This window comes from Candoia aspera, chromosome 5, assembly GCF_035149785.1.
Source record: "Candoia aspera isolate rCanAsp1 chromosome 5, rCanAsp1.hap2, whole genome shotgun sequence".
NCBI classification, from domain to species: domain Eukaryota; kingdom Metazoa; phylum Chordata; class Lepidosauria; order Squamata; family Boidae; genus Candoia; species Candoia aspera.
In genome coordinates this window covers 76,215,826-76,276,773 of record NC_086157.1, presented here as the reverse complement: position 1 = coordinate 76,276,773, position 60,948 = coordinate 76,215,826, and the positions used below count along the sequence as shown (strand labels likewise).

Below are 60,948 nucleotides of genomic sequence, written 5' to 3'. Positions count from 1 at the left end.
TATGATGGGTTATTTTTATCATCTTTCTCCATTAGCACTTCAGATATCATTTCTGATACTTCATTTCCTGAAGAGCCTCAGTGAACTAAGGTACCAAGTGGGATGAGCCCACAGAAAGAGGCTGCTAGGGGCAATTGTGTCTAGTGATCTGCTTGGCTCCCATTGCCAGTAACGCACCAAGCACCAGACTGAATTGCCTGCCAGAGATCTGGGAACCCCCCAAGTTCTGACTGGATCCATTAGGTACCACTTACATCCATTAGGTACTTGGGGCCAACTGTTTAAATAAGGCTCACCCTATGGAGGTTGTGGGTAGCTACCAATAAACATCTAGATCAGGGTATGATCTGACCATGGCAACACAGTGATGGAAATCTTCTCAACCTCCAGATTACACCAGATATTACCTGATACAAGCCCATATTTGTATGGAAATGATTAACTCATAAACTGTCCCAGAGCTGACTCTCAAAGCATGGAGGTTGAAATCATCTATACCAAAAGGTGTGGATTCTCTACCACTATCCCAGAGATTGGCTTCATTGGCTTGGAGAGGGATCCTGCTGGGTAGCAAGGCAGCTGGTACACCAAGCTTGTTTCTACTGCCCAACATAACATATTAATATTGTCAATATGTTAACATGTTAATATTGTTAATATGTCAGCATAATATAATATTATATATTAATATAATAATATAATATGTTAACATAATATTAACATGTTTCCTTACATGCTCACAGTCTGGTATCTCCAGAGTAGAGTCCCTGATCATGGGTATGGTGTCCCTCACAACCAAAGCCATTCATCTGCCTCTGCATCAATTTTGCTGAAGGACCAAAATCTGGCTGGGCAGATCTCAGACAAGGTGTTATTGCCTTTGCCCAGCTGGGTTTTAGTAATTTATGTATAGCTTGCCTCTTGGTGGTGCCATCCACCACCAAATCATAGATGAAGATGGTCTTTTGCAGATAGAGCTGACATTAACCATTAGCACCTTGAGACCAAATAATCTGGCTACCTAGCCCAGCATGGAGCAAATTAAGAAAAATCACCACCAAACTGGAGATCCCTCTTCCCCTGTAATGGCCTACCTGATATACTATACTATATCTCCTTGGCCCAATTCTATAGGGATATAATTACTCATGGCCCTGTCTTTATCAGTTTCAGTTCCTCTGCTCAGCCTTGAACCAAAGTAATAATTCTCCAGCAGTTAATTAGGTTAAGTTCTCTAGCTCTATAGGACCTAGCTGGCCCAGGGCTGTCTTCCATTTTCTCATGTGAACTTGCTGTTCTTTTGTAGCTATAGTAGACATGAGAGTAGAAGAGATAGCATCCATTCTTACAGGTACTAATTATAGAAAAAAGAAAAAAGTACTGCTGCTGGCAGGGAGTTGGGGGGTGGGAAGGACTGGAAACACAAAGAGAAAGACACAAGGAGGAAGAGAAGGGGGAGGAAGATGATTCAGATGGATTCAAAAGACCCACCAAAGAAGGAAGAAGAGGGACACTAAGGGACTTATTTCTACAATGAAGATAGCTTCTGTGAGAAGCTGAAGTGAGAGGAAGACAGTTTCCCAGTTTCCTGTCAACCTCAGAGAGAGTGCCAGCTAGTGTATTTAATCCCATATTTTAATTTAATTTAATTTAATTTAATTTAATTTAATTATTTTATTACATTTAAATCCTCCCACAATCAGAATTGAGTCTTGGTGGTTTACATGATATAGACAGAATTAAAACATCCATTTATCCTGTAGAATGTGCACCTATCAAGCAGAAAGATGGTTAACTTTAAAATGATTGGGCAGGCTTCATAAATCAAGCATTTTGTTTTTGATACTACTGCTTATCAGAAAGGCAGATGAGGGAGGCAGGAAAGCAGGACAAAATAATTCAGCTTAATTAGCTGTTGTTTAGCTGTTGTAATTAAATACTGCTTGATTTGCTTTCCATGCCTGCAAATGAAACGAGTATCTGGCCTTATGTTGCTAATAAAAGTGGGGGAAAAAACCCACAAGTGTGATGTGAGTTGAAGCAGATCCCATGAACCCATGAAGCCCTTGTGTACCATCATAGCAGAATTTGTTTCTCTCCTCTTGGGGCTTTTCTGTCCTGCTGTCTTTCCATATGCTTCTTTATTTCAGACAATTGTAGCCTGGGAGATGCATGTGGGGTGAGAGAAGAGAAAGAAACCAACCAACCAACCCAGGAAGCTCTATGAACTCAGGCAGGGTTCCAAAGTTAAATCTTTCCCACTTGTACCACAGTGTCCTATTGGTAAATGTTTTCTTTATGGGTTGGTGACATATTGAAAGAAGACAGAAGTAAAGCCAGATGAGAATACCAATCACCTTTTTGATAACAAGTGGCACGCTCCCCAGTCAGGACAATAAACCTGTTTGGCAGCGAAGCACAACAGATGCAACAGGGAAGCAGAATAAGGTACGGATTTTTGACTAATGTTTTGTGCTGACTCAAGGATGGATGCATAGCACTTGAACAGAAAAGCAGCAAAAGGCCCCAAATGTACACAATGTGTAAGTTTCAGCTTGTAGAGATTGCCCACAAGTTTAGCCTTAAAAATCAACCCTCCTTCAAGTTGACTTGGCAGCAAGAAGAGGGTTGCCCCTGCTCTCTTTTAATTTTTTTTTTTTACTTGTTAGTCTAGTCTACAACCCTGGTATTCCCTGTTGGTCTTCCAATCAAGTAGTAACCAGGCACACCTCTGCTTAGCTTCTGGGCCCAGACAAGTTGCCCAGCTAACAAAGACTAACCTCCAAGGAGATGCTAAACACTGCACGTTAATGTGGGACAATTTTTGTGGGAGGCTGAGAAGTTTCATCATCCAGGTATTGACCAGGATACTTTTCATCACTTGCTTTAATTGCTTCCTTTCGGCCTTTACTGGATCAGTAGCGTTTGAATATAATATTTCCAGTTGGGGAAAGCAGAACAAAGGTTAGTGGTATACAAGATACCAAGAATTCTAAGGGCTGTATTATGTTGAGAAGGTTAATTACAAATAATTTAATATGCAGAGAGCCAGTTTGGTGTAGTGGTTAAGACATCAGGGCTAGCAATGGGGACTGTGAGTTCTAGTCCTGCCTTAGGCATAAAGCCAGCTGAGTGACCTTGGGCCAGCCATTTTCTCTAAACCTAGGAAGAAGGCAATGGCAAACCACTTCTGAAAAACCTTGCCAATAAAACTGCAGGGACTTGTCCAGGCAGTCTCTGAGAATTGGACACGATTGAATGGATTTTAAAAAAATGCATTCAGGCAGCCACCATCAAGCATTTGGCAGATGTGCAATTTGACAAAGTTGCCACCAGATGACAGCAAAGGGCAAAACTTCAGCATTGAAAATTTCAGCAAATGTTTTCTCCAGGACCCATAATTTTTCCAAGGGCCTCAGAATGGACAGGGCATTTTTTTCTCCCTCTATTCTCCTTCTGCTTATTTCCTCCCTACCCAGATGTACTTGCTGCAGAAGTGAGTAGAATTCTTCCTGTTCTGGTGTTGGCAAACAGTACGGGCCATTTGGGTTGTTGTTGTGTTGTATATATAGGAATAAAACAACAACAACACAACAACATCCCAAATGGGCCATACTGTTTGCCAATTTTAGAAAAGGAAATAATGTTTATAAACATGCTCTGGACATGCAATGATTTGAATTAATCCTCCCAGAACAGGCAAGTATATGTTATTTGGTAAGTCTCTACCATGTCATTGAAACCTCAGTGCAGAATTGTGTCATTTGGAAACTTCCATTACACTGCCAGTTGAATGTCATGATGATACAGCAAAAAATGGATTGTTCTGGTTCTAACTAAAAAATAAGAAATGATGGATTGAAATGTGAAAATCAAAAGATCTCCATGATTTCCATAATTATTAGTACTCAAAGCAGATGTGCTATACTACAATTCTCACTAACTCAACCAGCATGTCAAATATTGGTTTTGATTGGGCTGATCGGAATTATAGTCCAAAAGGCCACATTGAGGAGAAGAAGCATAAGAATAAAAAGGTGAAAGGACTTCTTATTGTAAATGTTACATAAATTATATTTAGTTTAGTAAATATAACTAAATGATAAAAGATAAATATTTGTGTAAACCCAAAGCCTAAATTCAAGAAAAACCCCAGCTTTCTGAAGAAATCAGTAATAGATCTTTTCTGCTAGGCTTCTTTAATTCTACCCCTATGAATTACATCAGTCATGACTAACTACCACACTCCTGTAAGGGTGCTGCAAATAACAACAACAACACACTTTGGGGAAATAACCATTCATTAATAACTGGTATTTTGTGTAAGTGAGAGTAATATGAGAGGGGAGAATTCAAAATTGAGCAAGTTTGGAATGCAAGATACTCTATCACTTTGAAAATGCTTAATCCATTAGAAGACAGGCATAGAGCTTAGCAAATATGGGACTACAGATAGTCCTCACTTAACAAACATTTGTTTAACAATTGTCTGGAGTTACCATGGCACTGAAAAAACTGACATGACCATTCCTTGCACCTACGACAGTTGCAGTGCCCCGTGGTCACGTGATCACCATTTTCAACCTTCCCAGCCGGCTTCTGATAAGCAAAATCAATAGGGAACCACGTGAATCACTTAATGACCACGCCACAAAAATGGTTGTAAAACTAGGTCCAGATTCTCTTAATGACCACATCGCTTAGTGACCTAAATTCCAGTCCCAATTGTGGTTGTTAAGTGAGGATTCCCCATGGCTGTTGGTCCTTATCCTTTGTTTTATCCAGCCCTTCCTGCAGGAGCCCCAACATTTCAAAGCAAATAAAAAGAAGTTCCATGAAGCAGATGGAGTACCAGTAAGAAAACGTAGGGCCTTCCCACGCACACATGTTGCCCAGCAACATCTTTTTCTTTCTGTGTTTCTGTGACATTGCTTTCATCTTGTCCACAGTCCATGAATATGTCAGCTTAAGTTATTCTTAACCGTTCTGGTATTGAAGTAGTGTTTTCCCTATTATCCCAACACAGCCCAGAGGCAACTTCTATTTGTGTAAAATCTGCTTGGCTGTCTCGCCTATTATCTTGGCTGGAAGGAAGCCAGACTGTGCCTGGGAGCAGAGGCAATAGAGGCCAGATAGGGGGCAGCAGCAGCAATTTCATGCTGCTTTAGCTTTGGCTCACTCAGGGTTGGAGGGATAGCACTCCAGCCCAGCAATGGGGAAAAGGTTGCAGCTGAGACAGGAGAAGATGCCTTTTTAACAGGAAAGAGTGTAAAAGTGTGCTACTAGGTATGGGGTGGCAATTGTTCCCTGGCTGATGTTAGACCAGCCACTCTCAGCCGACCTTCCTGTAAGATTGCTGTGAAGATAAAATGGAGGGCGAGCGAGAGCCAAAGAGCATACTTAGGGCTCATTTGTTTCTTGCCTAATATTGCTTACACTAGGAGCAGGCAGTCTGTGGCACTCTAGATGCTGCTGTAGTAGGTGGAACTCTCAGGGGTCTCAGGCAGTTTAGCCAATGGGGAAGATGCTGAGATTTGTACTCAGCAACCTTTGAAATGCAGCAGAGATGACCATCTGCAGGCAAAGTATACACTGAGCTACACACCACAGCCGGAGACAGACATTCTCTGCCTTGAGAATGGCCTAGGTACAACTTCACTTCAAGGCTTACAGTGCCTTTGCACAGAATATGGTTTATAAAAGTGCACTGCACATTTTCAGGAGCCTGGATTTTCTTTTCTTACATTTCTGATCAATGTTATGAGAGAGAGTGAGAGAAAAAAAACACTTGGTTTTGTTTCCATTTTGCAGAGAAAGGTCTGTTTTTGTACTAGCTTCCTGTTCCTGTGAAAGGTTGCTGAGATTCAGAGAATTTGCTCATTTTGAGAACCTTTTGATGGTTATCAGGAGAACAACGCTGCATTAACACCAAGATGAAGCTGAGTAGAATGATTCCACAACTACATTTTTGGCTATTTTATCTTGCTTATGACTCATGTTTGGCTTGTGTCTATTGAAACCACAGGCCTGAATGTGTAGCTTTCTCACTAGCTAGACTTATATATCCAAAATTTATACAGCCTAAATGCCTATTTTTCAAATGAGATAATTGTGCTATTTCTGGCCACTTTTTTCCTACCCTGCCAAAACTTACAGTGTTAGGCTAATTGCTACTACCTGTTGCTTATTGTTGTGCTACACATTATTTCTCACCACTTGGCTTCACTTTCTGCAGCTCAACCGCTTGGTTTATAATAGCAACTGTAATCAGGGGAATTGTCAACTGTTATCCTGATCCCTTAGCCACACTGATGTTTTAGTAACCCATTTACATGAAGATGATGTAAACTTTGAGTTTCCCATAATGCCGTGGACAATACAGTGGTAAGAAAACCACCTGGGCCCTCTTTTAGTCCCAGCCAAAAGGCTGCTAAAGTAACTCACCAATGATGTGGAGGATGAATTGCACGAAGAATGCAGCTCTGATAATCCGAGCTGGGTTGCATACTGTTATTGTAGGAAGTAGTTCCAAAAACTAGATGATAGACATGGTTGCCAACTTCCTTTTCCAGCAGGGTTCTTGCAAGTTTGGGAGCAACCTGAGGGAGAACTGAATAACAGTTACAGCCTTCCCCTGGATATAATTATTGTTTTACTTACACTATAATAGGCAGCTTGCAAAGGTACAAAAACCCTTCTGCAAGTAAAATGTGTAAAATGGAAGAGCTGGAATCACATTATAGATGCTGTAATATCTATCTATCTATCTATCTATCTATCTATCTATCTATCTATCTATCTATCTATCTATCTATCTATCTATCTATCTATCTCACTTCTTTCTTCTGGTGTCCTCCCCACCAGGTTCCACTCAGTAACATTACAAACAAACAAACAAAGAAACAAAGTAATTGACTTGTGTCAACAGTGACTGAATGGAGATTTGAACCTTAGTCCAAAAACTCATGTAAGATGTTTGTGAGAGCGGCTACATTAAAAAACAAAAACTAACAGGCAATGGCAAGAAGGTACGAGGCAATGTATTCATTTCACAGGAAGAGGCATGGGCAAGGGGTGAATTTTTGGCTCTATTTTACTTTCTTGTGCTTTTGTATTTTTTAAAATAATATGCATGGCTCAACATGCCTCTTTCATTTGATTTTCCACTGTAAGTCAGTGAAAAAAATCCTAATACTCTTATCTGGAGAGGCAATCCTGAGTAGTTCAGATTGCTGAAAGAAGAGGCTTAGGTTGTCTGGGCCAAAGTAGCTTTCCTCTGCTAGCAACACATTCTTGCCCTAAGTAAGAGATCCCACTCCCCTACATCAGTGCCAGATTGTCTGGCAGCCTCAGTTTTATCCCTTGATCACACAAAGTTGACCTTTTCTTATGCACAGCTCATATTTTTATAGACTCATAGGACTGGAAGGGACTTGGAAGTCATCTAGTTCAATCCCCTGTCCATCACAGGAATCCTCATACCAGCCTGGACTAACTGCTGTCCAATCTTTTCCTAAAGAGCTCCAGTGTTCCAGAAGGCAATCTGTTCCACTGCTTATACAGCATTAATAGATTTTAATCTGTTTGACACTGATATATGACATTCTGGAAGGTAACAAGCTCCTCCTCCTAAACCTGCCACTGAACCATGGTGTGAAACTTGATGTGCAATATTATGCCATTGACAAAAGTGAGACCAAATTGTGAGCAAGTAACTGATTTTCCCATTATTCTCCGAAAATAATAACTCAAAAAAACATACACACACACTTTGGTCTATTGCCATCTTCATTTTCTCCAAAATGAAGACAGAGTAATGAGCAAAGGTAACGTGGCCCTCCCCATATCATCCTTCTCAACTGAAGATGACAACTGGTCTCATAGTTGGGTTAGCTACCCTCATGACTTCAGAGCAACACCCGCCCTCATTGCCGATTTGGATAACTTTTATCCAACTTTTATCCCTTTCATGCTTTCTGGCAAAGGAGGTCCTATAAAAAGTTCCAGTGCTCTGGATTGATACAATCCCTCATTTGTACCTGTGACATGTCAGTTGTGCTATTGCTGAACACAGCACTAGCATCTGAAAGAGTGCTAAACTTGTGTTTCACATACCTTGTTTGACAGATGAAAGGCCCAGAAGAGTGATACAGGGTGAAATGGGAGGTCATGATCATGTGAACAAACTCTGTTCTTAAATATTGCTGCAATGAGTGACCAAGGAGTGCAGTTTTGACCTTATGGCTGACAGTACCAAGAATTAGTTACGGAGAACCTGCTGTTACACAGCCTACACATAGCAACAACAGTTATCATCATGGAACCTGTTGCTACCCATGCCAGAATGAAGTAGGTTGAATGGCACCCCAAAGTTGCAAAAAAAGTACAGCCACAAAAGTTCTGCTGCTTTCCTTGTCACCTGAAGCAGCAGAATCCAGCTCTTTTTAAATTGGGAAGCACCATTCAGGTATTATGCAGGCAAGTGTCTTTGCAAAATCCGGGTGTCCATTGTTTCTTGCAGCTCAAACTGAAATGTCAATGAAGGGCAATACCCAGCAATTCCCAATTAATTCAACTTCTTTTTATCTTTTTCTTGGCAATTTCAGTTCTCACTTCCCTTTAACAAAGTAATTAAAAGCATGCCCTCATATGCAGCCTTTTTATTTCTCTCAAAAAACTTTTATTCTTTATAACAAACCACATCTTACTACCTTTTTGTTTGCATTTGCATCCATTTCCCTGCCTTTGGTCAATATTCTACCAAGGTATACTAATTCATCTCCTTCTCTTATTTTTTTTAAAATTATCTTTGCATAACTTGCATTTTCCCTGTCAAATACAACTGTTTTGGCATTCAATACGTTTTTTAAGATCCATCCTGCTTCATACTAACATTGCTATCATACAATCTATCTAATATTTGTTGCATATCACATGGGTTCCTTTTAGGTTCTCACTAACAATGTATTCCCATCTCAAACCAGCACACCTCACGTTACCACAACCATTTCTTATAAATGCCTTCATACATAAACATCTTAAACAAGGGGACATCACTAAGACTTGACTTACTTCCTACACAAAATTAAACCATTTGCTAAGCAACAATTTATTCTAGGGCGTGTTTTGTTTCTGTTGTATATTATTTTACTGAATTAAGCAGCAAATCTTCAATTCTTTGTGCATCACATTACATAATTCAAGGCTATTCACTTTATCATTTACTTTCTCTACATCAAAAAATACAAAATAATTTTTCTTTTATTCATACATTTTACTGAAGAGCAAAAGTTTGCTTAGTGTAAAGCATCCACTTAAATGCTACATCAGGTTTCTCTTCCTCTGATGTGTTCGATCGTGACTTTAATAATTCAACAGAATTATAGAAGTGACCAGTATGTGAAATTGCTGAATGTGATCCTCTAGAGTTTCATATTGAAACTTCCCAATGAACCTTGTTCAACTTTTCTTTGAAATCAGGTAAGGAAGTAGAGATTTTAAAATTGAAAGGGAAAAATATAAATTGTGTATTTTTGCAATAGTTGCTTACAAAAAACGGATAGCCACTAAATCTGGCTCTGCCAGTCTCATTTCTGCATGTTGGAGAAAGAAAAGCTGCAAGGTGCAGGTGGTGCAGGCGGTGAGAGAGAGAGAGAGAGAGAGAGAGAGAGAGAGAGAGAGAGAGAGAGAGAGAGAGAAGCGAGTGATGTGATATAGCACATATGTCAGATACTGAAAGCTTTGTCACAAGAATATACTTCCCTGCCTCTCTGTACAAATACAACCTTGAACATGAACTTGCACAATCCGTTCCTAATTAAATTCCTGATTATCTTTATCAGCTTGGAAGGTAAGTTTGAAACGACAATATTCTTTGACTTTCTTTGAGAATGCCAAGAACGTTATTACAATTATTACCAATATTTAATTGTGAGAACAAAGCGATTAAAATTTAGTAACTTCTTTTAAATAACTTTTTTGAAAGTGAATGAGAGTATAGAGTGGTTAAGATGTTGGACTTGGACCCAGGGGGCAGTCAAAAGTCAGTGAGTGTGTTTGGGCCAGTCTCTTGGCCATTGGGCTGAGAGAAAAGGGCTGGTCCAAAGTCTTCCGGTTTGCTGCTGCAGCTGAGAGGGGACTAAAACCTGGGTCGAACATCTTACTAGACGTTATTAAGTATAGAGTTTTATTATTTAATAAAACTCTATACTTATAATCTCGGCTATTAAGATTAGAAATCAGTCCACTAGGATTTAGTGGAGTTTGGGGTTTGTAAAACTTTATGGATGTTTGTAAAAGTCAGCTATGGACATTTTAGAGTTAGGAAATTATGGAACATATGGTGCAATATTGACAGCACTCAGCTATCTACCAGCACTTTAACACAAACATTTACAAAACGGTTATCAGAGGAAAACACTATAGTAAAGCAAGCACTGAAAAACAACAAAGTTGAAGTAGTTTAGAATTGGCTGAATTGCTTTCTTAAAAAATTATATTTGTACTAGGTAATAAAAACAGAACATCTCTATAAAAATTACAGCTGGTACTCTTTTCAGATAGGATTTTACTATCTGGAAAATATTAAACATCATACTGAACCCCATCTGAAATAACATGGAAACCATTTCTTTACCATGCAAATGTTGGAATGATAGTAAACAAATGTATTTAGTTTAATTACTGTTTCAGTCATTTGTATGCTATCTGCTCATAAGATGACTTACAAACCCTAATAACATAATGTAATGCTCAATGTAATCACAATTAAAAAGCCATCACTACTATCAATTTAATTTGGGTTCTCTACACCAAAAGCTCTGAGACGCAGCTTTTATAGCTGTGCATAGTGATTAACGTTCCTCACCTCTTCAACTCTGAGATTGTGCTACGAACTGGGAGGCCCTAATTATACTATAATGCTGAACCTGTTAGATGAAAACTCACTAACTACTTGCTACTTCACTAGCAGAAGTAATTGTCCGAGCAGTGACCTATTTGTCAAGGAACAATAGTAATACCTTCAAAAGAGGGTTCTATCTCCCTATTTCTTCCCTATTCTATTTTGCACATAAACTTGAGCCAAACACATTTTAGACTCAGAATAGCCAGTTTGGTCTAGTGGTTAAGGCACTAGTCTAGGAGTAAGGAAACTTGAGTTCTAATCTTGCCTTAGGAAGCCATCTGGATGATTTTGGGCCAATTACTTTCTTCCAACCTTAGGAAGAAGACAGCGGAAAACTAATCACAAAAAAGTCACCAATAAAACTGCACGGACTTATCCATGTAGTCACTGGGAGGCAAAAATGTTTTGAATGTTTTTTTTTAAAATCAGAATGTACGTATGCATGTACAAAATTAAACAAAATACACAGAAGGAAAATTGAAGCAAAGGGGTTTTAAAAGCTCCATTCTCCTACTAAAACCAACATCTAATATGGAAAAGAATTAAAAAAAGGGTTAGATCTGATTGGTATTTGGATGGAGACCATCAGGAATCCCAGACCAGTAAGCTAGACTGGGAGGTAAAACAAAAAACAAAAACATTCAGAGAAAGAATATCAAAGAAAACTATACTGTTGCCAAAGAAAACAACATGGATTTATTTATATAGTTACCAGGAATGGAGCTTTATTCAAAGAAGTTTTTATCTTTAATTGTGTATATAATATGCAAGTGAAGGGGTAGTTAGTTTGGTTAAGTTAATTTTTTCAAATAAAGTTCTACTGTGTATGTGCATGTTAACACATGAACACAGCAGCTGAATGCCAATCATTATGAAACTTGTCCAGAAAAACACAAAACACTACTGATTTTAATGTAATTAAAATTCTATAGAGACCACTTTCTATGCTTACCATTATTATATCTACAAATTACTTTAGATCAAGGCAATGGGTTTACTAATGGTGTTAGTTTCCTTGGAAGATGAAACACTGTGCCATAAGATATGTAGGAAGTTGATGAATATTAAAAAGCATGCAAGCATACATTTTTCCATTTATAGTCTAAGGAACAAAGTTTGTGTATTCTTTTTTTGTAGGTTCCATGTCCATGGATTACACGATTCATGGTTTTTTGGGAAGCCAAATTATTCTTCCCATATACAATAATAGTGGCAAACCATATTTTATACGGTGGACTAGGGACTCTACATTTATTGCAGATCGTGCAAGTAATAATATACCAACAGCAGAATCGGAATCAAAGAAATACCATGTATTTCCTGATGGAAGCCTGAAAATAAATACATTGGAGAAAAAGGATGCTGGAAGTTACAAAGTGAACACATATAATGAAACTGGCTACTTTCAATTGCAGCAATCAGTTACTTTGCAAGTTCGTGGTGAGTTTTTGAATACAAATCTCTTCCCTACATTAGCCTGTGAGCACCTTGGTTTTACTTTCTTTCTTCCTCTATCAATTGCCCCTTTGGATTGGCCACAGCTCGATTTCTGTGGGTAGTGTTATTCCCATAAGATTTTTTTTGTAAATTTTAAAAAACAGATAAGCTTAGTAAGATAGGCATCCCTGAGAAAACAACGCCTGAGGTTCCCGAGGTCTCTAAAAATAATACCAACAGTTTGAAGCCAGTCATGAAAACCTGGTTACCAGTACAGCCCTTTCAACGTGGCCATAACATGATCATGGTACCATGAATTAGTTAGCAGGCAAACGCCTGCAATTTGTGAAAAAACAGTGGAATTTTCCAGAGGATCAGAAATGACAGCTTCACTTGACCTTTGTTGCTGTAATTCAGAAATAAAATAATTGATCACTACCACGTTACCAAGATTAAATTTTTTCAGGGGATGCATAGTAGACAGATTGAATCCTAATTTGAAACCAGACTTTCTATTAATAGTTCTTCCATCTACTCCAAATTTAATTTTAGATTGTTCACTGTGATTAAATCCTTTATCAAATCCAGGCAACTATGGACCAATTCTTTGAAAGTAGGTGACAAAAAGAAATAATTACCATGTTGGTGACAGTTTCTCAAAACCATAAAATGACATCTCTTAAGAGTTTCATGCTGATGTTAGGTGCTGTATGGGACAAGACAGAAATGTGTGGAACATCATAAAGCAGGGGTAGGAAATCTGTGGCCTTCTAGATGTTGTTGAATAACAGCTTCCAGCAACTCCAGCTGGCCTGGCCAATAGTTAGAGATGCTAGGCTTTGTACTTCAGCAACATCTGGAGAGCCATCAGTTCTCCATCCTTGCCACAGGGCAAAAAGTAATCTCTCAGCACCATTACATGGACATAATCCAAAAGAAAGGGTTAAAACAGTGCATAACCTTGCTGGGCAGAATGTCAGAATATCCAAAAGGATATCATAGGCAGACGGAATATTGTTCTGCACTGGGACAACAGTGCAAACAAAGGATTAAAATCCCTCAAGCAGGCTGCACATAGGCAAACTGCTTTATTTCTAGATAGAAGAAAACAGGAGTCAGATGGAGCTCATCCAAGGATCTATGTAATAAATATATCTGCTCTATATAATTATAGTAATAGTTGCAGAATTCACTGAATATCTATCATTATTAGATAAATATTGATTTTTTTTCTCACCAGTTTTGTTTCAGTTTGTAAGCTGAATTTAAAACACCGTGTTTCTTTATGCCCTGGTTATGCATTCTAATGTCCTTCAGATGTTTTGGACCAACTCCCATCTGCCCCAGCCCCCCCACTCCTCCTTCCTTTAAACCTACTTATTTTCTTTCAGAACTCTTGCCTCAGCCAAAACTCACTGCGTTTTGCTCCAAAAGAATACTGGAATGTGAAGTGAAATTCTCTGAAAAACCCAGATTTAAATTGTTTCAAAATACTCAAGAAATTGAAACTTTTCAAGGACCAGTATATGACAATGTGACATGGAAGGTGACATTGCAATTAAAAGTCCTTTCTGGAAAATTCAGATGTGAGGTTGACGTTAATTCTGACAAGACTCATACAGAGAAAATAATATGTCAAGGTATTAATCCTAACTTGCTAACACACCTCTGAATTCTAGAAGAGGGGCTGGGTTTATTCATTATGCTAAAGCATAATACAGTTTGTTTCTTTCTGGCTTAAAGTATAAATTCAGATTTTATGGTTTGTAATCTGTAATTTTTGACTACAGATGAATCAGATCAATTGTGAGATATTCCACAAACCTAAATAATACTTGTAACTGTGACAGAGCCAATCAGTTAAATGAATATATTAAATAAAATTGTGGTATGTTTATGCCGATTATGATTTATTCAAGAAACCGTTTTAAGGAAGCCAAGAATAATAGCTTTGTGGACTTTTTTCTTATTTTTAACATGTTATGAGGGCAGAAATAATAATGGAATATGTTTTTTCCCCCTTATATATGCTCCCTTCCCATTCTCTATGTGTGTGCATGTATATACGTAGGTACACATATGCACGCACATACTTTCTTATGAATTTGTCTGTGTTTTACATTTCCCTCATTCAGTACCTATGTTCCTCATCTTGACAATCACAGGAGGTGTAGTCACATTGATCATCTTTATGGCTCTGATTATTTATTGCATCAAAAAGAAGAAAGCAAAAAGACATGAACGGGAAGGTAAGCCTGGCATTCATTCCATCTGGAATCAAACAGGCTTCTCTCTTTCTAACAACCGAGTAGGCTAAAGCTATTAACAAGTGTGAAATTGTGCATACAGGTAGTCCCCAACTTGCAACAATGATTGGGACCAGAATTTCTGTCGCTAAGCAATGCGGTCATAAAGCTTAGCAATGGCAATCACTGCATTCCCGCTTGCTGTCATTAATTGAATCCCATGGTCATTAGGCAAGACAACTTCTTGCCAGATTCCCACAACCAAAGTCAGTGGGGAAGCCAGCAGGAAGTTACAAGTCCCAGGCTGGCAGGCAGGAAAGTGGCTGCTGCTGAGTCTGGGAGGGAGGAGGTGTGTGGGAGTGCACAGGAGAGTCAGGGAGGGTGCACAAGGGTGTGAGGGGATGCATAAGAGGTGCTGCATGGGTTGGGGAGGGTGTACAGGGGTGTGGCGCAGGTTGGGGAGGATGCACAGGGATTTATGAGTGGCTGGTGTGGCGTGAATGCAGAGGGGCTGGGGAGGATGTGCAGTTGGGGACACTTACCCCAGAGACTTGGAGCCTTCCCTGCCAGCTTCCCCATTGACTTTCTGGGGAAGTCAGCAGGGAAGGTTGCAAATAGTGATCCCATGATAGCAGGTGTTTGGCAACTGGTCATAAGTGTGAATGAGTTGCCAAGAGCCCAGATTGCAATCATGTAACCATGCAGGTGCTAGGGCAGCTGTAACTTCAAATGGTCTTTGAACGAATGGTCATAAATCGAGGACTACCTATATATATACTAAATCAATTTCTACATACTGTATATTTTAGTGAAAACTGAAGTGCAGGCTTGGTGTCATGAGTACTGATGGTGAGCAGGAGGGGGCCCCTATCCAGGGGGAAAAATGCATGCATAGTACTGAGGAGTTAAGCAGCCATTCAAAGAGACACAGATCAGACCCGCCTTTTGGGGTTTATCTTTCTGGGTTTTTCCCACACTTCTTCAGTTTGTTAGGATTTTCTGTCTAATGTAGCAGTAATAAACACTAGACCCTATTCCTTGTCTCAGCGTGGTTCCTGGCTGTTAGGACACTTGGCCTAGGTAGGAAGGGAAGGAAGGAAAAAGAGGAAAAATTACAGCGTTGTACTTACTGTGTCCAAAGAAGCCTGATTTTCATAAAAGCATGTGATTTCTTGCTCTGCTTTTCGGCCTGGTTTCTAGATTAAAAATTAAAATAATAGCAATATGTGATTTGTGATTGCAAACTGGATTGGTTACTCAAAGATGAAAAAAATTAAAATGTGCTAGGAAAGGGGGCATGAGTGAGAGTCAGGGGTGGTTAGGAGTGGCTGGTGTGTCCCACCTCTACTAGTGAGATGTGGGGCACTGTAAAAGTGTGGATGGCAGTAGTGACCCAACAGCACTGAGAGCAGAAGCTGGTGTGCTGGGGGAGATTGCCACTGCTTAAAGTGGATGATGTGGGAGAAGATGGATGTGTGGGAAAAGGGACCCCTGGTTAAGCCCAGGGGTTCCAGAGGTCCAGGAGTGGAGGCTACTGGACTAGGAAACTCTGGGGGCTATGGGACGGGCTATTCCATCGAGGTGGTGACAGGCCGAGGATGTTATGATGGGACCTGGAGGACAGGCCATCTTCAGGGAAGACACCCCTGGTGTTTATTACCAGTGGTGTGTTCTGGCCCTCCGTGGTCATACCCAGGTCCTGGACAGCAGATCCTTGTGAGCCCTGGTCTTTGGCTGCTGATCCTTAACGCCAGGTCAGTGAACAACAAGGCCCCTGTCATATGTGATTTAATCACAGAGGAGGGGGCAGACCTGGTGTGTATCACTGAGACCTGGCTGGGCTCGGAAGGGGGAGTAGCTCCGAGATGTGCCCGGCTGCGTTTCAAGTGTGGCACCAGATGAGACAACAGGACAGGGGAGGAAGGGAGGCAGTTGTCATCAGAGAATCTTTAGTGGCCTTCAGGGGCCCTGCTCTGCAAGTGGCCAGTTGTGAGACCCTGTTTTTCAAGCTGAGATCCCAAGAACAGTTGGGGGTGTTGCTGCTGTACCAGACTCCCTGCTGCGTAGCAACCTCCCTGCCCAAGCTTCTGGAGGCTGTCTCGGGGTTGGCAGTGGAGTTCCCCAGGCTTATGGTTCCGGGGTACTTCAATCTGCCATCCCTGGGATGTGCCTCAGAGACAGCCCGGGAGTTCATGGCTACCGTGGCAGCTATGGGCCTGTCCCAGATTATTCGGGACCTGACTCGAGACAGTGGTCACACCCTGGACTTGGTTTTCTTGTCGGAGCAGTGGCAATGTGATCTGAGGGGAGAGTTGGATCTGTCCCCATTGTCATGGTCAGACCACGCCCTGGTGACCCTGAAATTCTATTGTGCCACCCCGCTTCGCAGGGAGGCTGGACCCATTCAATTGGTCCGCCCCCAGTGACTGATGGACCCAGTAGGGTTTCAGAGGGACCTGGGGGTTATTCCCAAGGGCCTGCTGCACAGTCCAGCGGAGGTCCTAGCCACGGCCTGGAATGGGGCCGCGGCCGGGGCCTTGGACAGGATCGTGCCTGTGCAACCTCTCTTGCCTCGTTCGACCCGGCACTCCCCATGGTTTATGGAGGAGTTGAGGGTTTTGAAGAGGGTTAAGAGAGGTCTGGAGTGTCGCTGGAGGAAGACGAAGACTGAATCTGACCGAACACAAGCTACAGCCGCTATTAAGGCCTACCTTGTGGTGGTAAGAGTGGCAAAAAGTATTTCTCCGCTCTTGTTGCATCTGCAGAATGCTGTCCAACGGCCCTGTTCAAGATCGCTCGATCTCTTCTGGGTCAGGTAGATCCAGGGACCCAGCTACAGGGCTGTTCAGAAGAGTTTTCACAGCATCTGCAGGATAAAATCGCTCAGATCCACTCTAAATTGGACTCTAAGCATGAAGCAGAGTCTGGGGAGATGCCAGGGAAATGTACTTATCCTGTTATTTGGGAATGGTTTGATTCTGTTGGACCTGAGGAAGTGGACAGGATTCTCTGGACTGTGAATGCAACCACATGTCAGCTTGACCCATGCCCTTCCTGGCTGATAAAATCAGTCCGGGAAGTGACTTGTGGTTGGGTCCAGGCGATGGCTAATGCATCTTGAGGGAGGGGATATTTCCGGCTGCCTTTAAGGATGCGCTGGTATATCCCCTCCTCAAGAAACCATCCTTGGACCCTACTATACTGGGCAATTTTCACCCTGTCTCCTACCTTCCCTTCTTGGGAAAGGTGGTTGAAAAAGTGGTTGCATTGCAGCTCCAGAGAATTCTGGAGGAAATGGATTATCTGGACCCCTTTCAGTCAGGTTTCAGGCCAGGATATTGGACAGAAACTGTATTGGTTGCACTTTTGGAGGATCTCTGGCGGGAGTGGGATGGAGGGAGTGCATCCATCCTGGCTCTTCTTGACCTCTCAGTGGCTTTCGATACCATTGCCCATGGTATCCTTCTGGGGCAGCTCAGGGGGTTGGCGGTGGGTGGTGTAGTTTTGCACTGGTTCACCTCCTTCCTCCAGGGCTGTTCCCAATCGGTGGTGATAGGAGAGGAGAGATCCGGCCCTCGACCCCTCCATTGTGGGGTGCCACAGGGTTCGGTACTCTCTCCTCTCCTATTTAACATCTACATGAAACTGCTGGGTGAGATCATCCGTCACCATGGGATGAGGTATCATCAATATGTCGATGATACTCAGTTATATATCTTCATCCCAGGTGAAGTAAGTGATGTGGTCTCCACCCTTTCCAGGTGCCTGGGGGCTGTGGGGGCCTGGAATGGGGAACAATAGGCTTCAACTGAACCCTGGTAAGACAGAGTGGCTGTGGATTGATGGCCCCTCGGGTTCCAGGAAGTTGTGTCCTAACAGTGAGACACACACTGAGATGAGCAGTAGTTCTCTAGTGTTTATTACTGCTACATAAACAGAATCCTAACAAACTGAATAAGCGTGGGAAAAAAACAGACATATAAACCCCAAAGGCTAAGGCGGGCCTGATCTGTGTCTCTTTGAATGGCTGCTTAATTCCTCAGTACTACGCATGCGCTTTCCACCCTGGATGGGAGCCCCTTCCTGCTCGCCATCCTTACTCATGACATCACCTTCCCCTCCAGATTCACATTCCATTTCAGCCCCTCCCTTCCAGAGTTCCTTCCTCCCTCCAGAGTCTCATGAGAGGCCATCTCCCCCTCCAAGCTCCCATGGGAACTGGGCAACGATGGAAAGTCTTCAAAGGAAAACTCCTCCAAGGACGAATCAGTGCTGCTCTCCAGGTCTGATAACGCTTCTGGCCCAGGTGGCCGCTGCTGGAAAATAGATAATTAGAAGAGTCGTCCCCCCTCCCCCCTGGGAAATGCACAACGGAGGTGGAGGGCTGTGGTCCCCCCCCCCTCCTCTGTAACTGTTGTCAAGGCTTCAGGCGGGGGTGGAAGGTGCAAACTTACGAATTCCTCTGCCTGCTCAGCCAAGTGAGGAATCTCTGGTAGAGTGCGAGGCTTGGGTTTGTGAGGGAAAAGCTGATGGAATCGATGAACCAGCACTGGTGCATGCGCATCTCTGGCATTCTCCCATGTGCGCTCTTCCTCAGGGTACCCTTTCCAGTGTATGAAATATTGGATGCCCCTTCCCCTCCTCCTAGAGTCCAGAATTTCCTCGACTTCGTATTCCTCCTCCCCCTCCACAATTACTGGAGGTGGGGGGGGCAGTTGCGATGGTAAAGCACTTGGGGGAGGGTCCTTGGCTAGCAAGGCTCTGTGAAAGACTGGATGGATTTTCATGGATGCTGGCAGCTGTAAGCGATAAGCCACTGGATTTATCTGCTGTAACACAGTGAAAGGGCCCACAAACTTAGAGTCCAACTTCTTGGAGGGTCTAGTAGAGTTCAAAAACTTGGTAGAGAGCCACACTTTGTCTCCTACCACAATCGCTGGCCCCTCTTGTCTGTGAGCATCTGCAGCTCTCTTGTACGCAGTCTTTGCCCTGTTCAGCTGCTCCTTTAACAACTCCTGTGCAGCTTGTTGCTCTTTAAGAAAATCAGCCATGGCTGGAACAGCATCCTGCTGTGAGGAGGTGGGCAACACCTGAGGGTTAACCCCATAGAGTGCTTGGAAAGGAGACATCTTGGTAGAGGATTGCATGGAGTTGTTATAGGTAAATTCTGCCATGGGGAGCAGGGCTGGCCCATTGTCTTGCTGATAAGTGGTATAACACCTGAGATACTGCTGTAACCATTGGTTAATTTTCTCAGCTTGCCCATTACTAGCAGGATGATGTGATGATGACAGGTGGATTTGGACCCCTAATGACTGGAAAAGGGCCCTCCAGAACCTGGAAGTGAACTGTGGGCCTCTGTCACTCACCAAGTGATTTGCCATGCCTCTATACCTAAAAACATGGTCCATGAACAACTGCGCTGTGGCTTGCGCAGATGGGAGGCCCTTGCAAGGAATAAAATGCGCCATTTTTGTGAAAAGGTCCACCACCACTAGTATGGAAGTCAGCCCCTGGACCGGGGGTAAATCAGTGATGAAATCCATGGAGATTGTATCCCAATGCCTACTGGGGGTGGGTAGGGGTTGCAAGAGCCCTGTGGGCTTCCCTGGGAGAGGCTTGGCTCATCTGCAGGTATGACAAGAAGCCATGTAGCCCCTTATATCTGCAGTCATCTTAGGCCACCAGAGAGACCATCTTAGGTCTCTCAGAGCTCTATGAAGAGTTTTGAAAACACCTCCGTGGCCTGCCGTTTGATGGTCATGGCAAAGTCTCAGTACTTCTTCCCTCAATGAAGGGGGAATATATAATCGCCCACTATGCCAGAGGATTCCTGCCTCCACATTGAATGGGGGGCAGTGTCTTGCGGGCTCCTCTGGAGGTCATCCATCCTGGCCCTGGCCTACGGGTCCTGTTGCTGCTGAGTTCTGACTCTAGTAAATAGGTCCTCTGCTTGTGCGCCTGCTGCTAAATTCTCTGCTTGGTTCCCCCTCATAGACTGATCGAAGTTGTGAGGTTGTAATATAGTAGCCTGTACCTCCTGGTGAGTGGCAGGGGTTGCCTGAAAGGATTGAGACAGGGCATCTGCCAAGCAGTTTTGTGCCCCGGGAACATAAGAAATAACAAAATTGAAACGGGAGAAAAACTGGCTCCCTCTGATTTGGTGTGGGGTGAGGGATCTGGTGTTTTGTAGAAGCTGTAAATTCTTGTGATCGGTGTAAACTTTCACAGGAAAGGTCGCACCTTCTAGCCAGTGCCTCCACTCTTGGAATGCTGCTTTAATTGCCAGCAACTCCTTGTTAAAAACATCATAGTTTCTCTCTGCTGGTGAGAGCATGCGTGAAAAAAAGGCACAAGGAAGCAATGTATTCTCGGTTTTGTTTGTATATTGCAATAACACCGCCCCAATGGCAATATCGGAAGCATCTGAATGCATTATGAATTGCTTCGTGGGATCAGGGTGTCTTAACAGCGGCTGGGATACAAACCGTTGCTTAAATTCTTGGAAGGCTGCTTGCTCTCTCTCCCCCCAAATGAATTTTGATCCTTTCTTCAAAAGCTGTGTGAGGGGTCTAGCCCTGTCACTAAAGTTTTTTATGAACCACCTATAAAAATGGCAAAATCCTAGAAATCTTTGTAGCTCTTTAACATTTCGGGGAGGTTGCCAAGAGAGAATTGCCTGGACCTTAGAAGGATCCATGGATATGCCTTCTGTTGATACCTTATAGCCCAGGAAATGTAATTCAGTTAAATCAAAGGCACACTTCTCTAGCTTGGTGAACAGCTTGTTCTCTCTCAGTCTTTGTAAGACATTACGTACATGGGTTACATGAGTTGTAGCATCCTCATAGAAAATTAATATGTCATCTAGATAAATGACCAGATACTTATCTAATAAATCAGAGAAAATTTGATTCATAAATAGGGAAAATATGGCTCCTGCATTAGACAAGCCAAAGGGCAAAACAAGGTACTCAAATTTACCAAACCTGGTGTCGAAGGCAGTCAGATATTCGTGCCCCTCTTTCATCTGGATCAGATTGTACGCATTCCTGAGATCCAACCTGGTAAAAATGCGTGCTTTATGTAAGCGATCCAGCAGATCAGATATTAGGGGCAGTGGATAAGTTTCTTTCTTTGTGAGTTTATTTAAAAAACTGAAATCATGGACCACTCTCATGGGTGTCTCCTGGGTTGCAGGTGCCAACGGGTCAGGCTTCTTTGGTACGAAGAAGGTAGGAGCAGACGCTGGGGAAGTAGATGGTCGGATGAACCCCTTTTGGAGATTAGAATCCAAGTAATCCTTTAAGGTGGCTAGTTCTTTGAGAGACATGGGATATTGTTTCCTTGCTGGAATCCTGGCTCCTGGTATCAACTCAATGGTGCAATCACAGTCCCTATGCGGGTGTGTGTGTGTGTGTGTAACACTGTGGCCTCTTGTTCACTGAAAACGTCTGCAAAATCTGCATACTTGGCTGGCAACTGGACCCCCCCTGCTTCTGTGACTGTGTTGGTTGCTGAAAAGAGGAGAGTGGCTTGAATCTTGTGATGCTGGCATTCCTTAGCTGGGAAGGAGATTGCTCCCATAGTCCAGTTCAGCAATGGGTTGTGGATCCTCAGCCAAGGCGTGCCTAGGATTACAGGTACATTAAGCGATGCAGTAACATAAAGTTGGATCCACTCAGTGTGGTCTCCCATTGTCAGTTGCACCGGTTCTGTGAACCTTCTAATCGGCCCTGCCTTGAGGGGCTGGCCATCAATGGTCTCCACTTCTATGGGACATGGCAATTCTATGGTCGGGATATTGAAGTCTTGTACGGTCTGTCCATCAATAAAATTGGTTGAAGCTCCGGAATCCACGAGGGCCTCTAGCTTGACCTGGTGCTCTGGGTTGACGTGCATTTTTACTGGTAAGTAGTAAAAGGATTGCCTGGAATCCTTGGAATGAGCCCTCCTTAATTGTTTGATGGTCTCCCTGCTGAGCTCTGTGGAGGGAGACCGACTGAGTTTCCCTGGTTGGAAGTAGAGGCAGAGATGGCTCTTGTTTCAGCTGCTTGCCCTGGGGCTCTTACGGAATTTGCTTGGCTTCTCACTGGGCAAGCTCTCACCATGTGCCCCTGGACTCCTCAGTAGAAACAGAGGGCTCTCTCTCTCCTTCTCTGTCTCTCAGCCTCGGAAATAAGCCTCCTGCTCGCCCCAATCTGCATCAGCTCCTCTGGTTCTGAGTAAGGAGATGCTGTGGAGAGAGCTGGAAATTCTGGAAGCGTCCTGAGGCCCCTGCCTCTCCCCAGCTGCATCTGTCTGAGCTCTTCTAGCCTGGCATCTATGACCACAGACAACTGATATAAGGCTTCTAGGTTAGCTGGTGTTCCCTGGCGCACTAATTTATTCTTAATTTCCTCATCCAGCCCCTGTTTGAATTGGTCTTTTAATGCACTCTCATTCCAATCCAGATCTCCTGCTAACAACTTGAAATCAGCAATGTAGATTCCCACCCTCTTGTTACCTTGCTTGAGCTTCCGAATTTCCCGGCTGGCAGTGACCTCTCTGATCGGGTCGTCAAAGTGTGCTCAGAACCCTGCCAAAAAATTCTGGTAGTCGTTGAGAATTGGGTAGTTGTTCTCCACCATGGGAATAGCCCATTTGGCTGCTGGTCCCTTTAGCAGACTTAGGATGAAGGTGACTCTGGTTCTGTCTGTGGGAAACTCTGCTGGTCTGCTGTCGAAAAACATTGTGCACTGTGAGAGAAAGGTTCTCAACTGTCCTGCTTCTCCTCCAAACTTCTCCGGTAGACTGCCCTGGGATCTCAAGACTACTGGTGGAGCTGCTGCTGCTGGCACCGGTTGTGAGTTAATCGGAGCTGGTTGTTGTAACTGCTGTAGCATGGCAGCTTGTAATGTGTTGATCTGGAGATCTACCTGTTGTTGGTGTTGTTGCAGGGCTGCTGCCAATTGTTGGATGGCGAGCTGAATTTCTTGGGTTTCCGAAGACATTTCTCAAATGTCTCTCCTTTATTTTCCTTGTTCCTCCCTCTTTTGATGGGAGTAGGAGTTTGTTAGGATTGATGTCCTAACAGTGAGACACACACTGTGATGATTGCCTTAATCCAAATAAAACTCTCAGACTCAAGATCACAAATCAGGTTCTGGGTTTATTTAGAAAAGAGTGCAAACAGGTAAAAAGCTGAGAATGAGAAAAGCGCACCTAAACTCAAACTAAATAGCATCATTACAAACATCAGCCCACCCCCTCCTTCACATACATTCCCAGGTGCTCCTAACGAGCTCTGCTGATCAATGGGTAGAAAGACCTTGACATTTAAGAGATAGCCCAAACACATTCCTCCCTGGCACAGTCCAGCACGTCTCATGTACAAGGCTCTCAGCAGCACCCTCCCAGCCAGCACACGTATCAGCACTTTGGCAAGTGAACCGTTATGATGCAGAAACACCACAACAGTGAACGTGACATACCGCCCCCCTCAAAAAAAATGAATGATCAAGCAGAGGGCTTGGAAGGATAGGGAACATGAAAAGCACGTAGTAAATCAGGAGCCAGAACATCACGTGCAGCAACCCATTCAGGATGGGGAAAGTGCTTCCAGCGGACCAGGTACTGAAGAGATCCCCGAAGCCTGCGAGAGTTGAGCACCTCCTTAACCTCGAAGTGTTGCTGCCCATCAATCATGACCGGTGGAGGGGGAGGCGGGCGGGGATGCCAGCGAGATGACTCCTGAGCAGGCTTGAGCAAGCTGCATTAAAAAACAGGATGCAACCGCTTCAAATTATGAGGCAAATCCAAACGAACAGTGACAGGATTGAGTACCGCAGTAATAGGGAAAGGTCCAATAAACTTAGAAGCCAGCTTCTTAGAGGGCTGAGGAGACTTTATAAACTTTGTTGAAAGATAGACCAAATCCCCCACCTGGAAAGTGGGCTGCTGGCGGCGGTGCTTATCAGCATGGAGTTATAGGCTGCTTGAGCCTCTCGAAGAGCGGTCTGAATAACGGGCCAGGAATCAGCCAGCTTAGAGCCCCAATCACAGGTGCTAACAGCCGGAGCGGGAGGCTGGGGAAATTCCGGAATGGGAACAAAATCCCTACCAGAAACAATGCGAAAAGGTGTCTGCCCAGTGCTTTGGTGAACGGCATTATTGTAAGCGACCTCAGCGAAAGGGAGCAAGTCAACCCAATCATCTTGATGGTAGTTTATGTAAGAGTGAAGAAATTGCTCCAATGTGGCATTAAGGACCTCAGTAGATCCGTCTGTCTGGGGATGCCAAGAGGTCGACAGTGCCTGCTCAGTGCCAATCAGCTTCAAAAAAGCCCACCAAAACTTTGAGGTAAATTGTGTGGCCCTATCAGTCACCAAACGAGAGGGGCAGCCATGCAGACGGTACACGTGTACCAAGAAAAGTTTAGCCAGCTGCTGCGCCAAGGGAATAGAAGCGCAGGGAATAAAATGAGCTTGCTTAGAAAAATAGTCCTTGACCACCCAAATGACAGTCTTCTTTTGACTGGGGGGTAGGTCCACAATAAAATCCATGGAAATCACATCCCAAGGGTGAGAAGGGTCAGCCACAGGCTGTAGGAGCCCCTGCGGTTTACCAGCAGAATGCTTGGACATAGCACAGACAGGGCAGGAAGCCACATAGGTTTTGACATCCTTCCGGAGGGTGGGCCACCAGAATTGTCTCCGGACCAAATGAAGGGACTTGAGAAAACCAAAGTGACCAGCCTGCTTACTGTCATGAGAACGGCCCAGTATAGCAGAGTGTTGAGAGTCAGGCACATACAAACGTCCCCCAACCCAGGCAAGGTCGTGCTCAATGGACACCTTGTCAGGATTAGCAAGAAGCCAGGGGTCAGACCGCAACACAGAAACAAAAGCAGAGCGCAATCCACCCGACAATGGAGGTGGCTTGCGAACTAGAGGGCGGAACGGTGGAATCGGAGATGAAAGAGCCGACGGCTGGCCCCGAGTTCTGCTACGTGTGACAGCCACTAGACCCAATTGCAGCCCCAAGAGGACAGTGCCAATTACATCGGAAACCGGGCCCTCGTCTTGCGGCAATCTGGAAAGGGCATCAGCCAAAAAGTTCTTTTTCCTTGGGATAAATTTAAGTTGGAAATTAAAACGGCTGAAAAATTGAGCCCAACGAATTTGCTTAGGGCTGAAGCGTCTGGGTGTATGGAGCGCTTCGAGGTTGCGGTGATCCGTCCAAACCTCAAAAGGGGAAGAAGCCCCTTCCAACAGGTGCCTCCAAGTCTCCAAGGCAGCCTTAACAGCAAAAGCCTCCTTCTCCCAAACATGCCAGCGCCTCTCCGTTTCAGAAAACTTTTGAGAAAGATAGGCACAAGGCTTTAAAAGCCCAGCAGAATCCTTTTGTAACAAAATAGCTCCAATAGAAAAATCAGAGGCATCAACCTGAACGACGAACGGAAGGTCTGGGTCAGGGTGGAAGAGGATGGGCTCTTCAGTAAAAAGAGCCTTCAGCCGATCAAAAGCAGCCTGACATGCAGGAGTCCAATTGAGTACGGCCCCCGGTTTCTTAACCTTGCGAGTCTCCCCCACCCCCTTAGTGCGTAACAAATCAGTCAGGGGCAGGGCAATTTCAGCGAACCCCCGGATCTGTAAAAATTGGCGAACCCCAGGAAACTTTGAAGTTGGCGTCGAGTTCAGGGTCGCTCCCAAGTAAGCACTGCTTGAACCTTAACAGGATCCATCTCAATGCCCTTATCCGAAATCCTGTAACCCAGGTAATCCAAGCGAGACTTATGGAACTCACATTTAGAAAGCTTAGCATAAAGCTTGGCATTCCTAAGCTTGGTGAGAACTTGTTTAAGAAGTTGTTCATGTTCTGCCAAAGACTTAGTATAAATGAGGACATCATCCAAATAAACCAAAACCCCTTTAAACAAGTGGTCATGCAAAACTTCATTGATCAGCTGCATGAAAACCCCTGGAGCCCCTGCCAGACCAAAAGGGAGAACCTTATACTGGAAAGAACCCAATGGGCAATTAAAAGCTGTCTTCCATTCATCCCCCTCCCGAATGCGAATGCGGTAGTATGCTTCGTGAAGATCCAACTTAGAGAAAACTCTGCCAGTGGACAGATGTGTAAGCATGTCCTTGACGAGAGGCAGAGGGTACTTGTTGGAGAGTGAGGTGGAATTTAACCTGCGGTAGTCCATGCAAAGTCTGAAGCTGCCATCCTTCTTCTCCCGGAACAAGACAGGAGCCCAACCGGTGAGTTTGCCGGCTCAATGAAGCCACGAGCTAGGTTTTTGTCAATGAACTCCCGCAAGGCGGTAAGTTCTTTCTTAGTCATGGGGTAAATCTTCGGCTTCAGCAAGGGGACGTCCGGAAGAAGTTCAATGGAACAGTCCGTCTTGCAATGGGGGGGTAATTGGTCGGCCTCCTCTTCCCCAAAAACATCAGCAAAGTCTGAGTATGTGGCCGGTAGACCCTCTAAGGGGGATGGGGAAGCTAGAGAATCAACAATCTCTGCTCGCCCCGCCATCATAGGCATGGACCGTCCCAGGAGAGGAGTTTGATAGAAGCCATCCTCAAAGGTAATGGAGCGGGACCTCCAATTGATGTAGGGATTATGAGAGGTGAGCCATGGAATCCCTAACACAACTAAAGGATTTCCCACTGGGGTGACGATGAAGTGAATGAGTTCGAAGTGGGACCCCATACGCAAAGCGACTTCCCCAGTAAACTGGGTGGCAGCCCCCCCCCCCCGCCGTGGAGCCATCAAGCTGCTGCAAAAGCAGCGGCTTTGGAAGAGGGAAGCAGGGCAAACCCAATGCCTTGACTAAATCAGGATGGATTAAACATCTGGAACAGCCTGAGTCTAGTAAAGCCCAGACCTCAATGGACTTGGATTGAAATCCCAATTCAATTTTGACAGCGAGGATAGGGCAATCAGCACTCACCATGTTGGAATTGCACCCAGATTCCACCACCTGCCCCGCGGCGCCGATTAAGGCAGGTGGAAAGTGTTTTCCACCAGCTGTTCTAGAGCAGCTAAAGCATCTCCCGGAGTGTAGACATCATCGTCGTCAGCAATCGCTAGTGCCCTCGTCAACCTGCAAGGAGGGTTGAGTGGTTTCTTGGTCGTCTTTTGTGGCACTTTGGATGGATGATCTGGTGCCTTAGCCTTGGGGCAGTCGACGGTATGGTGACCCAGTTTTCCACATGTGATGCACTGTCCCCGGACAAAGCGGCATTGTTTCTTTGCATCCCATCTAGAGGTTGACGGTAGGAACGGTGCCCGGGTAGTGGTGGTAGGCTTGTCTTCTCTGGTGGCCATCATGAAGGTGCGCTGGGCATGTTCAGCTTTACCAGCGAGGCAAATCCAGTCATGTAAAGAGTTTGGATCATCTCGCCCAAGTGCCCAGCGCAAGACTTCGCGATTGAGGCCATCCTTAAATCGATCAATCAAGATGGCCTCGGACCATTCAGGAACTTTACCTGCCAAAACCTTGAATTCAAGAGCATAATCAGCAACAGGCTTCTGCCCTTGTACTAGTTCTTTAAGAGTGTCCTTAGCCCTCTCTTTAGCCAAGGGATCCTCAAAATAACGCTTCAGTGCAGCCAAAAAGGCATTGAAAGTGGCCAGGGCTGGCACTTCAATTTCCGACAGCTGGACATACCAGTCAGCAGCCCTGCCCTTCAATTTTGTGGCCACCGCCGAGACCTTTTCTTCTTCAGAAGAAAAGAGGTGGCCATGCCGTCTCATGTAACTGGCGGCATTGGTGAGAAAGAAGGATAGGTTAGCGGGGTCACCATCAAACTTTACCGGGAAGTCCCGGGGAGTTCCTCCAACCTGTGGGACCCCACCTGAGGGACAACTAGGGGCCACCCCTATGGGAGTGGATCCCCGTGGACCTGATGGAAAGTCTCGTGGTTGGCTTCATCTTTCAGCAGTCTGTGATGGTGAAGGTGGGAGACTAGGCGGCCCCACTGTTCCAGGACCCCGGACGATTTTCACGGGGTCCCCAAAGGCAGCTGACATAGAGTGCAAGACGTGTTCCATAGATTCGATCTTGGATTCTAGGACCCTGATTCTGTCCGGTGTGGCGGAGTCTTCCAGCCCCGGCCCCTCAGGTAGCGGGCTCCCCGACACATCTGGCGCACCCCTCTTGGAGTGTTGGGCCAGTGGAGCTTCCACGTGGAGCAGGACGGGGTCCATCAGGGCATCCCACAGAAATTGTTCCTGTCCCGTCATGTCGTCCGTCGATCCCGTGGTAGAGTTGGAGTCCCCCGACTGAGGTGTGGGGTGGGGTGGGACGGGGCTCGGGTCCCTGCTCAGGAATGTCGACTCTGGAAGTTGTCCTGTCTTCTCCTCAAACTCCGTAGGATTCTGTCCCCCTTCTGCCATCGCTAGTTCCCCTTTCGCAAGAAAATTTTCCGGTAAAGAGTAGCAAGGTTGGTTTAAACAATGATTCTCAGCTTTATGTGACGATTGCCTTAATCCAAATAAAACTCTCAGACTCAAGATCACAAATCAGGTTCTGGGTTTATTTAGAAAAGAGTGCAAACAGGTAAAAAGCTGAGAATGAGAAAAGCGCACCTAAACTCAAACTAAATAGCATCATTACAAACATCAGCCCACCCCCTCCTTCACATACATTCCCAGGTGCTCCTAACGAGCTCTGCTGATCAATGGGTAGAAAGACCTTGACATTTAAGAGATAGCCCAAACACATTCCTCCCTGGCACAGTCCAGCACGTCTCATGTACAAGGCTCTCAGCAGCACCCTCCCAGCCAGCACACGTATCAGCACTTTGGCAAGTGAACCATTATGATGCAGAAACACCGCAACGGTGAACATGACACACGCTGAGATGAGGAGTAGTTCTCTAGTGTTTATTACTGCTACATAAACAGAATCCTAACAAACTGAATAAGCGTGGGGAAAAAACCAGACATATAAACCCCAAAGGCTAAGGTGGGCCTGATCTGTGTCTCTTTGAATGGCTGCTTAATTCCTCAGTACTACGCATGCGCTTTCCACCCTGGATGGGAGCCCCTTCCTGCTCGCCATCCTTACTCATGACAAGTTGTCTTCTTTGGTTCTGGATAGGGTGGCACTTCCCCATTTGGAGCCAGTGCGGAACCTGGGAGTCCTCCTGGACTCATGACTCCTGCTCGAAGAGCAGGTGGCAGCCGCAGCCAGGAAGGCCTTTGAACATCTCTGGGTGGTGCACCAACTATGCCCATTCCTGGACCGAAATGCCCTCTGAACAGTCACTCATGCCCTTGTCATCTCCCATATAGACTACTGCAATGTGGTCTACATGGGGCTACCCTTGAAAAGCATTTGGAAGCTTCAGCTGGTCCAGAATGCGGCTGTGCGGACAGTGCCCATGTGACACCACTGTTATGCAAGCTGCATTGGGTACCAGTTTGCTTCCAGGTCCAATTCAAGGTGTTGGTTATCACCTTTAAAGCCCTACATGGCATGGGACCAGGGTACATAAGGGACTGTCTTGCCCCCATAACATCAACCCATCCCACCTGGTCAGGCAGGGAGGGCATGCTATGGACCCCATCAGTAAAGGAATTTCATCTAGTGGGGTCCAGGAGGTGAGCCTTCTCTGCAGTGGTGCCTGCCCTTTGGAACATCATGCCCCCAGAGTTGAGACGGGTTTCCTCACTCTTGGACTTCTGGAAGAAACTGAAGACCTGGTTCTGCTGCCTTGCTTGGGAGGGGAAGAGTGATAACTCCACCTGGGGATGGCTGGCACCATAGCACCTCTTAGTGATTGTGTTCCATCTCCACTTGGATTTTACATTTGTTTTTATGTATATTTTAATGGTAATTTTAGGTGGTTATGTTTTTAGTGTTATATTATTGTAAACCGCCCAGAGTCCCCCATTGGGGGAGATGGGAAGTGATATAAATTTAATAAATAAATAAATAAATGGTTATTTATCTCTCTCCCAGCCAAGCAGAACTTTTTGGAAAACCCCACTTGGTCTTGAGTTGCATGCCATGGGGCATATTCCAAGGATCAGTGGAGGCCAGAACAAAAACTAAATTTGATTTTGTTCAATTAACCTTTAAGTAGTATTTAAACTCAGTATGGTTAATATGATTATGCCCCAGTCATGTATTTCATAACTTTTTCCTGTCAGATTAAAAAATAAAATTTGATATCTTCCTTTTTCTCTCATATACTTCACAACCCTGTACTGGCTTCAAATCAGGGAGAGGTGCCACTACAAAATCTCTATGTCAGCCTTTGGGGCACTGCAGTGTGGTACTTCTCCCTACCTATCTTCATTGTTGAGCAGGTACATCCCAATTGCTCAGCTTCCCTGGACACTTTTGGCAGCTCCCACTACTCCAATAGGAATGTCTAGATTGAGACCCTTTCAGGACTAGTCCCACTGCTTTGGAATTGGCCTTTTACTCTTTGGGTGACAGATGACTTTCTTGTTCATAAATCTCAGCTTAAGACTTTTCAGTTTGACTCTGAGGAATAGGAATGATCCTCTGATTGGGCTCTTAGGCTTCTGGACTTGCCTTGGTAGTAGACTTCCCTGGCTTTTATGTTGTACATTGTTTAAATTTATGTATTTATTTATTTATATTTATTTATATTTCAAATTTCTGTCACCACCCATCTCCCCCAAGGGGTGACTCTGGGCGGTTTATAACACAATAACAAATTAAAACCATAAAACATAAATTACAATACAAATATCATTATAAATAGATAAATATACGACCGTTGTGGCAAAAAACTCTCATTCAATAGGGAGAGCACTATGGCGCCAACCACCCCCAGGAAGAGCTTTTTTTTTTTAACCTGAACTTTACCTGATTTAATTACATATATATTGTTAGCAAGTCTTATGGTCTAGTTTATAGAATGTTTTTATGATATCCATTTTGTATTGTGCAATTTCTATAGAATTGAGTTGCCTAAGATTTTTAGTACAGTATGTCTATTTTGTAATTTTGTATATTTTAATTAATTGATATTCTTTAATTTCTAATCCATGATTAGTTTTTATGTGGATGATGATGATGATGATGATGATGATGATGATGATGATGATGATGCTTCACCCAAGGCTTTCAGAGACTCCATGTGTCCCTGAAACATGTTTATATTTTTAACATGTGGTATCACAGAGACATGACTGGAGATAATGAGAGACAAAGGGCAGCCAGGTGATACTCAAGTCATCATGATGCAGATTTCCTCAACCAGTAGCTCCCAGATATATTGGATTACAATGCCTTTCATTTTGATGCTGGCTGTAGTAAGGACACATGGAGTTACCAGGTTGGGGAAGTATGACTTAGACCTCAAAAGAAGGTGCTGGATTGGAAACTTTGAAATGGCAGACTCTTCTTTTCTGAGATTGTCTGTCCTAGTCCAGGTTTGAATATTGGAATTTGAGTATTTGACAATTCCCCTATGCTACTTCACCTTTGCCTAATTCTGACATATAATTTATGCCAACCAAAACTGATTTTGTACCACTGCTCTTCAGTTAGGTCAGTCATTATTACTCAGTTTTTGTTTGTTCATTCTTATTGCAGCTCAGGAGCATGCCTTGCAAGTCCAGATTGAGGATCACATGAAATATAGGAAACTTCCTCAGACTCCAGTTCGTTCTGCCTCTAATCCACCACCTCAAAAAAGCATGTTGCCTCCATCTCATTCTGAACTGCAACAGCAGAACGGTCCCCCTCCACCCAAATCATGCCCTCATCCGAAACCACCCCGGCGCATGAAAGAAAGACCTTAAGTATTGTTGTGTTGCACACTTACTATGGAGGAAATGCTTATACTCCCCATACTTGCAGGGCAATTTCTGTGAAGTCCCTGTGCTGCAGTGCATAGCCAGCCAACTCTGAGCTGGCTTAAAGTGTGGTTCTTGGCAAACAGAATAGTTAAGAGACAAAATCAGAAGATTCAGAGTGACTCATTACTCCTGCATACAAAGCTATATCGGATTTCAAGACTAGAGAGGCCTTGGCTTATTTTAATGATAGTATGACTGCCATTTCCTTCAAGCAATTTAAATATTTTCTTGTATTCCTTATTGTTTTATGTTTCATTCCTAATCATTTTAAAGGTTTTGCACTATATTTTTGTAATACATACATACAGAGAACTATATTTCAAGCAATAAAAAGAAGACAATTGAGCAGAAATAACAACACAGCATGTACTATGAGAATTGATATTTTTTTCAGTTATGAGGAAAGCCTACTAGAATCTACTTTGGACTTTACTTCTACAGTACATGCCATTTGTAAAGACTGTGGGTATTGATTGTTACAAATATTTGTGCTGTTTAGAAGAAATAGATATAAAATACTCTTCTCAGGGGGAGGTAGGAACATTGATGCTTGTGGAGGAATGTGAACAGAAAAAAGTGATCTGCTTCTTCATTACAAGACTAAAATGATTGTGCAGCTATCTTCCCACTTCCCAGGTGGCCACATGGAGAAATCTGGAGATTCAACTCCAGCTTGAATATCTAAACCTAGATATTATATCTATATTATAGATATTAGATATTATAGATATCTAGATATTATATATATATATCACATATCTAAACATAGAAAAACTATAATTAAGATTAGCTATAATTGCCAAGCAAACCAGTTTCAAACTGTGGATAAAGAAGCTGGTTGTTTTTAATAACTGTAAATAATATTATCCGCAATGTGTTTTATATTTTACATGAAAGTATGGTCAATCAAAAATAGAAGTGAAGGCTTCCAATCATTTTACAGATGCAAAGGAGGAGAGGCAGAGAGAAACAAACAAGTGTAAGACTCACAGTCAGTTTTAGTCTTTGTTACACTAAACCAGTGTTTCTTAACCTTGACAACTTGAAGAGGTGTGGACTTCAACTCCCAGAAAAGCTGGTTGGGGAATTCTAGGAGGTGAAGTCCACACCTCTTCAGTTGCCATGGTTGAGAAACACTGCACTAAACCGTAGCTTAGCACAGATACAGAAATGGTGGTTCATGAAAACCATTTCTGAAGTCAGCAGGGGGGCTCCCCATCTTGCCTTTCCCAAGAATTTATTGATCAACTTGGGTGGTAATACCAAGCCCTTTATCGGGAAATCCTCAGGATGCCAGGCCATGGGAACCCTGTGATCTGAAGCAAGATAGATAGGGAACAGAGACAAGCCACTTGTGCGAATGTCACTATGCCTGAAATTAATGGTGGGAATGGAAGCTCTTGCTCCTATTCTTTGCTCTCATTGTGAGTTTTGCTTGATTTATATATTTTACTACTTGTATCTACAGTTTGTCTTCTAGAGATGCTCAGTCAAAAGATCTTCTGTTAGAATCATCTTAGAAAGAGCAGAATAAAAATAAATAGCAATAAGAAAAATACGGAACAAGATACAACTGCAAAATATATTTATTTAAAATATTCCATTCCTATTTTTCAACTTAAAAAGCATTCAGGGTAGACAATAAGATATTTTAAAAAAGAATTAAAAATGAAGCTGATATTACCAGTTTATCAGAAAGGTAAGAAAGGATACATTTTCATAAAATCTCTAAGCTTCTTGGTCACAAGGTCACAAGCAGCAACTTTTTTTTGCTGTAAACATTCAGCAACATTTTTCACAGGAAACTATTGAACTTCCTTGTGGCCTGTGGTTTGATGTTTCTCCCACATGTGACCTGAGAAGCTTCAGTATATGAAAAGCCTGCCAAGCGGCATAGGAAAGAAAATGGGCACTCAGCATTTTAAAATCCAGCAATCTCTTTTCTACTTCTATCACATACATGGAAACTTCTGTCCAATTTCCAGCAAGTCTTAAAACAGTAAAAGCAAAGAGTTTGGGGGGCAGATGGGGGAAGTAGAAGGAGGGAAGGGGAGAACAAAGATAGTTAACTCAATCCTGTGCATGTTTATTCATAAATTAAGGCCCATCATTTTAAATATAACATTCTCTTGTCCAGCATTTCTCAACCTCAGCAACTTTAAGATGTGTGGACTTCAACTCCCAGAACTGAAGTCCATGCATCTTAAAATTGCTGAAGTTGAGAAATGCTGCTCTAGTCAATATTCATGGGATTAAAGACTTAATCTAGGTCAAAGAATGGCAACCACAATTCGAAAGTCAAATGTAGCCCTCCAAGTTTTCCCATGTGGCTCCCAGGACCCAATGCAACCCAAAATGATGGTGCAATTTCCTAACATTTTGAGGAAGAAAGCACATAAAATATATTGGATGCTCTAAAATAATCATACCACCCTCAAAATAACAACAAACTCACCTCCAAAAACCTTTGGAAATCTCAGAAAACTCCAGCCCTTGCCTAGCTTGCCACATAGATTCTCCTTCCAATCTTTGCTCACTAAGAATGGTTGTGGTTGCTCTTTCTTGACCTATGTGCTTGCCTGCCAATGTGTTTAGTCCACTCTCAGGGGAAGTAGCTAGGCTGTAAAGTAAACACCTATATGTTGAAATCATATAAACAATGAGATGCAAAGTCAACGGATACTGTTCTGTAAGGATAGGCTCATTTTTTAAACTAAGTTATTTATATATACAACCTACCCTTCTGATGCATATATATCATTCATATGAAATTCATGCAATAAAACAAAAATAAAAAGTGATTCCTGTTTGTTCATTTTCATTCACCACTGCAAGAAGCTAAGAACCACACAGGCACTGTTGTTCTGTTTTGGAGGAAGAGAGTACATTGGTTTATCAGCCTCAGCTGTTTTGTGGCAGAAAAATGATAAAGATGCATCTCTGCAAGATTGTTTTAAAGTTGTTAGCACTTCTTGTATACTTGCTGCATGGGTTTTATAAGTTTTTCACTGGTACACATTGTACACTTTTTTCTTGCTTTTTGTTTTGTACTATCTAGCTGTCTACTAGGTTCTAATTTTACTGCATTCCTGGGCATAACTCAAGGAATAATTCTATCCAGGGCCAGTTTAGGCTAAGACCAAGTAGACACTAGCTTAAGTACCAAAATTTAGGAGATGCCAATGCTGTCTCTCCTTCCAAATTATTCTAAAAATGTACATCATATAATGTCAGCAGGAGATAACATTATAAATTTATGTGGCCTAGAGGTGTCATATATATGCATAAAATTAAGAAAAAATCTAAATCAATTATTCTACTTTCCAATGGCTAACTTGTAGTGCAAGGAATTTCCAGTCTGGGGTCTTTAGTACCTCCACATGAAGATTCTGCAACCAGTTCAAATGCTGCTTCAAACCTCTATCATTTTCCAGCCCTTGTAGTTTTAGAACTGATCTGATCTATTTTTGACTCTGGTGGAGCATATTTGAAGCTGTAACAAAATTAGCATTTATCCTGCAGCCCTCTGCTCCATAGATCCTACGGCAGTCCATTTTCCCCATTAGTGGAAACTCTTACTTCATTCCATTGTCTAGCTCCTAAATTCAATCCATTGATTACACCTCCCCCCCTCCAAAGGTTTAGTTTAGACCCAAGCAGCAGCTGTCTGGTTCCCTGCCAAAAAGAAAAGAGAAGCAGAACACCAATTTCACCACTGCTTTTGTATGACCTACTTTTCACTGTGGGAAAAGTTGCAAGTTTCTAAATAAAAATTAAAACAGCCTGGATCAGTCTCAGTCACATTCCCCCACTGCTGCCACTATACTGTAGCAATAAGGTACTATAGTTAGGGCAATTTTTAGAAATGGCTAGTTGCTACAGGCCAACATATGTCTCTATGGCCTAACAAATTATGTGGTTTTATAGAGAAATAGAATAAAAGGTCCTGTATAGGCACGATCCCTTCATATCAGCTGCCCACAGTCACTTGTTGAGATGGGCGGCTATAGAAATAAATTAAATAAATAAGTAAACAAACAAACTTCTCAGCATTTCTGGCAAGCAGTAAGACAAAAGCATACAACATATTCTGAAAAGATGGAGAATGGAAACAATTTTTTAAAATTTCTATTTTGAGTGGAGTAGTGTCTACTCCAGGGTTTCTCAACTGGGGTTCCATGGAACCCTAGGGTTCTACAAGAGGTCACTAGGGGTTCCCTGGGAGAACACAATTTATTTTTTAAAAAATTTAAATTAGGGCAACTTCACATTAAAGAGGTAAGTTTCATTCTTTATTTTTAATTTAAGAACACTTTTAATGCATATATAGAGACCTACACATGAAACGAATATAAAACTTTTGTAACTTCTGGCCTATATTTGAGCCTGAATGTGCAGCGATTCCCCGAGGCCTGAAAAATAATTCAAGGGTACCTCCATGGTCAAAAAGTTGAGAAAGGCTGGTCTAGTCAGAGACAGGGCACTGATTGAATGCCAGATTTTGTACTTACTGTTGGTCAGCTGGATGGAGCACTAATTTGTTTATAATGTCCTCTGCCTAATTCCAGCAAATTAGCAGATGTGAATGTGATTAGGATTTGGCTTCAATCTGCTTTGAAGGATTCAGAAGGGCAAATGGTGTTGGTATGAAAGTATCCTTAAAGAAAAGAAACAGGGACTAAACTAACAAAAATATGGGGAATTAAGCAGCCTAGCCAATTCAGATGATTGGTCTTCTAGTCCATTTATGAATATCTAACATTTGTACAGTACATATTCAAGGAAACATATCTTTCAGATACAGAATATCGATATACCAATAACCTGGCATTTTCCATTAGTGAAATTAAAAATAAATCCACTGTACAGATGGTCAGCTTATAATCATTCTTCTTCAACTGAAGCTTTTGAGATGTCCTCAAAAGACTACTTGCACTATTAGTTACAAGTAGTGTCTCTGGAAATGAAGGATTTTCTATCCAGATGAAAAGGTCAAAAGGAATTAATTGGAACAGAAAGTAAAGCTCAAGGAAACATCTAAACCAACTAGATTAGGGTTATAGACAAGTCCATAAAGCATCATCTTTTCAGTGATGGTATCAGCAGAAAGTCCATAAAGGGTTGCCGGAAGTAACAACATAACTTATTTTAACCTTGATCAAATAAACCAACTTTATATTCCTTCCTTTTACTTCTAACAGTCATAATCTTTAGTTCATTCAAATATTGTGGTAGGATTCGATTTCTGTTCATTTCTTCTTTGTCCCATCGCACAGAGTTCTTCAAGGTTTTAACATGCCTCTTTTGTAAATCCAATAGGAAAAAATTGTCCAGGTCACTTTCTTGGTTTGTCATTTGTATTTCCCTTTTAAATTTTAAAACCTCAGCCAGGTTCTTTTGTAGATCCAGTGAAACATCCTTTTCTAAATCGTTCCCTTGGCCTGTCAGTTGTAAATTCAGTTTTAATACCATCTCTATCTTGTCAGATAAAGTTTGTTCTACATCTGACATTTCTTCAATAACATCTTTTGGATAGAGTATCCATAGAAGCAGCCATCGTTACTGACATTGTTGATATTGTGACTATTATTTTCTGATTTCATTCTTCAAAAGTCTCCTTCAGTATTTTCATTGTTATAATGTTTTGCATTTTATAGGCTTGTACTTTTCCCCTCTACCTAATATTTTTAGTCCTCTCTAGTGTCCAGTTTTTAAATCATGACATTGCCTATCGCTGTTATGCCTCCCAAAAACCACAGCAGATCTATTTCTCATGAGAAGCTGTTCGTACTTTATAATTAATTCCAAAATCTTATTGTAAAAGTTTCAATATGCGAAATGTATTTGGATCCTTAGTCTGTTTATAATTTTCTAAGATCAAAATCTCATTTTAGCTTTTTGCTGTTTATTTCAGATTCTTTTAAGTTCTTAAGCTTATAATTAACTTTTCTTTTGTTCAGAGTTGAAGAGTTAAACTCACTTGATGAAGACTTTTCAAACTTGTAATTCCGAAGGTCTGTAATAGCTTTAAAATGGTTAATAGACAATTTCCGAAAGTGGGGTTTTCGAACTTAGTGTTCTTTAAAAGGCTCTACTGTGGTTGCAAGATGGCTAATTCCTTGCAAAACCAGTGTCCCTGTGGAAAACTACTGTCCTGCAGTCTCCTCATGAGGATCAGCCACCCAGAGAACACATGGGTGATCTCCTGTCCTCTCCTCATTTGGAGAGGTTCCAAGGAACCGGTTTACTCGCAAGGCAGCTACTACAAGGCAGCTATAAGGATTCTTAGTGGCTAAGAGATTTAGACACCTTGTGTTCCTTTTTCCTGCTTGAGCCTTTAAGTTGAAGTGATGTCTTGCTGAATGTCACTATACTTGGGACTCTATTCTAATGGTCATAGCATCCAACCTGCAGAGTTTTTAAACTTTAGGGTTCAAAGTAAAAGCAATAATTGAGATATATATAATCTCAAGATGTAGCCATCTTTACTGAAGAAAAAAAACAAAAGCAAATTAATATTTCTGCTGGGTTTTCAGATTCCACACCAAGTACACTAAGTCTTTTGGCAGTTGAGATATGCTTTGTTTTTGCATGTATCCATACCATCTGTTCAAGGGGGCCCTTCCCCACCCTGTCAAGAGTTTGTTATGCATCTTTTGTTATTGATGTTCAGTCATTAAGTCATGTCTGAGCCTTCATGACTCCATGGACCATAGCACGCCAGGCCTTCCTGTCTTCCACTGTGTCCCGGAGTTTACCCAGATTCATGTTCATTGCATCGGTGATGTTTTCTAACCATCTCATCTTCTGCCGTCCCCTTCTCTTTTTGCCTTCAGTCTTTCCCAGCATCAGGGTCTTTTCCAGTGAGTCCTCTCTTTGAGCTTCAGCTTCAGTATCTGTCCTTCCAATGAACAGTCAAGGTTAGCATCATCCGTTCAAAGTTCACTTGTTACAGAACCTTATTTGCTGTTAGCACTTGCCAAACAGAGCCCCTTCCCATAGCTTAGGGCTTCACCATATCTAAATGCAGCTCTGACGTTAGTGATTATTTTAAGAATCAAAGAAATATTAATGCTGCCATCTAGTGGAAAATGTTTTTCACATTTCTTAGATATAATTGATGTCCTACTTTTTTGTTACTCTTGTATCTAGCAGTCACTAATCATATGTGGAAATGTATTTGTCTCTAAACACATTTGAGAAAAGTACATAATCTATTGATCGTATATTGAGTGGTTGTGGAAGCACTATACCTTATATAGATGAGGTATATCATTAGGCATAATTTCATCAGGGTCCTATCTCTCGAACAAAAACATCTTTTAAATATCTGCCTAAACACCCCCTGCCCCAGAAATAGAAGAAATAGAAAAAAATACAAAATTAAAAAAAAAAGGAAAAGAAATGTGTAAAAATCTATATAAATGTTTTGGGCACTGGAAACTGGAGAGAATGTTTCCCACTGCCTACTAAGATAATCTGTGGAGGTCTGCTGCTAGTGGCAGCTCTTCTGTTTGGTTGCTACTTGAGGTCGAGCATAGTTGCCCAGGATTTATGATGGAAGTCACTTCCCAAGATGCTATGGGTGTTGCCATCCACTCTACATTTAAAAAAAACCTCCAGAACCACATCTCTTTCAGTTGGCCCACAATATCTAATGGCTTACTTTGACATTTTTAAAAATAAATAATTCTAAGAAGATGAAACAAAGACAGTAGGATTATACTGAAATACTGGTACAGTAAAGATGTCAACATCCATGGTATCTTAGAAGATATCCCCTACTTACAAGAACCTCTAGTACTAGAAGATGAAGCTAGATCGGCACTCCAGTTATTACTGTCATGAGCACTGATGGTGAGCAAGAGGGGGCCCCTATCCAGGGGGGAAAGCCCATGAGTAATAGCGAGAATTTGAGCTGTCATTCAAAGAGACACAGAACAGACCCGCCTTGACTTTTGGGGTTTATCTATCTGGGTTTTCTCACACATCTTCAGTTTGTTAGGATTTTCTGTCTAATGTAGCAGTAATAAAACACTAGAGACCTATTCCTCATCTCGGCGTGGCTCCTGCTTGTTAGGACAATTACCAACTTGGAAGGATATAGGGACTGATAGAATACTCACTGAAATATGGAAAGCAACAGAAGAAGAATCAGTCAAGGTTCTAACCAAGCTAAGCTAGCAAATCAGAAGAATGACACAGTGGCCAACAGATTGAAAGAGGTCAATCCATGTTCCAATACCAAAAAAAAAAAAAAGAGTAGACTTAATACAGTGTGCAAACTATTGTATAATATCCTTAATTCCACATCCTAGCAAAATAATGCTTAGAAGCATTCAACAGAGATTACAGTCCTACATGGAAAAAGAGATGCCAGATGTTCAAACTCTATCAGATATACCTATCAGCCCCATCAGGTAGATCAGGCTAAGAAACAGACACCTATAAACCTAAAGCTACTTTTATTAGAACAGCTATAGTAACAGAATCTGGTAAGTCTGAATGTGCTACCTTTCCCCTCTTTTATCTTCATAAGAATTAGGGGGGCCTGTCTGAGGCATTTTTGCAAATTACTTTCTTGGCCTGGGCCCAAGTTTCATTTAAATCAGGGTTTCTCAACCAGGGTTCTGTGAAGCCCTAGGGTTCTGTGAGAGGTCACTAATTTATTTAAAAAATTATTTCAAATTCAGGCAACTTCACATTAAAGAAGTAAGTTTCATTCTTTAGTTTCAGTTTAAGAACACATGCATATATACAGCCTTACACATGAAACAAATATAGTAATTTTGTAACTTGTGGCCTATATTTAAGCTTGAATGTGCAGGGGTTCCCTGAGGCCTGAAAAATATTTCAAGGGTTCCTCCAGGGTCAAAAGTTTGAGAAAGGCTGATATGATTGTTGCCTTAGTAGTGGATCTTCTGTCTGTCCATCAAGGCCAACCTCTATATTCACTACAATAGTTGAGAAAGCCAAAGAATACCAAAAATAAGTTACTCTGTTCTTCATTGATTATAGGAAGGCCTTCAATTGTGTCAATCATGTCAAGCTGTATAATGTGCTTAGAAAAATGTGAATCTTAGAACATCTCATTGTCCTTATGCGAAACCTATATACAGGTCAGGAAGCCACAATACAGACAGAACATGATGAAACAGACTGGATCCAGGTTGGCAAAGAGGTGAGACAGGTTGTATACTCTTCCTTTACTTATTCAACCTATATGCTGAATATATGTTAAGGGAACCTGGATTGGAAGAAGATGAATGTGGTTTTAAAATTGAAAGAAAAAACATAAACCTGCACTATACTGATGACACTACTCTTGTAGCTGAAAATGAAATGGATCTGCAAGCTCTAGTAATACAACTCAAGGAACACAGTGAAAAAATGTGGCTAAAATCAAATATAAAAAAGAGCAAACTAATGACAAGAGGTAGAAAAACCAGCTTAAGAACTGTCAGTAAAGATGTTGAAGTGGTAGATAGTTTCTGTCTTTTAGTATCAACCATCAACAGTAAGGGAACAAGCAGTCAAGAAATACACCACAAACTAACACTTGGTAGAGCAGTCATGAAAAAATATTCAAATGTGGTGATATGTCTATACCTACAAAGATCAAAATAGTTCAAGCAATGGTATTCCCTGTGATACACTATGGAAATGAAAGTTGGACTTTGAAGAAGTAGGATAGAAAGAGTATTGACACTTTTGAAATTTGGTGTTAGATAAATACCATGGACAGACAAGTAAATGAACAAATGGATCATTGAACAAATTAATCCACAGTTCTCACTCAAGGCACAAATGACCAGGCTCAAATGATAATATTTTAGACCCATTATGTGAAGACCTAGCTCTTTGGAGAAGATTCTAATGCTGTGAAAGGTGGAAAGACAGAGAATAAGAGGATGGCCAGTAGCAAGATAGATAGACTCCATTACAGTGGCATTGGAAGGCCTGAAAGACCAGGTTATGAACAGATAGTCATGGAGAAAATCTATCTAGTATGTAGTTGTTGAGAGTTAGCACCAATCTGATGGCACATATTCAATCAATCAATTGACATTTTAACCCAAAATGTTGTCAAAATGATAGTTTAACATTATTTTAAAATAAATATTTTGCAGTGTTTGTATTTCAACTTTTTAATATTTTTAGTGATGGGTGGTCTAAACCTCAAATAAATAAATAAATAGATAGATAGATAGATAGATAGATTACTTATTTTGTTTATTGTACCTTGTATTCTTATGTCCTGGGATTTTGAAGCAAAAGTGGGAGTTGGAATAAAATTATACTCTTGTCTTAAAGGTTTTTTGATGTTTGAGTATTTTATTCATACCAAAGGTCTATCTAATCCAGTATTTTATTTACACAGTTTGCTATAAAGCATGAATGCAGCAACAGACCCTCCCACTTACATTCTTAACAAATACAGGTGGTCCTCACTTAACAACCACTTGTTCAGCAACTGTTTGAACTTACAATGGTGCTGAACAAGTAGAAATTATCACTGGTCCTCATGACAGTTGCAGAATCCTGTGTTCATGTGATCACTATTTGTGACCCTCTTTGCCAGCTTCCTACAAGCAAAGTCAATGGGGAAGCCGGCAGGAGGTTGCAAACGGTGACCACATGATGTTCTCACTTAACAACAATGGGGGATTTGCTTAATGATGACAACCAGAAGTGCTGGAAATTCCATCACTAAGCAACACAGTCACGTGATGTCGTGCTTTACAACCAAGTTGCTTAGCAATGGAAATTCTGGTCCCAATTACCGTTGTTAAGTGAGGATTACCTATAATACTGAGAAGTCTACTGGAAGTAAGGCATGGTCAGCATGGATTGGAATCTTTGATGCCTTACCCTCTATGAATTTGTGGAATCTGTTTATATCAAAGCCCTAAATAGGCTCTGAAATCAAAACATTAAAAACTGTAACATTAAAAGATGATATAAAATTTGAAATAAAATATTCTGAGTTAAAATATGGTTGGCAATTTTGTGACTCAACATGGTGCATAAAACCAACCAGTGTGATTGCTTTATAGTACATGTTCTGTGCAAAGACAGACAATTTAACTAATTTGGTAAACTATGATTCATATAATTATGGGTTACTGTGTTGTGTGAACAAAGCAAATCTTAGTTCTCAGCTGATGGTCTTTGTTGGTCTTAAGAGACCTTTCTTCATTGCACCTATTCTGATAGATGTATTTATAATATGATTTATTTGGTTTTAGCTAAAAATGTAATGTAACCCCAGCCACTATAATTTGTAAATCAAGGTTTATGTCTTAGCTTACTATAAAATCCATCCACTTACTCAAAAAATCATGATTAAAAAATAATTAAAATGAAGAATATGGAAAGTTCATTATATCTTTAAGAACAATAGATCATTCTGTGTCAGAAATTTATCATCATCCCTCAAAGTGAGAGAGTGTATGTAGACAGAGATAGAGATGATAGAAGTGATAGAGATAGAGATAGAGAGATGGAGCACTGTGGACGTCTGAAACAATGCTGAGGGCGGAGTCTGAAGACCATAAAGTGTACTGAGTTAGCATGGAGTGCATTATTAAGAGAACAACTTCTGACTTTATCCAGAGAGACAGCATGGTTCTCTGCTAGCCCTTTAGGCATCAGTGCTGTCTGGAAAGGGAAAAAAGTAGGAGCAAGCTAACATCAAGCCAAAGACAAATGGGAGCTGCAATTCAGACCTCCAACTTTGCCATGGCTACAGGAGGCTGTTTAGTAATGTTATGGCATGACTGAAAAGAGGGGTGAATTGTTTTCAGCCATGGAGTAGTACGACTCTGAAAGGCAAACCACTCTAATTTTTACCTTCTAAAACCCCCAGCTCTTCCCCAAATTGTCCCACAAGGAGTGCTGGAGGGTTGCAAATGTTGCTTATTGTTATTGCAATACTTTGATGTTTGTTTATTTTATTTATAGGTAGTCCTCAGTTAACCATGGCAATTGGGACTGGATTTGACATCGCTAGGTGACACGGTCGTAAAGCATGATGTCACATGACTGCACCACTTAGCAACAGTAATTCCGGCATCCCTTGTTGCTGTCATTAAACGAATCACTGTGGGTTGTTAAGTGAGGACATCACTTGGTTGCCATTTGCGACTCCTGCTGGCTTCCCTACTGACTTTGCTTGTCCGAAGCTGGCAAAGAATGTCGCAAATGGCGACCACGTGACCGCAGAATGCTGTGACATCATAATTACGAGCCAGGTGCCAAGTGTCTGGATGTGATCACATGACCCCAATGACGCTGCAAAGGCTGAAACTTCAAGGACCAGTTGTAAGTACCATTCCTTCAGTGCCATCGCAAGTTCATATGGTGCTGAACAAGTGGTTGTTAAGCGAGGATCACCTGTATTTAAGTGAAAAAAATTGGAACCAGGTCACACTTTCCTTCTATTTTATTTTCAGTTTTTAGAGAGGAGCCCCACTGTTTCACTACAAGGCTATATTGATTTGGAAACATAGGGAGGAGAGCACTAAATGCAAATGAGCATATCTTCCCTTGACAATGATTAAAAGGAAAAATCATTTTTATTTTCCTTAGTTTCTGATATTTTGACCTAACAGATAATTAGACAAAAAAACCAGGAGTGAACACTAGGTGGGGAACAAGAACAAGGCAGCTGCTTTTTCTAGAAAAGTTTTGGAGAGATTTCTTGTTTCCAGATACTAAAACAGCTGGATTGTAGAAAATTAGAAACCTGTTTTTTTCATTACTAGGCCCTTCCCCCACTCCTCCATATGGTTCATGATCACTGGAAATTTTGATCTGGATGTTTCGTTCACATATTTACTGTTGTCTTTGTACATATGACAATTGACAGCAGGTACACTTGAAACACACTCTTTCATGCATGCATTTATGCATGCACTTATCTGTACCAACATACATAATCTAAAAATATACAGACATGTTTTCATCAGTGACACATGGAGGGTTTAAGAGAATATGTGACTACTCCTGAACTTAGAAAAAATGAACACAAAATGAATTGGACAAGCATTTCTTCATTTATTAATTATAATTTTAGTCTGCCCAATATCTGATGTTCTCTAGAAAATGTCCATGTTAATATGCAATCTATTTGTAGGGTCAGTCCTAGCAGTGGGCATAGTGAAGTGGCCAGATAAAATATTTGGGGTATTACATTATAGCAAATCATAAGTTATTTATGTGTTCTTATTGAGCTTCATGACAGATTGGAAAGAAATGCTATCTGAAGTAGCAAGATATCTTGAACAGGCCATATCTATTCAGTGAACAACAGTTCTTAGGAGTAACTATTACTTAGTTAGTAACTGCCCAGAGTCCCAGAGGAGATGGGCTGGGACAAATTTAACAAACAAACAAACAATTGGCCAGCTGTTAGAATCTACTCTCCACTAATTTTCCTGATCCATCATCAAGTTTCAGCTCCCAATTACATTTGTTGCAAGTTTTAAAAGAAGAGGTGCATTACCATTTATCTATAATCTACACAATAATTTATTTCCCCCAAGTACCTCACAAGAGTTTAAAAAAAAAAGCACTCCCTTGATGCTATGGATCATTAATCTGATTTTTCAACTTCATCCAAATTTTGCCCCCTCCCCACCCTGTCATTTAGGTTTTAAAGAAACCCAAGTAATACTGGGGGTGTTGTTGTCACTAAATATCCTTTATAGATGCAGATATTGTTGGGCCAGGATAAAAGATTATTGCTGGACTTCTTAATTTCCATTGGCCCAATCACCTTCTTGCTGCTAAAGGTCAGTGAAAAAGATAGCACTGTCATCTCTTTCAGGAGCCATCATGTTGAAAATTAACTTCAAATACTGCCAAACTGCAATCCAGAAAGCGGAGCCAACATGATGAGGGATGCTGTTAGTTGTAACTCAGCCTGTTCCAGAAGGTCATGTGTTACACACCCCTGTGTCTAGCAAAAGACCATTTAACTATCTAAGATAGCTTAGCTGTGACACATAGATATTAAAAGACTACTGTGCTCTAGCATTTCTGAAATTCTTTCTGTTCTACAACTAATAAAGGAACATGAATTCTGCTACTGATTTTTAAAAGAGAATACAAATCCATAGTAGAGTGTATACTTTCTAGCCCAAGATTCTAGCTTCAGTTTTTGGCTTTTTCTTTTATAATAAGTAAGCAGGAAGTACTATGAATGATCTCTCTCCACATCAGTTTCTAGGATAGTTGCATAAATAGGTAGGAATTAATTTCTTATATTCTTTTGCTTACTATAATCAGATCATAGATTTGGAAAGACTCATTAAGACCATAAAGTCTAATTCCCTTGCTAAGTGACAGAATCCAAAATAAGCCTCTGTGTAAAATGGCTGTCTTGCTTCTGCTTGAATACATTCACTGAAATGGAGACCACCACTTCTGTAGGTAATTTCTTCCACTGTCAAACTGCTCTTACAGATTGTGAATATTTCCTAGTATTCAAAGAGGTATATGCCTTCTTGTAACTTAAGTCCATGTCCTATTCCCTGGGATAGCTGGAAACAGGTACTGATCTTTTATATGACATCCCTTTAGGTATCCAAAGGTGCTACCATATTCTCTGCCTCTGATGTTCTCTTCAAAGCCTTTCTCTAAACAATTCTACATTCATTATGAATCTAATGCATAAATACAGTACGTGGGGTATATAATGCAAAGGCCAGAGTCACTAGAGAAAACCCTGATCCTTGAAAAAATTCAAAGCAATAAAAACAGATGCTGACAGAAAACAAGATGGCTAGATACTTTCACTATTGACATAAGTATGAGCTTACAGGAACTCAAAGAAGCAGTTACTGATAGACGATCCTGGTCAAACAATGTCCATTCAGTCACACAAAGAGAAAGAAGCAACTGAACAACAACAGGCTTTACATCCTTATAATGGAATGACTCCCCTTCCCAAAATGTCTGTATCTATTTACTGGCAGATGAAATTACTAATTTGGGAGATTAATATGAAAATCCACTCTCAGGAATTCTGATTCTTTGTTCTTATTAACTTTTTCAAACAGGCTTCTTCTAGGATGTTTTTGTTTTGTTTTTCTCGAAGCTGTGCAAGTTATCATCATTGCTAATGATGTATATGTCAGCAGGCTTGCTGAAGCTTGAAGATTATGCTGGGTCTTGTTAAATGACACAGTATCAGTTTCTCTTTTGATTCATGCAGCCTATAGGATTAAACATGATGTATTCTCAGTGTCCTGGAACTAGTTAAGATACATACCAAAGGTGGACAGTGTTTGCTGGTAATTGGTAATACTAATGGTATTACAAAGATTGACTTACAATAATAAGGTGGGACAGAGCAAAACTTCTTTGTAATAAGTGTGCTCTTGCTTACATTATTCTTGGAATGATGGTATATGTCATGTGCGCCGTTTCAATGTATTTGATGCATCGTAACGTTTCGCATGTCATTAATTGGATGCGTGTTGCATTGGTCTAGGGAGGATGGGAACGATTATGTTTTGGCTTTGCGTTGGAATGTATTTGTGTTATCTACTGCGCTCAAGGTTACTTTCCCAGGCTGGCAACTCTGACGATTGCTAGCACCTGTGCTGGGCGGGGCTGTTACGAGGGAGGCGGGATACGTTTGAAGCAAGGGTTTAAGTTTGTATTTGGCGCGCTTTTGCTCATTCTCAGCTTTCTCTGTATTTGCTGTTAGTACTCAAATAAATCAGATTTCATTTAGCATCCTCTTGTGAGTCTGAGTATTTGGGGCTGGGGCAATCATTACATAAAGCTGAGAATCTCAGTTCCTAACTCCGCTGGCCCCTGTCCAAGGAAGACAAGCGTCTAACTTGTGAGGGAGAGAGCCCGCGATGACCGAGCCCGAAATCGTGATGATGGAGGAAGGGGAACCGGACTCGACCGTGAGGCCGTCCGGCCGACCGTCCCAAGGAGGGGAGCTGTCCGCCATCAGAGAGGAGGCGAGCTCCGGGTCGGAGAGCGAAGCCGGGGGGCTGAAAACGGCCCCGGAGACCACCGTGAATTCTCCGGGTGAGCTGCTCACCTGGGATGAGACCCGAGGAGATGCCACAGCAGCGGGGGGCCCATCCTGGAGGCAGAGATACCCTTTATCCCCCAACGTGGTGCAGGTGCAGCCAACGGAGGGCTCACCCACTCCGGATCGAATCAGAGTGCTGGAGTCGAAAATGGACTCGTTGGAGGCTATTCTGAAACAGCTGAGCTTGGATGTAACCTCGATGCGAGAGCTCCGGGAAGAATCCAGCCAGAGGCATTCAACCCCTTCCTCCCAGGGGCTGACCCCGGAACGGCGACGGGTGGTGCGGAGGCGCGAAGGGGACCAGTCGGTCCAGATGGAAATCGCAGCAGCGCCCGGGCGATCGCCCCAGGGCCCCGTGGCGCTCCAAGTCAGGGAAGCACCAGCCGCTGCAGCCCCGGTGGTGGGGCGCAGCCCGGCGGGAGGCGGTATGCGAGACTTCCCTGTCAAGTTTGATGGGGACCCGACCAAACTCTCGTTCTTCCTGACTAATGCGAAAGCTTATATGGAAGAATGGGGGGGGGCTTTCCAATCGGAGAAGGCAAGAATCATCACCATTGCCACCAAACTGAAGGGGTGGGCGGCGGACTGGTATGTCCAGATGTGCCAGTCGGAAGCGCCTGAACTGGAAAATCTCGAGGAGTTCCTCTGGGCGTTGAAGCAGCACTTCGAGGACCCCTTAGCAAAGGAGAGAGCAAAGCGAGCCCTGAAGGAACTCAAGCAGGGGTTCCGATCAGTGGCCGATTATGCTTTGGAGTTTAAAGCGCTAGCTGGGAAGGTGGATGACTGGTCCCAAGCAACCATTATCGAGCTCTTCAAAGATGGCTTGAATACCGAGGTGCTGCGCTGGTCCCTGGGGAGGGACGACCCATACACGCTGTATGAGTGGATCCTGCTAGCAGGAAGGGCTGAACATGCCCAAGAGGTCTTTGCCCAGCGGAAGACCGTCAAGTCGGGGCGGGAGATGAAGCCCAGCCGCACATCGACCACCGGGGGAAAACCGGGACAGCGACCATGGGACGAGGAGCGTGAGAAGCGGTATGCCAAAGGATTGTGCCTGAGATGCGGTAAGGAGGGGCATCGAGTGGCAGCATGCCCGAAGGCAAAGGTGGAGGAACGGCCCGGAAAACCGCCGGCGAAGTCCCCTGCGTTGCCGAGGAAACAGAAAGCTGCGGTGGCTGAGACCGAGGGAGACGATGTGATGTTCTACGAAATTGAAGGGGAGACCGAAATCCCGCAACCGGCGGGAAACGCCAGCCACCTGCTCTAAAGGGCGCCGCTGGGCAGGTGGTAGAAGATGGGCGCGAGCCTCCAGCGGTGAGTGGCACTTACCGCATACTCATGGTGAAACTGAAATTGGGTTCACAAGTCAAGACGGTGGAAGTATGGGCCATGATTGATTCGGGGTGTTCCCGGTGTCTGATGCACCCCGACGTGGTGGCGGCTTTGGAGCTCCCCACTTTTCCCCTACAAAGACCCATCGCATTTACTCAATTGGATGGGTCCATGGCAGGGGGCAAACCGGTCACCCACTTTACAGGGCGGGTAGCCTTGCAACTGGGCAGTCACCAGGAAGGGTTGTCTTTTGTCGTGGCTCCCGTAGGGGGCCCATTGGTGGTGTTGGGGGTACCATGGTTGGTGCAGCAAAACCCCCAAATAAACTGGGTCTACCGGACCATCACATTTAGGGATGGGTTTTATCAAGCGGCAGAGGGGAAGGGTGCCCCAGAGGAGATGGTGGGGGTTGCGGCAGCTGCGACTCCGCCTTACCCGGCCTCTCCTCTGGAGGGCTTGCCGGCCGAGTACAGGATGTTTGCTGATGTATTCGGTGAAAAGGAAGCTGACCAGTTGCCCCCCCATCGAAAGACGGACTGTGCCATAGAACTGCTGCCCAACACTCAATTGCCTAAACCAAAAATTTATTCCATGACGCAAAAAGAACTGACTTTGTTGAGGGAATTTGTGGACAAAAATTTGGCGCGCGGCTTCATTGAGCCGGCGAATTCACCCGTGGGGGCGCCGGTTCTTTTCCGCCCAAAAAAGGATGGGACATTGAGACTTTGTACGGATTTCCGCGGATTAAATGCCGTCTCAATTTCCAACAAATATCCCTTGCCATTGATAAAGGACATGTTGTCACATCTGGCCACGGGCAAGATTTTCTCTAAACTGGATTTAAGAGAAGCCTACTATCGTGTACGAATCAAGGAGGGTGATGAGTGGAAAACTGCATTCAATTGCCCGTTGGGAGCCTTCCAGTATAAGGTGTTGCCGTTTGGGTTGGCTGGGGCCCCTGGGGTATTTATGCAATTAATCAATGAAGTTTTGCATGAACATCTGTTTAAAGGTGTACTGGTGTATTTGGATGATGTATTGATTTATACGGAAACCATGAAAGAGCATGTAGCTCTGGTAAAGAAAGTCTTGTGTAAACTCAGATCTGCTGAATTGTATGCAAAGCTATCCAAATGTGCCTTTCATCAGACCCAAATTGACTACTTGGGGTATAGGATTTCTGATAAAGGTATAGAAATGGACCCTGCCAAGGTACAGGCTATCCTGGACTGGGAGAGTCCCCGTACCCGCAGGCAACTTCAAAGTTTCTTGGGGTTCAGCAACTATTACAGATTATTCATAAGGGGGTTCGCTGAGATTGCCTTGCCCCTAACGGACCTGCTTCGAACGAAAGGGGTGGGAGATACTAGGCGAGTCAAGAATCCCGGAGCGTTGTTGAGGTGGACGCCTGCTTGTCAAACGGCGTTTGAGCGGCTGAAAGCAGCTTTCGTCAAAGAGCCCATTTTACAACACCCTGATCCTTCAAAGCCTTTTGTTGTACAGGCTGATGCCTCCGATTATTCTATTGGCGCATTGTTGATGCAAAAAGACGAGGCAGGATGCCTCAAGCCCTGTGCGTATTTGTCCCGCAAGTTCTCCGAAACTGAGAGGCGTTGGCATGTTTGGGAAAAGGAGGCATTTGCAGTGAAAGCTGCATTAGAGGCTTGGCGGCATCTGTTGGAAGGGGCTAATCACCCCTTTGAGGTATGGACTGATCATAAAAACTTGGAGGCACTTAGTACCCCTCGAAAACTGAGCCCTAAACAGGTTCGTTGGGCTCAATTTTTCAACCGATTCAATTTTCAGTTCAAATTTATTCCAGGGAAAAAGAACTTCTTGGCTGATGCCTTGTCAAGGCAACCTCAAGACTCGGGGGCGGCGCCAGATGTGGTGAGCACCCTATGGTCGGCGCCCCAATTGGGCATGCAAGCTGTGACGCGTAGCCAAACGCGCGCGCAACAACCGCCCACCACAAGCGCTGCTCAGCCAAGCTCTTTGTCAATTCCCTCCCAATTGCAACAAAAGTTTTTAAAAGAATTAAAAACGGATACTTGGTTGCTTGCGAATAAAGACAATGTTACTTTTGACAGAGGCTTCGCTTGGAAGTCCGACCGCCTCTACGTTCCTGAAAGCCTCCGAAAAGACGTGTTAACACGTTCACACGATGACAAACTCGCGGGTCACTTCGGGTTTGTAAAAACCTTGCACCTCGTTCGGAGGCAATTCTGGTGGCCCACATTACGTAAAGATGTCAAAGACTACATTGCTTCCTGCACTGTTTGCGCAATGTCCAAGCGCAAGGTGGGCAAGCCCCAGGGGCTGTTGCAGCCGGTAGCAGCCCCCTCTTCCCCTTGGGAAGAAATCTCCATGGATTTTATTGTAGAGCTACCACCCAGCCAACGCAAAACGGTCATTTGGGTGGTCAAAGATTATTTCTCCAAACAAGCCCACTTTATTCCCTGCGTGTCCATTCCGTCAGCGCGTCAATTAGCCCGCCTATTCCTTGTACACGTGTACAGGCTACACGGATGTCCCTCCCGCTTAATTTCTGACAGAGGTACACAATTTACCTCTCAGTTTTGGCGGGCGTTTCTCAAGCTGTTAGGCACGAAGCAAGCCCTCTCCACGGCTTGGCATCCTCAAACGGACGGGGCCACTGAGGCGGTTAACTCCACTCTAGAGCAGTACCTGCGCGCTTTTGTGAATTATCAGCAGGACAATTGGGTAGACCTTCTACCATTTGCTGAAGTGGCTTACAACAATGCAGTGCATCAAAGCACTGGACAGACCCCGTTTCGGGTGGCTCTGGGTAAAGACTTTGTCCCTATCACTGATCTCCCACAACCTCCTGCAGGTGCGGTCACTACAGATGATTGGTCGACACAACTGGCTGACTCTTGGCCAATGATTCAAACTGCATTGGCTGATGCTCAAGCGGATTATAAATTGTATGCTGATCGGAAGCGGGCCCCCCAACCTGCATTCCAAGTGGGGGACTCAGTGTACCTTTCTACCAAGTTTATCAAGTCATCGCAACCTTCCAAGAAACTTGCACCTAAGTTTGTGGGTCCTTTCCCCATTGTAGCTCAGATCAACCCTGTGACTTTTAAACTTGATTTGCCTCATGACCTGAAACGCTTACACCCTGTTTTTCATTGCAGCTTACTCAAACCGACTATTCCTTCTGATCGCTGGCATCGGCAACCTCCACCTCCCACCCCCATCATGATTGATGGTCAGCAACACTTTGAAGTTAAAGAAATTTTGGACTCTAGACGCCTTCGCAATACTTTGCAATATTTAGTTCGTTGGAAGCATTTCCCTCATCCTGAGTGGGTCGCTGCATCAGATGTGGCTTCCCCGGTTCTAGTGGCCCGTTTCCACTCCGCTTATCCCTCGAAACCGGGTCCCTAGGGGTATTTTTGGAGGGCGGTATGTCATGTGCGCCGTTTCAATGTATTTGATGCATCGTAACGTTTCGCATGTCATTAGTTGGATGCGTGTTGCATTTGTCTAGGGAGGATGGGAACGATTATATTTTGGCTTTGCTTTGGAATGTGTTTGTGTTATCTACTGCGCTCAAGGTTACTTTCCCAGGCTAGCAGCTCTGACGATTGCTAGCACCTGTGCCGGGCGGGGCTGTTATGAGGGAGGCGGGATACGTTTGAAGCAAGGGTTTAAGTTTGTATTTGGCGCGCTTTTGCTCATTCTCAGCTTTCTCTGTATTTGCTGTTAGTACTCAAATAAATCAGATTTCATTTAGCATCCTCTTGTGAGTCTGAGTATTTGGGGCTGGGGCAATCATTACAGTATATGGTTTACAACAATATGTGAAAAAAGCAGGAAAAGAACTGAAAATAAAGCTGTGGAGCTGTTTATTTGTACTTTGATACAAATCTGTGGCATCACTTCAAAAGCAAGGTACTATTTAAGAAGGTAGTTGAGGGCCAGAAATTTAATGGAAAGGGGAAATCAAATGGACTGGAGGAATTATCTGAGAAGAAAAGACTGCAAAGTTTGAAAACTTCCTTTTGTCTGTGTGTGTGTGTGTGCCTTTGAATCAGTCTTTCCTGAATCAGTCCATAAGGTTTCTTGGAATTTTTTTTCTGAAGTGGTTTTCCATTTCCTTATTCCTAGGGCTGAGAGAGAGTGGCTGACCCAAAGTCACCCAAAAGGCTTTGTGCCTAAAGCAAAACAAGAACTCACAGTTTCCTGGTTTCCAGCCTGATGCCTTTAACTACTACTACTACCACACACAAACACATACCTCTCTCCCTCTCTCTCAAAGGGGCTTTCTTAGCTTAAACAAAATCAAGTAAAAGGGCACACGGTTGAAATGAATAGAATTATGCATGACTGAAAGTTGTTGTGTGGGGTGGTTCTTACACCAATCCACACCATTGAAAATACTAAAAATTATGAACATACATGAAGCTGAAAGGTAGGAAAGTTAGTACTGACAACATGAAACTTCTTTGCATAGTGCGTAGTTAAGTTGTGAATTTACTACCTCAAAATACCGTGATAGCTTTAAAGGCAGCTTTAAAAGGTAGATTCTGAAAGATAACTCTATCACTGACTACCAATATGTAGTCATTTATTTTATTTATATCTCACCTTTCATGCTGGAACTCAAGAAAGCATACAGAGTGCTCCATTCTTCTATTGTTCTAAACCTAAAAAGCATCTCAGAAGGTAGAAAGAGTTGGTTGATTGCATCTGAGTTCAGAAGTAAGAATGCCCAGGTTTGGTTTCTACCTATAGCCTGTAGACTAGGCTGGGAAGTTGAAGACCAAAGAAGGCAATGGTAAATCACTTCCTTATTTTTGCAAAGAAAGCTGCGGGGTTATGAACATGTAGTCACCAAAAGTCAAACTTGACTCAAGTAAGTCTTTACTTTCACCTAAGAGAAGGACAGTATGCAGATACACACATTTACTGACAGAGAACTGTGTGGGTTTTGCCCAAGGAATGGCTAAAAAGGACATTTGTAGTAGAGAGAGAGGTCTTGCAATTCTGTCCTGAGGCAGGGAGTCTTCTTAGCCAAACAAAGCAGAGGGATTTTTTTTTTTTGCAGCAGAATGTATTCTTGATAGTGTGACACTTAAACGCTAATATTTTTCTTTCACTTTTCACTGTATTTTCAGAACTAGGTTTCGGATTAGCATCTACTGGCATCGTGAGATAGGATTTTTTTTTCCCGAGTCAGCTGCTTCTAGGTTTATGTGAAATGCATAATCTTAAATACATTATACTTTCTCACCAACAGATTTCCTTCTGCGCTTACCATATTTTGAAGCCCTGCAAAAACTGGCCACAGATGAGCTGAATTCATACCTCTTGCTCATCTTAAAACACTTATAACATCTTGGTGCTTTCCTGATATAGCTGGGAATTCTGGTAGTCCCAACACATATGGAAGACACCATGTTTCTTAACTACAAGCTAAATTGCAAAGTATTGGTTTGGAATATTCTATTATTGCTAGACATTTGATCTGTGCAAGCTTAACAGTATTAAGTAGAATAAAAATACTCAAAATACAAAAATAATAAAACAACTGGAACCAAATACTAAGCAAATAAAAATATAGCATAGATATGCTTTATCACACACAAAAAAGTCCCCCCGTAGGGGAGAGATGGGAGGTAAATAAATGTATAAAATAAATATAAAATTAAAATTAAAAAAAAGATACTGGAAAGATAAAAATGCAGGTGCCATGCAAGCATTTACAAAAGGGAATTTTAGTGAAAAGATGCTATACCAGAAAGACTATCTTTATGTGTAATCCACTAACTTCAGGGGCAGTGGAAGGAAAGTGTCTAATGAGCAATTAAGTTATATGGTTAGGGCCCCAATCTACCATCACCTTTAAAGATCTGCACCTAAACCTTGAAATATGCTTAAAAAGGGATTGAAAACCACTGGAGTTCACTGACTATTGGAAAAGTATATTACAAGAGCATAAAGATCAATGGGAAAAAAGCAGGGGGAAGGGATCAAGTGAATAGTTTGCCTTGGGCATTTCAAAATATAAAAGGACCCTAGGTTGGGATGATCTAAAACTGATCTGTATCTTTCTGTTTTTCATATATAAAGGCCCTCACACTGACATAATATGGCTGGGTTGACAGTTTATAGTTAACTAAGCCGTGTGAATCCATTGTTAATACAGTAAACCCAGGATTCAGTTAACCAATAGTTCACAATCAGACTATAGTTACATGGTCCAACCCAGGGACTTCTGCCAAGTAATGTTACAGAAATCATTAATCTCTTCTGTGATATAACCTACAATTTTTTTTCAGCAGAACACTTTAGACAAACTTACACAGAACTATGCCTTGCTGGATTTCCAATTAAAAGATTTCTTGAAGACAAGTGATTGTTCTCTCCATTTCTCTGATCTCATCAGAGCTACAAATTTGTCTTCTGACTGAGATTGGGAGCAGGGTATCTGTAGGGTATGTGTGTGAGCAGATGATGAAATAAGCATTTCAATATCATGATGCCTCTTTTGTAACGTGCATGTTGGGAGACAAAGCTTGAGTTGGGGCATTACAATGCTTGGCTTGTCATTTTGACAAAACTATCAGATTCTGCAGATGCCTTTGATTGGCAGAGCTCCACCATACAGTACAATATTTCAGGGGAATTTTCTATTCCAAGTAGTAAAGACATCAGCCTTTGGTGACTGCATCCATGAGTTTTTAGGGTAGCATTACAGAAAGGGTTTGTTTTATTCTGAGCCCCCCCCCCCCCAAATCTAGTCAGTAGCCTGAATTCCCAAGTAGTTCCCCATCTAGGTACTACTCAGGACCAATTCTGCTTAGCTTCTGAGAGTCAGCCAAGGTAATGCCATCTGTTGAGGTTTTCCTATTTTGGCAGGGCTGAATGTTGAATTCCAGTTCTTGTATTTGAGCCTGCCAACCTAGTGCCATCAGATGTCTTGGACTATGATGCGAGGAATTCCTAAGTCCGTTTCTGGCTCAGGTACAAAGTCATTGAGTCATGCATCTGAGTGACTCCAAGGCTTTGGAGAGACTTAGATTTTCTCAGTTTACTCACAAAAAACAATTATCTTGCAGTTAAACATTGTTAAATATCACTCTGAATCAGCAGGATCCAATTTCCATATAGGATTTTTTTAAAAAAATCTTATAAAATCTTGAGAATTATAGTGAGATTTCAGCATTCTTGTGCAAATTTCTTGAGATTTTGGTGATCTTGTATGGTTTTATTGATTTTTGTCATTCTTTTATTTTATTTGGAAGGACTGGGAGTATCTCTCAGGGTCCTGCAAACGAGTTGGTATATAAGAATATTTTGCTGATGTCTTTGACTTACAATTACATATTTACAAGAATTGGTGAAAATGATAATAATAATCCATTTATAAAGAAGCAGCCAACATTAGAAATCTTAAGAAATGGATGAGGGATCTATCCTTTGATAACTAGAGTACCAGTTCAGGGCAAATTCAAAATAAAAGGTCTGATTAAGGTATCAGATCCCAAGATAATTGTTCATTCATGGGCTCCAAGCATTACTGAGAAATACAGGCTTGTTTCAGAGGCCCTCCAGTAATTCATGAAGGAAGAAACTCAGTAGAAGAAAAGTTATTCTGGAGCTCCCCCGGCCTACCAGGTCTATCTTGCATTGGAAAATGGGAGAGTTGCCCCATGACTTTGCTCAGTATATATGTTGTAGTTTATTTGTTCAGCTGCTTCCGACTCTTCGTGACTTCATGGACCAGCCCACGCCAGAGCTTCCTGTCGGTCGTCAACAACCCCAGCTCCCCCAGGGACGAGTCCGTCACCTCTAGAATATCATCTATCCATCTTGCCCTTGGTCGGCCCCTCTTCCTTTTGCCTTCCACTCTCCCTAGCATCAGCATCTTCTCCAGGGTGTCCTGTCTTCTCATTATGTGGCCAAAGTATTTCAGTTTTGCCTTTAATATCATTCCCTCAAGTGAGCAGTCTGGCTTTATTTCCTGGAGGATGGACTGGTTTGATCTTCTTGCAGTCCAAGGCACTCTCAGAATTTTCCTCCAACACCACAGTTCCAAAGCATCGATCTTCCTTCTCTCAGCCTTCCTTATGGTCCAGCTCTTGCAGCCATATGTTACTACTGGGAAAACCATTGCTTTAATGATGCGGACCTTTGTTGTCAGTGTGATGTCTCTGCTCTTAACTATTTTATCGTCTTGGGTGGCCCTTCACGGTTTAGCTCATGGCAAGGGTCTTGGGTGGCCCTTCATGGTTTAGCTCATGGCATTATTGAGGTGCTCAAGCTGCAGCACCACAACAAGGTAACGATCCTTTGCGTATATATATATATGGAGCATATAAATTTACTCAGTGTATGTATGTATGTATACACACACACATACAAATACACATGTATATGTACAGTATATGTATATATGTGTGTGTGCGTGTGTGTGTGAATTTTTATTATAATAGTAAAATCTAATACAAACTAATCTTAAAAAAAAGAAAATAGAGAAGGAGTAAAAAGTGCAAAGAATATAAAGAAAAAAAGAAAAGGAGAAGAAAAGAAGAAAAAGTAAGTATATAATAAATAAAGAAAAAAGAAACATAAAGAAGTGACTTCCAACCTTCATCACAACAAATATAAACAAATTGAGTAACTCTTCACCCTCTCAAAAAGGTACAAACATTATCTCTTTATCCTATATCCCATCTTTTATCTATAGACAAATCCGTAAAGCATCATCTTTTCCTGGTATCAGCAGAAAGTCCATAAACAGTTGCCAGAAGAAACAACATAACGTGTTTTAACCTTGATCAAATAAACCAACTTTATATTCCTTCCTTTTACTTCTAACAGTCTTAATCTTCTGTTCATTCAAATATTGTGGTTGGATTTGATTTCTCTTCATTTCTTCTTTGTCCCATCTCACAGAGTTCTTCATGGCTTTAACAAGCCTCTTTTGTAAATCCAATAGGAAAAAATTGTCCAGGTCACTTTCTAGGTTTGTCATTTGTATTTCCCTTTTAAATTTTAAAACCTCAGCCAGTTTCTTTTGTAGATCCAGTGAAATATCCTTTTCTAAATCATTCCCTTGGCCTGTCAGTTGTACATTCAGTTTTAATACCATCTCTATCTTGTCAGATAAAGTTTGTTCTACATCTGACATTTCTTCAATAACATCTTTTGGACAGAGTATCCATAGAAGTGGACATAATTACTGACATTGTTGATATTGTGACTATTTTCTGATTCCTTTCTTTAAAAATCTTCAGTATTTTTCTTGTCATAACCATCTTGCAGGCCTATATATCTTTCCTCTACCTAAAATCTTTAGTCCTCTCTAGTGTTCAGTTTTTGAAATCATGAAATTATTTATGTTGTATCTTGTAAAAAATAAGACATGAGATCTACTTCCCATGAGAAGTTGTTTGTAATTTATAATTAATTCCAAAATCTTATTGTAAAAGTTTCAATATTCCAATTTTATATGGACCTTTAGTCCATTTATAACTTTCTAGGATCAAAATCTTATTTAAATGTTTATTTCAGATTCTTTATATTCTTAAGCTTATAATTAATGTTTTATTTCATACAGGATTAAAGGCAGATTCCCCCCACATTTTCAAACTTGTCATTCTGAAGGTTTCTAATAGCTTAGAAATAGTTAATTTATTTGATTCAGGAAGAAAAACCACACTATAGCTGAATGAACATTACTGTATATAAAAACGTATTTGTCATCATAGAATTACAGAGCTCTTAGTTTATTGGCACCAATATGATTCTGTAAGCAGCCAACAGCTATGCAAGAAAGCATGAAACCATTGAGTGATGCTGTTGAATCTCAGTGCTTCAACAGTAGTTTTTTCTTTGTTATTTTGCTTTACGCAGTGGCTCTCTTGGGATTCTCCATGATGTCTACAATGATTGTCTTAATGAGAACTGGTAGAGGATAAAAACATCTCTAGAGAAGATATCAGTGCAACACCATAGTTTTGAAAAATACCTATGAAAACTGAATGTACACCAACCAAATATATTTTGTACTCTAAATGATGCTTCTAATTTTGCAAGATATTTTCAGTGTTGATTTTTTGAGGATAAAATTAAGCAGCAATGTTTCTGTTTCATTCTGTCCCTGTAGGTTGCAGTGTGGTTAAGTAAGTAGTACTTTTGCTACCTGACATAGACTGTCACCCATTAAACCATATGAACTACTATGCTTTTCACCTTTAAAGGCCACATTTTTTTTTGCTTCAGAAGACTAATAGCAATCTGAATACTTCTCCCATGATACAGCTTCAGATTTGCCCCTAAGAGATCAATTCATATATTGTCCAGACTCACAAATCATCCTGTTACAATGTGCTTTGTTTGATTTTGACAGCATGATATGTGAACGAAGCTAGGTTGTGTGATTCAGGCTGCTGCAAAACTTTGCCATATGATTGGGCCCCAGTGTGTTGTTGTAACATCTGTGAAGTGGCATAGCAAAAGGTCTGAGTCCATAGAGTAAAAGGTTGGAAATCTCAAACTTCCTTTCCCAGGAGCCTTCTGGGTGTACAGGCCCTGCCTTTCTGCATTGGTATAACTGCTTGGTAGTTCTGGTAATAATAATACAAATGAAATAAATTCCATGGAGCCACCTCCTTGGTTTGTAGCATGAGGCAGGTAACTAGAAAAATCAATTCCCTTCCTTTGAGAAATAGATTAATTTTCCAAGATATAAATAAAAATAACAATTTTCTTTATTAAAAGCAAGGAAAGAAAAATGTAAAACTTCCTTTCTAACTTGAAATGGCCACTTGCAGGACAATGAGTGGTAAAGATATAACACAGTGATAATTACAGAGAAGCTCTCAAGATAATCTCCACTGTGGAAAATACATAGAAAAAAGAATGAAATTCTGAGTAGACCATAAGATGGGATTGGTTTGTTTCTTTACATGCATAATCACAGAGCTTGCACAGAGAAAATACATACAAGACAATATATATTAGACACCATAAAGTAGCCTTGAATGTACACATTAAAGTAAATCAAAAGTCTAATCACTAAAACATTGACCTATGGTATACCTTAGAAACAATGATTACTTTACCAACAATTTCTTCTTGCTTCTGGATTTTTT

At 42.1% G+C, this 60,948-nt stretch overlaps 1 protein-coding gene across 1 annotated transcript; it reads left to right on the top strand.

The window, feature by feature from the left end:
* Nucleotides 1-9,740: 9,740 nt before the first annotated feature.
* Nucleotides 9,741-33,110, top strand: CD2 (CD2 molecule). The gene is made up of 5 exons (XM_063304715.1): nucleotides 9,741-9,850; nucleotides 12,044-12,346; nucleotides 13,735-14,009; nucleotides 14,415-14,592; nucleotides 32,159-33,110. Exons 1-5 carry the CDS (start codon nucleotides 9,793-9,795, stop codon nucleotides 32,365-32,367), a joined length of 1,023 nt encoding a protein of 340 aa, XP_063160785.1. The 5' UTR covers nucleotides 9,741-9,792; the 3' UTR covers nucleotides 32,368-33,110.
* Nucleotides 33,111-60,948: the final 27,838 nt, after the last annotated feature.

Excerpts from the sequence above, each read along its gene's own strand:
- CD2 (XM_063304715.1), top strand. The coding sequence starts at position 9,793 with ATGAACTTGCACAATCCGTTCCTAATTAAATTCCTGATTATCTTTATC. Across the intron at positions 9,851-12,043 it reads TATCTTTATCAGCTTGGAAG|GTTCCATGTCCATGGATTAC; the intron begins GTAAGTTTGAAA and ends CTTTTTTTGTAG. Across the intron at positions 14,010-14,414 it reads ATCCTAACTTGCTAACACAC|GTACACATATGCACGCACAT; the intron begins CTCTGAATTCTA and ends GTATATACGTAG.